This window comes from Peromyscus leucopus, chromosome 7, assembly GCF_004664715.2.
Source record: "Peromyscus leucopus breed LL Stock chromosome 7, UCI_PerLeu_2.1, whole genome shotgun sequence".
Lineage (NCBI taxonomy): Eukaryota > Metazoa > Chordata > Mammalia > Rodentia > Cricetidae > Peromyscus > Peromyscus leucopus.
The window spans coordinates 37025531-37097619 of NC_051069.1; the positions used below are offsets into that span (position 1 = coordinate 37025531).

The 72089-nt window shown below is 42.0% G+C and overlaps 3 protein-coding genes across 3 annotated transcripts; 2 read left to right on the forward strand and 1 right to left on the reverse strand.

Annotated features, from left to right (window-relative positions):
* The first annotated feature begins 32747 nt into the window (after positions 1-32747).
* On the forward strand, positions 32748-35224 carry Pate1 (prostate and testis expressed 1). The gene is given in 4 exon segments (XM_037207627.1): positions 32748-32799; positions 33085-33120; positions 33738-34175; positions 34898-35224. Coding segments are annotated over 4 exon segments (660 nt in total). The 3' UTR covers positions 35032-35224.
* A 6905-nt stretch (positions 35225-42129) lies between these two features.
* On the reverse strand, positions 42130-52624 carry Pate2 (prostate and testis expressed 2). Its single transcript, XM_037207628.1, has 5 exons — positions 52374-52624; positions 44030-44847; positions 43864-43884; positions 43157-43285; positions 42130-42838 (listed from the first exon to the last, which is right to left on the reverse strand). Exons 2-5 carry the CDS (start codon positions 44079-44081, stop codon positions 42702-42704), a joined length of 339 nt encoding a protein of 112 aa, XP_037063523.1. The 5' UTR covers positions 44082-44847; positions 52374-52624; the 3' UTR covers positions 42130-42701.
* A 4382-nt stretch (positions 52625-57006) lies between these two features.
* On the forward strand, positions 57007-59966 carry Pate3 (prostate and testis expressed 3). Its single transcript, XM_028879022.2, has 3 exons — positions 57007-57055; positions 58329-58487; positions 58891-59966. Exons 1-3 carry the CDS (start codon positions 57007-57009, stop codon positions 59013-59015), a joined length of 333 nt encoding a protein of 110 aa, XP_028734855.1. The 3' UTR covers positions 59016-59966.
* Positions 59967-72089: the final 12123 nt, after the last annotated feature.

A 72089-nucleotide genomic window follows, 5' to 3' on the forward strand; every position in this document is an offset into this window, starting at 1 on the left:
GTCCTGTCCCACTCAGGATGTGGAGGAGTGCTGGGTAGGTAGTTTTGAGGACTTGGAAGCTGTCTCCCTTCTCAACAGGTAAGACAGACACTGAGAATCAAGGTTATCTCAGGTGAGACAGGCACAAATAGACCTTCAGGGAGAAAGCAAGATGCACAGCTGAGGGCATCATTACCTTCCATACTTCAGGCCAGTTTGTTATAAGATGGGTGTGTCCTGACTTAGACTTTTCTGGGAGCCTCACAATTTCAGAGAACTTAAAAGAGTCTTTGAAATCATTAACCCGGGTGTAATAGAAATAGAGTAAACCACTGGGTTTTAAAGATGACTCATATACATGAAGGATTTCTTCCTAAAAATTCTGTATTAGGAATAATTAGCACTCTGGACTCTGAATTTCTTCCTTTCCTGTTTAAAAATGTTGGTTTCAGAGTGTCAGCAGCCCCCCATTCTGTGACCCCTCAGAAGACAAACAAACCTTCAGAGAAAGAGCCAGAGATTAACAAAAGCCAAACAAATGTCCAATCAGGGGGAGAAAAATCTTTAAACTGGTTTGAACTTTTTCTGGACTTTTTAATGATCTTGGCCCCAGTTCTTGTTTTGTGTGCATTTGTCCTAATGAATCAGTGTGCTTGAAGCCATTGGGGAAGGCTGCATTCATACCTGTCTTGTCCAACTCAGAATTTAAGCAGGAATGCAATAGGAAGTTTTTACAAAAGCCACAAGAGCTGAAAGACTCACAGCTCTCTGCAAGAAGAGATTACTCACTGAGATATACAATGGGTTAAGGTGGAGCTGACTTCTTGGAGAATAAGCTAGAGTCAATTCTTAGTGAAAGTGGCAAGCAGCCATGTAATCAAGAGAACTTTGAAAGCCATGGACATTCCCAGGGAAAACTGGAAAAGACAGGACTTTAAGCATTCACTTTCGACTGAGCTCCATCCTGTGCACCAAGACAAGGGCCACTATAACAGCTGCTTTGGTACTTGTGTGCCAGGACAGGGATTCCCCTGTGGCTCCTCCTGAGCTCATGGAAAGAAGCAGAAGACCTGTTCTCTGCATTAAGAATGCATGAACACCTTAGGTCCAATAGGAGAACAACGAGATCACCAGGAAGGGACTACTCAAGCTCAAATTTAAACCCAGGCCCCTAGAGCCTTTCTCCAGTAACTGATGGAAGTAGATTCAGAGATCCACACCCAAACACCAGGCTGAGCTCCAGAAGTCCAGTCAAAGAGAGAGAGAAGAAGTATTCTATGAACAAGCAAGATCATGATGGAGAAACCCACAGAGACAACCAAACCAAACTAATGAACTTTAGACCAACACCTGTGGAGCCTCCATGGAACTGGACTAGGCCCTCTGCATAAGTGAGACAGTTGTCTAGCTTGATCTACTTAAGGGGCCTCCTGGCAGTAGGATCAGGATCCATCCCTGGTGCATGAGCAGGTTTTTTGGAGCCCACTACCTATGGTGGGATACCTCACACAGCCTTGATGCAGGGGGAGGGCCTTGGACCTGCCTCTACTAAATGTGCCAGGCTCTGCTGACTCCCCATGGGACTAAATTCTTGTAGGAGTGAATTAGGGGTAGGAGGGAAGGCTGGAGGGGCAAAAGGAGGGAAGAGGGAGATCTATAATTGGTATATAAAATGAATAACAAATGTTTTAATTAAAAAAAATCATGCCCCTCTCTGTTCAGATTCTGTAACACTTGCCAGTAAACTTTATGTTGGTTTTACCTCAAACTTTATTCCTGACTTTAAATTCTTTAATCCTCATAAAAAGAACTCCCCAACCCGGTCAGTATCAGGTCTAAGAGAATTTAGGATCCTAGACATTTGGAGAACCATTGACAGTCCATGTTCAGCCAAGAATCCTTTCCTTCTTATCTGGTCTACTGTGGAAACAGCCCATGCATCCTCTGTATGTGGTCACATGATTTATTACAACATTTTTGATAACTTATGTAGGGTGTAACAAGCATCCTCACACAGCATGATCCCAGTCCACCCGCACTTGAACTTGTGGTTTGGTCCCAACCAGAATAACCGTTCCTGAGGCCTGATGGATCTGACGGGGCCCAGATGGCATTTCAAAGTTCCACCACCTTTTTCTCTGTTTTGCCTTGTGCCTTTTGGCTCTTGGCAGACTGTGTGGGTGTTGGATGGGAGTGAAGGAACTTCCAAACACTGAAGCTTGTTCAGGAAGAACGAGGCAGAATATGGCCAGCAGGAAGCCCCCACAAACCAAGGGAGGCACTTAGACCAAATTATTTACTGGGACGATGATATTTTTTTCTGGGAAACTGTTACAGTAGCTTTCGTTGCAGCAAGAAAAGATATTTTTCTCCATCTTGACAAAGCGCACATACTCCATACATCTTCTTGGGCAGCTCAAGGTGGAGTATTTGTACAGATATTCTGAAGAAAGTAGGGCAGTGACATAGATATGCAGGTTAAACCACTGAGAGGAAATGTAGCCAAGTTGCCCCTCCCTCCCCTTCAAGCTGGAAACTAAGAACTGCTCCACAGAAAGAAGGTCTCTTCCCAAGACAACTTATCCCCACCCCCAGTACGAGCATGCACTCATCACAGAAGAGATGTAGCAGACTCATCTGATAGTTTTAGTCACTAAAGATAGGAAAAGGTTGGGAATTTGGAGGCCACCTGTTAAACCAGGTCATTATATAAATTTGAACCTTGAACTCAGGATGAAAAGAACATGTCCAAGACCACCAGCTAAGTCAATGCCAAGGCTGACCGGTCAGGATTCTAAATGCAGAATTCTTCTCCTCCCTTAGCCAAGTCATAAAGTCAGCCTCCCACCCTCCTCTTCTCTTGCCTTCGCCTCACCTCCAGTTGGAGTTTGAAAATATACTTCTTTGGTTTGGCATGCAAAGTCAGGATATCTGGGTCGACAGACCCCCATGTTCTTTCTGCAGGTCTTGTCAAAATATTCATCGCAAGAAGTGCAAAGAGTATTTTCCCCTGCAAGGCATAGATATTGTATCAGAATGATGGGGAAGGCATTGCTGGTAGGGCAAGGTTGAAAGAGAAGATTGGGGATCTAGTGGGGACAAGGAAAGGGGAGATCTTACTTTAGTTACTTACCGTGATCTGCACCTCAGCTGAGAGAAATCTTGTGCTCCTGTGATGATTCTCACCACCCACTCCATCAAACAACCTCCTTATTACCTCCCAAGAACTAGATTCTGGTGGAGTTACTGCACAGCAGGGCCCCAGGAAAACCTTCCAAGGTGGAATATGGGATTGGGCCAGCCAGAGTACTCAGAGACCTGGATCCAATGCTGCCTTTATTGTTCCTGCCCTTCCCAATCAGGAAGTTGGGGACAGCACTCCCAGACCCCAGAGCCCCACTCCCTTTGCAATCCTGCCCTGACACTCACCCATTAAATGAGACTCACACAAAACCAGGAGGACTCCTGGGAGCAACAGGAACAGGAGCCAGTCCATGTGTTTGGGGAAAGGAATAAAGGAAAGAGGGATGAGGTGAGCCGTCAGTGTCCAGCAAGTGCTCAGGAGCTGTGATCCGGGCAGGCTGTGAGATGGAGCTGAAGCTGAGACTTTCCCTTGGCTTCCCACTCTGAGTGACGTTCTGGGCTGTGAACAATGCGGCCCATTTATTGGTGCTGCTAGGCTCTGCTCTGCAGAGTGGGTGTTCTGCTTCCTCTCCCAATCCGGCCAGTCCAGGGTGTTGACCAGGAAAATAACATTGGCAAGAGACAACCCCAGTGTCAAGGGCAGGACATGATAGCTTTGCCTCACAGGCTTGCAAGTGCATGGCACACATAGAGTGTAGTGGATTTCCCAGCCCATCCATATCGTATAATACTAAGCTGAAGAAAGGGGACTCCATGAAGATGAGAGTGAGGACCAAGCTTACTTCAGAGTTTCAGTATGTGGACAGGAGATAACACATTTAGGTCTAGAAAATGAAATAAAGATGACCCCATATCAGATGGAGCCACTCACATGACGACATGACGGGGAATTTAAAGATGCAAAGTGGAGACAATTCAATTTTACTCAGGTAAACAGTAGCTGTATTAAGGAAACCACAGCACTTATTCAAGGCATAGTTTCCTTTCTTAATCTTCCTTCCCTCCTTCCTTCCTTCCTTCCTTCCGTCCTTCCTTCCTTCCTTCCTTCCTCCTCCTCCTCCTCCTCCTCCTCCTCCTCCTCCTCCTCCTCCTTCTCTCTCTCTCTCTCTCTCTCTCTCTCTCTCTCTCTCTCTCTCTCTCTCTCTCTCTCTTCTGACAACTCACTGATGAATTCCACATATTCTTTCTAATGCCTTTTGATTAAGTTATTTTAGGATGGTTTCTATTGATACAGTCCAAGGTTAAGCCTCAACCTCTTTAGCCTGGATAAAACAAGCTGCTTTTGCTTATGGTCTAGTGACTTCCCTTGCCCCATTTCAAACATCTCCACTTTTCTGTGAGTGAATTTAAAACTCATCTCTCCAGACGCTTCTGAGCTCTATGGTTGTAGAATCTAATTGTTCCTTTCAGGATGTTTCACAATATTGTCCATCTTCAGGGACTCCAATCTACTCAAGGAAGGAAAAACCACATACTTGTATGAAAGAGTAATGTATAGATGGGCTGTGATCTCAGGAACTGTAAAACTTGGCTGAGTGGAATTAAGAAGAATGGCATTGGGCATTGTAGTGAGAGGAAGGTAGTGCAAAATCCTAGAGATCAGAAGCCACGCCACAAATCAGATATATATATATATATATATATATATATATATATATATATATATATATATATATATATATAATGTCTTTATTCTCAAAACACTGGCCCCATAAAACAAGTTAGGAAAAAATAACTTCTTTTCAATACATGCAATACATGTGTTTTGGGGTGTGTGTGTGTGTGTGTGTGTGTGTACATATGTGTGTGCAAGTATTCTTGGAGGCTAGTAGAGATTGCTAGATCCCTTCGAGCTGCAGTTAGAGCATTGGTCAACTGCCTGACATGGTGCTTGGATGTGAACTCTTATCCTCTAAGCAATCTCTCCAGCCCAGAGAAAGTTTGTATAAAATTGGTGTTATTTCTACCAAATAAAAAAAATGATAGATAGAGTTCACCAAGGAGTCTATCTGTTCTTTCATTGTAGTAATGTTAGCAGTGAGACCAATATACACAGTAGATACATGAGTATTTGTTGCTTCTTTGTGAACTTTGGTAATTAGAGTCTTTGGAAACTATTGGTCATTACTTGTAATAAGTATGGAATGACTGTTATTATATCTTCCTGTTGTGTGAACATAAGAAAATATATTTGAGGTATTTATAAAAGGATAGGTTTTCTTTTTAACCAAAATGTGGTCATTATTACCTGCATATTCAAAAAAGAAAACATGCAGTCTTAAAAAATTAAATTCTCTAGATTAAAGTCATTTTAAAAAGTCTACTGAGCCGGGCGTTGGTGGCTCACGCCTTTAATCCCAGCACTCGGGAGGCAGAGGCAGGCGGATCTCCGTGAGTTCGAGGCCAGCCTGGGCTACCAAGTGAGCTCCAGGAAAGGCGCAAAGCTACACAGAGAAACCCTGTCTCGAAAAACCAAAAAAAAAAAAAAAAAAAAAGTCTACTGTAGAATGACAGGAATTGAGAAGACCCACTTTCTAACTGTAGTAGTTTGAACGTGAATGGCCCCAATAGACTCATTTACTTGAGTACATTGTTTCCAGGTGCTAGAACTGTTTGAAAGAATTAGGGAGTACAGCTTAGTAACTTCCCAACTCAAGGATGATGAAACTAAGCTAACCCATGAGAAAGCAGAACTTGGGTCACAACCCATCCAATCATTCCGTGTATGCACTTGACAGTTACAGAGACTTCCTGATAAGTAAGGGGCAGTGAAAGGAGCCAGTAGACTGGCTGTCTCAGGGATGATGGGATGAAGATACTACAGATAAGATCCTGTAGACTACAAAAAATTGGACCAACTTAGGGCTCTGACTTTTGAGAAAACACCTGCATTCTGGGCTGTAGATATGGGGATGATGGGATGAAGATACTATAGATAAGATCCTCTAGACTACAAAGAATTGGACTAACTTAGGGCGCTGACTTTTGAGAAAACACATGCATTCTGGTCTGTAGATAAATCTGCGTGGTTAAGAACACTGGTTATTCTTCCATACGACCTGGGTTTGATTCCCAGCACCCACATGGCAGATCATACATGTCTGTGCCTGCAGTCCCAGAGGATCTCATACCCTCTTCTAGCTTCTGTGAGCACTGTATGTGTATGCTGCACAGATGATGTACATGCAAGCAAAATACCCATACACATAAAATAAAATAAAATTTAAATAAATAAATATAAAAAATCCTGCCTGCTTTCTTAGGCCCTGATGAGAGGTGGCCAGCAATAGACTGCAAGGGAACCATCTGTTTATTTTTAATAATTAATTTATTTTTGAGATTAAAATTACATCACTTCTCTCTTCCCTTTCCTCCATCCCACATAACCCACCTTGTTCTATTTCAAATTCATGCTATCTTTTTCTTTAGTTGTGGTTATGCATGCATATCACACACACACACACACACACACACACACACACACACACACACACACACCACTTCCTTTAGTGTCCCGTGTCTACTCTTTCTTCCTTGGGTCCACATGAGCAGTTTTCTTCCTAGGGATTCCTTGCCAGCACTCTCCACTCTGGCTTCCCTCTTCTCCCTCAGAACTAAGGAAATACAATGACCAATACCCAGGCACTAGAAAGGAGACAGATGGCTCATATGGCTCAGAAGGTAAAGATGCCGCCACACAAGCCTGAGGTCCTGAGGTCAATCTCCAGGACCCATGGAAACACGGAAGGAGAGAACCAACTCCACAAAGTCGTCGTCTGTCATCCACATAGGTGCCCTGGTGCCAACACTTACATACTCACGCACAATAATTTAAAAAAGGTTTCAAAAAAGTGAAATAAAAAATGCTAGTGGAGATGAAGGGTGAAATGAACTCTTATAAATGAAAAAGAGAGAAATTAGAGATCTCTGTTTCCCATTAAAGAGCTGAGAGTTCTGGGAGAAATGCCTTGGATGGGCCAGTGATGAGATAAAATTCAGCAGACTGTAACCCGAGTTCTAAGAACCGGAACAAGGGTAAGGATGTACAATGCAAGAGCCACTTGATAGCAAAGGCCAACAGGTGTCAGAGTATTTTACTCATGTCGGGTGTTGTGGCTCGGGAAGCAGAGGCAGGTGGATCTCTATGAATTTGAGGCTAGTCTTGTCTACATAGTGAGTTCCATAACAGCAGGGCTGTGTAGAGACTCTCTCTCTCTCTCTCTCTCTCTCTCTCTCTCTCTCTCTCTCTCTATCTCTCTCTCTCTCTCTCACACACACACACACACACACACACACACACACACACACACACGTAAGGAAGGTAATATGGAAGCCATGTTAGGTTTGAGGAAAGAGACACCTGAGAAGGTGTGACCTGAGGGTGCTGAAGACTCTCAGAACCCCTGTGCTCCTCTGACCAACTCTACAACCTTCTAGATCTTAAGTATCATTTGGGGGCTGGCACTTCTTGGGGATGGACTGGCCTTCAAAACAGTGTGTATTACCTGTTAAATCACAGATCCTCTAGCCACTTTTCTCTGGCTCCCAACACATGGGTCTCAGTACCCACAGTCACAGTCTCTCCCTCTCCAGACAGAGTTGATAAGCAAGTCTGTTCTAACCAGGTACCTCTCTGAGGTCTCTCCCTTCCTTTTATGGCTGCAGCCTGCCCCCTACTGCCCAGACCCAAGATGGCTTTGAATTATAACTACTTTTATCACTGCTTCGGGACTTGCAGTACATAAACTAGGTCCTCCTCAGTGCACAATCACACACACAATACACACACATACATACATACATACACACATACATACATACATACATCCTAGCCCTTTCACACTCTGAGCCAGAATCTGCACCTCCTTCTCCAGGGTCTAACCCAGTGAGTCTGATTGGCCCTTCCCTCCAGGCAACCTCCCCAACCACCAGATCTAGCCTGGTTCCTACATCCACTGCCCAGGCCTATGGCAATCCTGTATGGCCAGTCCTGTCTGTACCACATCCAACCTCCAGGATTCTGCCAGGATCTTCCCTACAGGCCCCAAACCACATGCCTCACCTATGCCGAATCTAACCTCTCCACACTGCTAGATCTATTCCTACACTCCAGGCTTGGATGGGGACACATATTTGCCCCAGCCCAGTCTCCTCTTTCTATTGACATTACTCTGCTAAGCCATTTCCAACCTCTAAGACCAACTGGCCTGCACATCCTCTCTTCTTCTCTAGCCTGCTTTGTCCACATCAGACAAAGAACTAACAAAAGAAGTCCACTTACCCAAATCTTATCACAAAAATACAAAAGAAACATGAAGGATCAAGCCGCTATCTCTCCTCTTAAACCTAACAATCCTATAGAAATGTTTGTCAATGAGAATTACCCAGATGAACCCTAGGACACAGAATGTAAAACAAAAAACAATAAACTTCATCAAAGAATTCAAGTGGAGACCAACCCCCAGCTCCCATCTGACCCAGAGAGCTCCCATCTGACCCAGAGAGCTCCCATCAGGCCCAGAGAGCTCCCATAAGGCCCAGAGAAAGAGAGAGCTCTCATTGAACCAACAGTAAACTCAGGAGACAGGGAATCTGATTAGACCAAGAGTGGCTTTCTGAGAAGTAGAATCTGCCACCTCTCATTGAACCAAGAGAGGCTTCCTGAAATGCTGAATCTGTCAGCTCAGACTGGACCAAGAGCCCTGATAAGACCAAGAATAAATACACAAGGAGATGGGCAGACATCAAAGCAGAAGTACATACAACAACATAAAGAGCAATACAGCATCACCAGAACCTAGCCTTCCTCCAACAGCAAGACTTAAACATCAAAAATAGGAAGAAGCAGAAGAAAGCAACCTTAAGAATAGCATCATGAAGATTCTAGGGGCATCAAAAATGAAATTGAGGAAAAGATAAACAACAAAAGTGGAGGAAATCGATAAAGAAAATGAAAAGTCAAACAAAAATGGGAAGAATTCTATAAAAAAAAAACTAGAGGAAAAGACAAATAAAGCAGAACAAAACAATAAATCCCTGAAAGAAAACCATGAAAAAGCAATGAATAGGTGAGGGAAACTGTCCAAGACCTGAAAAGGGAAATAGAAACAATGAAGAAGACACAAGCAGAGGGAATGTTGGAAATAGAAAATCTGAGTAAATGAACAGGAAACACAGGTGCAAGCATAACCAACAGAATGCAAGAGAAGGAAGAGAGGATCTCTGGTGTATAGGATACAATAGAGGAAATGGATTTGTCAGTCAAAGAAAATACCAATGCCAAAAAAAAATATAACACAAAATGTCCAAGAAATCTGGGACAGCATGAAAAGACCATACCTATGAATAATAGGGATAGAGTAAGAAGAAGAATACCAACTCAAAGGCACAGAAAATATATTCAACAACATCATAGAAGAAAGCTTTCCCAACTTAAAGAAGGAAATGCCTATGAAGACACAAGAAGTCTATAGAACACCAAACAGACTAGATCCCCCAAAAGTCCCCTTGCCACATAATAATTAAACAACTAAACATACAGAATAAAGAAAGAATATTAAGAGCAGCAAAGGAAAAAGGCCAAGTGACTTATAAAGGCAAACCCATCAGAATAGGACCTGATTTCTCAATGGAGACTTTGAAAGTGAGAAAGACCTGGACAGATGTAATGCAGACACTAAGAGATCATGGATGCCAGCCTAGACTAATATACCCAGCAAAACTTTCAATCATCATAGATGGAGTGAACAAGACATTCCAAAACAAAACCAGATTTAAACAATACTTATACACAAACCCAGCCCTACAGAAAGCACTAGAAGGAAAATTGCAACCTAAGGAAGTCATATAAACCCACGAAAACACAGGCAATAGATAAAACCACAGCAGTAAACCCCAAAGAAGAGAAGTACACACACACACTACCACCAAAAAAATAACAGGAATGAACAATCGCTGGTCATTAATATCCCTTATTGTCAATGGACTTGATTCACCAATAAAAAGAAACAGGCTAACAGAATGGATAGGAAAGCAGGACCCATCTTTGTGCTGCATACAAGAAACACACCTCAAATTCAAAGATAGGCACTACCTAAGAATGAAAGGCTGGGAAAAGTCTTTCCAATAAAATGGTCTTAAGAAGCAAGCTGGTGTAGCCATCCTAATATCTGAAAAATAGACTTCAAACTAAAATCAATCAAAAGAGATCAAGATGGGCATTACATACTCATCACAGGAAAGATCCACCAAGATGATGTTTCAATTCTGAACATTTATGCCCCAAACACAAGGGCACCCACATATGTAAAAAAAATTACTAAAGATTAAATCACATATAAAACCCCACACATTAATAGTGGGAGACTTCAATACCCCACTCTCACTTCTGGACAGATCTGCCAAATCAAAACTTAACAGAGAAATAAAGGACTTAACTGATGTCATGACCCAAATGGACTTAATCGATATCTACAGAATATTCCATTCTAACAAAAAAGAATATACCTTCTTCTCAGCACCCCATGGAACCTTCTCTAAAATCAACCACACACTTGGTCACAAAGCAAATCTCAACAGATACAAAACAATTGGAATAACCTCCTGTGTTCTATCAGACCACCATGGATTAAAGTTATATTTCAACAACAAAAACTACAGAAAGCCTACAATCTCATGGAAACTGAATAATGCTCAACTGAATCACCAATGGATTAAGGAAGAAATAAAGAAAGAAATTAAAGACTTCCTAGAGATCAATGAAAATTAATATGCCACGTATCCAAACTTGTGGGACACTATGAAAGCAGTGCTAAGAGGGAAATTCATAGCACTAAATGCCCACATAAAGAAGTTGGAGAAATCTCACACTATTAGCAGCACACCTGAAAGCTCTAGAACAAGAAGAAGCAAAATCACCCAGGAAGAATAGACACCAGGAAATAATCAAATTCAGAGCTGAAATCAATAAAATAGAAACAAAGAGAACAATGCAAAAAATTAATGAAACAAAGAGTTGGTTCTTTGAAAAAATCAACAAGATAGATAAGCCCTTATCCAAACTAAACAAAAGTCAGAGAGAGAGCATCTAAATTAACAAAATCAGAAATGAAAAGGGAGACATAACAACTAACACTGAGGAAATACAGAAAATCATCAAGTCATACTTCAAAAACCTCTACTCCACAAAACTGGAAAATCTAAAAGAAATGGATAATTTTCTGGATAGGAACTATATACCTAAGTTAAATCAAGACCAGATAAACTGTTTAAGTAGTCCAATAACCCCTAAGGAAAATAGAATCAGTCATTAAAAGTCTCCCAACCAAAAAAAGCCCAGGACCAGATGGTTTCAGTGCAGAATTCTACCAGATCTTTAAAGAAGAGTTAATACCAACACTCTTTAAATTGTTCTACACAATAGAAACAGAAGGAACATTACCAAACTCCTTCTATGAGGCTACAATTACCCTGATTCCTAAACCAAACAAAAATGCAACAAAGAAAGAGAACTACAGTCCAATCTCCCTGATGAACATTGATGCAAAAATACTCAATAAAATACTGGCAAACAGACTCCAAGAACACATCAAAACAATTATCCACCATGATCAGGTAGGCTTCATCCCAGAGATGCAAGGGTGGTTCAACACATGAAAGTCTGTCAATGTAATCCACCATATAAACAAACTGAAAGAAAAAAATTGATGATCATCTGACTAGATGCTGAAAAGGCATTTGACAGAATCCAACACTCCTTCATGATAAAGGTCTTGGAGAGATCAGGAATACAGGGAACATACCTAAACATAATAAAGGCAATTTACAGCAAGCCAACAGCCAACATCAAATTAAATGGAGAGAAACTCAAAGCCATTCCACTAAAATCAGGAACGAGGCAAGGCTGTCCACTCTCCCCATACTTATTCAATATAGTACTTGAAGTTCTAGCCAGAGCAATAAGACAACATAAGGAAATCAAGGGAATACAAATTGGAAAGGAGGAAGTCAAGCTTTCGCTACTTGCAGATGACATGATAGTATATATGAGTGACCCCAAAAATTCCACCAAAAAAATGATACAGCTTATAAACGCCTTCAGCAATGTAGCAGGATACAAGACTAACTCAAAAAAATCAGTAGCCCTCCTATATACAATCGACAAACAGGCTGAGAAGGAAATCAGAGATACATCACCCTTTACAATAGCCATAAATGATATAAAACACCTTGGGGTAATTCTAACTAAGCAAGTGAAGGAGCTATATGACAAGAACTTTAAGTCCCTAAAAAAAGAAATTGAAGATGTCAGAAAGTGGAAAGATCTCCCATGCTCATGGATAGGCAGGATTAACATAGCAAAAATGGTAATCTTACCAAAAGCAACCTACAGATTCAATGCAATCCCCATCAAAATACCAACACAGTTCTTCACAGACCTGGAAAGAACACTACTCAACTTCCTATGGAAAAACAAGAAACCCAGAATAGCCAAAAGAATCCTGTACAATAAAACAACCTCTGGAGGCATCACAATTCCTGACCTCAAGCTCATCACAATTCCTGACCTCAAGTTCTACTATAGAGCTACAGTAATAAAAACAGCTTGGTACTGGCATAAAAACTGACATGTGGACCAATGGAATCGAATTGAAGACCCTGACATTAATCTGCACACTTATGAACATATACTTCTTGAAAAAGAAGCCAAAACTGTATAATGGAAAAAAGAAAGCATCTTCAACAAATGGTGCTGGCATAACTGGATGTCAACATGTAGAAGGCTGCAAATAGATCCATATCTGTTACCGTGCACAAAACTTGAGTCCAAGTGGGTCAAAGGCCTCAACATAAATCCAGTTACTCTGAACCTGATAGAAGAGAAAGTAGGAAGTAGTCTTGAATGCATTGGCATAGGAGATCACTTTCTAAATATAACACCAGTAGCACAGACACTGACAGAAACAATAAATCAATGGGACCTCTTGAAACTGAGAAGCTTTTGTAGAGCAAAGGACACGGTCAATAAGACAAAATGACAGCCTACAGAATGGGAAAAGATCTTCACCAACCCCACATCTGACAGAGGACTGATATCCAGAATATATAAAGAACTCAAGAAATTAGACATCAAAATGCCCAACAGTCCAATTAAGAAATGGGCTATAGAACTAAACACAGAATTCTCAACAGAGGAAGCTCAAATGGCTGAAAGACATTTAAGGAATTGCTCAACATCCCTAATCATCAGGGAAATGCAAATCAAAATGACTCTGAGATACCACCTTACACCTGTCAGAATGGCTAAGATCAAAAACACTGAAGACAGCTTATGCTGGAGAGGTTGTGGAGCAAGGGGAACTCTCCTCCACTGTTGGTGGGAATGCAAGCTTGTTCAGCCACTTTGGAAATCAATATGTTGCTTTCTTAGAAAATTGGGAATCAATCTCCCCCAAGACCCAGCTATACAACTCTTGGACATATACCCAAGGAATGCTCAATCATACCACAAGGGCACATGCTCAGCTATGTTCATATCAGCATTGTTTGTAATAGCCAGAACCTGGAAACAACCTACATGCCCTTCAACTGAAGAATGGATAAATAAAATATGGTATATATACACAATGGAGTACTACTCAGCAGAGAAAAACAATGACATCATGAGGTTTGCAGGCAAATGGATGCATCTAGAAAAAAATCATCCTGAGTGAGGTAACCCAGACTCAGAAAGACAAACATGGTATGTACTCACTCATAGGTGGATACTAAATGTAAAACAAAGGATGACTAGATTCCTACTCACAACTCCAGGGGGGTTACCTAGAAAACAGGACCCTAAGAAAGACACAGGGATCACCCAATGACAGAGAAATGGATGAGATCTACATGAGCAAACTGGACATGGGAGGGTGGTAATGAAGGGCAAGGGTCAAGGGAAAGAGAGCTTAGGGGAGTGGGAGATCCCAGCTGGATCAAGAACAGAGAGGGAGAACAAGGAAAAAGAGGCCATGATAAATGAAGACCCCATGAGAATAGGAAGAAGCAAAGTGCTAGAGAGGTCCCCAGAAATCCATAAAGATACTTCCACAATAGACTACTGGCAATGGTTTAGAGACAGCCCAAACTGACCTACTCTGGTGATGGGATGGCCAAACACCCTAATTGTCGTGTTAGAAACCTCATCCAATGACTGAGGGAACCAGATGCAGAGACCCATGGCCAGGCCCCAGGTGGAGCTCTGGGAGTCCAATCGGCTAGAAAGAGGAGGGATTTCATGAGCAAGAGTTGTTGAGACCATGACTGGAAAAAGCACAGGGACAAATAGCCAACCTAGTGGAAGCACATGAACTATGAACCAATAGCTGAGGAGTCCCCATCTGGATCAGGCCCTCTGGATAAGTGAGACAATCGTTTAGCTTGAATTGTTTGGGAGGTCCCCAGGCAGTGGGACCAGGACCTGTCCTTAGTGCATGAGCTGGCTTTTTGGAGCCTGGGGCCTATGCAGGGACACTTTGCTTGGCCTGGGTGAAGGGAGGAGGGGACTGGACCTGCCTGGACTGAATCTACCTGGCTGAGTTGAATCCCCAGGGGAGTCCTTGCCCTGGAGGAGGTGGGAATGGGGAGTGGTTTGGGGGGAGAACAGGGGGAGGGGCACGGGCGGGAAGAGGGAGTGCAGGGGAATCCATGGCTGATATGTAAAATTAAATTAAATTATAAAATAAAAAAATTCTCAAAAAAAAAAAAGAATTCAAGTGGTTTAAGGAAGACACAAACAAAATGCTGGAAGATATTAAGGAAAGGGGGCTCAAGGACAAGAAATGCCTGAGCGATGCCCAAGAAAATACAAACACAAGGCTGAAGGAAATGGTGAAGACCATCCAGGAAAGCAAAGTCAATGGAGAGAAAGAAAAATTGGAGGTTATTCGAGCTGAAATGAAGATGGAATTGAAAAACCCAGTAACCCAACTAGAAAACTCAAAGGAAAGCCTCACAAATGAAATGACTCCAGCAGAAGATAAAATATCAGGGGGCAGACAGAAATGGACCACAAGCAGCACAGCACCATGAGGCCCGGGCTCAAAAAGAAGAGCCACAGCTCAGCCCCAGGACATTTGTCCTGGACAGGAAGAAATCAACCATGAGCCTGCTCATTGCCTCAGGCACCATTATAGTGAGCGAGTATATGGTAGAGAAATGAGAGAGAGAGAGACAGAGACAGAGACACAGAGAGACGACAGAGACGGAGACAGAGACAGAGAGAAGTTCAATGTGCTGGGGAGAAGGACAGATCTGAAGAGTTGAGGGCAGTCAGAAACCGGCTGATATGAGGTGGCCTGTTTGCCACCAAGAACCATGGAGATGTCCAGGCCTGGGCTGATGTCAAGGGCCATGTCTGGCTGTGGTTTCTATTACCACCAAGGGCCCTATGGATACCCGGAATCTGGGCCACCACCTGGGGCTATGTTCGTGTTCAAGGGCCACTTAGCTGCTGGGTCAACTCTGATCTGAGTGACCTGCACTGCCAACCAGAGCCATGGTGACATCCAGACTTAGGCTGCTGAGAAGGACCATGTCTGGGTCTGCAGTCCAACTACAGTCAAGGTCTGTGTTGATGTCCATGGCCTGTGTTGCCACCGAGGGCTGTGCAGACATCAGGGGTTTACGTTGTCATCTAAGGCCATGTCGGTGTCTGAGGGCCATGCCACTGCAGGGCCAAACAGCTCTCAGCAGCCTGTGCTGCCACCCAGGGCCATGTTGTCATCTGGGCCTGGGCTGCTGCCAAGGGCCATGTTGGGGTCCATGACCCTGCCACTGCCTCGGTCTGTACTGATGTCTGCGGTTCCGGTTCTCACTGAAGACAGTGAGGATAAGGCTGCACGGAGTTGGCCCTGCCCCTCACTGGCTGCAGCACCAGGTCGAATGGACCCTGCACCTCACCTGAGCTTCACATTAGAGCTGACCCCATTGGCAGGGGTACAGGTGAGCCGACCCTGAAGGTGTGAGAGCGGGAGAGCTAGCCCCACCATCTGTCTGCTTCACGGTGGAGTGAGCAAGGAAGAGATGCTCCCTCGCCCCCCTTGCCACCTACTTGCATGCAGGAAAGCCAGCCCTGTGATCACGAGAGTGGGAAAGCTGACCTTGTCCCTCACCAGCTGCACCTTGCCTGGGCAGCACAATAGAGCTGGCCCTGAGGGTGTGAGAGCAGGAGAGCTAACCCATTCCCCATCTGCCATGTGCCACACCTGTGGCAGGTGGGAGAGCTAGCCTTGGGGGCATGAGAGTGGAAGAACTGGTCCTATCCCTCACCAACTGCACCACTCCAGAAAGCAGACCCTGCACCTTGTCTGGGAAAAACAGTAGAGCTGGCCCTGGTGGTGTGGGTGCAGGTGAGCTGGCCCTAAGGGCGTGAAAGTAGGAGAACTGGCCCCACCCCTTGCTGCCTAATGCATTGGGTGAGCTAGCCAGGGCAATGCCTGAGAGCTCACCCTGGTGGTGACAATGAGGGAAAGCTGGTAGGCTTGTCAACCCAGCTACTACCCAGGCCTAGAAACAAGGCTGTGAATTTGTCCACCCCAACATCCACCTCATCTTTGAACTGCTGGAGCATGTAAAGGAGCCAGACCTGTAGATCCAAAGCTGCAGGATCTCCACCACACGAGGCAACAGCAGGATGTCCTTCAAAAGGAGTCCCAGTGAGGGTCCAGTATTGATGGTGTAGCAGAAGCTGGAGCCCTTGTGCCAGACCAATGACTCATTGCAATGAACACTTACCAGTACAGATACATGAACTAAAGTATATACTGCGTGCCTCACTGTCACACTACAGCTTCCATGCTGAGACTTGTTTGTGTTTGTTTGTTTGTTTGTTTTTGTTTTGTTTTGGGAGAGAGGTTGCAAGGGCAGAGGATAGATGCAAAGGGACAGGGAGACAAATGGGATTGGGATGCATGATGTGAAGTCCACAAAGAATCAATAAAAAGTTAAAAAGAACTATACAGAACATAAAAAAGGTATGGAAAGCTGCAAGAGAAGAAACACACAAGTCATATGTAAAGGAAAACCCATCAGAATAACAGCTGAATTCTCAATGGAAACTTTGAAAGCTAAAAGAACCAAGAGCCCACGCTGGCCTCGAACTCGTGATCCTCCTGCCTCCACCTCCTTCAGCAAATCCTACCGGCGTGTGCCACCCACCACGGCCTGCCTCGGCTGAGTCTTCTAGGCTGGGCTGACTCCCCAGGGGAGACCTTGCCTTGGAGGAGGTGGGAGTGGGGGGTGGATTGAGGGGAGGGCTGGGGGGTGGAAGGAGGGAGGATGGGGGAATCCATGGCTGATATGTGAAATTAAGTTAATTATAGAATAAAAATACTATTAAAAAATAACCAGGAGCACTCATTTCAAGTCCTAAAAGAATATGATATCCAAGCTAAACTAATATACCCAGCAAAACTGTCCACCATAGTTGAAGGAAAAAGAACTTTCTCTTATATAAACAACCTAAAGACGTGTATACCCTAGCCAAACGCTGCACATTCCTCTCCAACATCTAGTCCAATAAGTCCAATAAGTGCAATCCTCACCCATTGTCAAAGAAACTTCTTTTTACAACCATTCTGTAATGGCGACCATTACAGAAAACTACAACCAATCAACATGCAGAGTTGTGAAGCTAGGTCCGGACAGACACATCCACAAAACAGCTCCAGAGCCTGCTGGGAACGATGCATAAGAGTGAAAGGGGGACTGAAAAGAGTCACAGGAACGTGGAACTTGCTGTGAGATTCTGTCTCTTAGGAATGTCAGAAACTACATCTATAAAGAATTACCAACGTGGCTCCCTAAACATAAAGTGAACAAGATACCAACAATAGACAATAGACAATAAACAATGCTAAAGCAGACAGGGAAAGCTCAGGAGGCCTCAACCCTAAGCAAAGAACTGCAGGAAAGCAAGGAATGCTGAGAGTCGGGGAAATAGTCTTCTCCTGGGAAGAGCACACCAGTTGATTATCCAGCACGAAATGGGCATCTCTGAAAGCATAAGTACGAGTAACATAACCCAGACTGAATGGATTGTATGTATATGTAACCCCAATTAAAGAAAAAAGAATACAGGAATTTGAAGCAGAGCAGGGAAGGGTATGTGAGAGGGTTTGGAGGGAAGCAACTGAAGGAGTTATTTTATAACTCAAAAGGAATTTTAAAAGTAATTTAAAAATTATATCCAATGAACCAAATCTAAATAAAATACGGGAAGCAATATTTCAGGCTGAATAGAAGAATGAGCACAGAAGAAAGAGAATATGAGGAAAAAACAACACAAAGCCATAATTACTAAACACAAAGTACCACAGAGAACACAAACAACACAAAAAATCAACAACACGATGACAAAAATTAACACACACATTTCAATAACTTTAAATGCTAATGGTCTCAATTTTACAATCAAAATATAGAAACTGAATGGATGGACCAAGAAACATTATCTATCTACCTATCTATCTATCTATCTATCTATCTATCTATCTTTTTGTCTTTCTTTCTTCCTTCCTTCCTCCCTCCCTTTCTTTCTTCCTTCCTTCCTTTCTTTCTTTCTTTCTTTCTTTCTTTCTTTCTTTCTTTCTATTGTCCAAAAGAAACACATAGCTTTAAAGATAGGCACTGCATTAGAATAAAAAAATGGACAAAAGCAGTCCAATCAAATAGGACCAGGAAACAAGCAGGTATCACTATCCTAACGTCTGATGAATAGACTTCAAACTAAAATGAATCAGAAGAGATAAATCAGAAGAGATAAAGATGGACACTTCAGTCTCCTCACAGGAACAGGAAAACAAGAAGCCATTACTAACTTAAGCATATGTAAATCAAACTCTTGTGCACCCAATTAAATGAAAAATGTATTTCTGCATTTAAAGACAGAGATTAAGATCAACCATTGATATTAGGTGATTCCAATATCCTGTTACTCCAATAAACAGTTCATCTGAACAAAAAATTATCAGAGAAGCTCATACAACAAATTACTTAAGAGATTTTTATGGAATGTTCCATACAAACACCAATGGATACACATTCTTCTCAGCATCACACAGAACCATCTCTAAAACAGACCACTCCCTGGAACGCAAAACAAATCTTCACAAATTCAAAAAGATTTAAATGACTCCATGTATCCTATCTGACTGCCATGAAATAAAACTTAAAATTGACAACAAACAAATCCATAGTAAATATACAAGCTCATGGAGATAAAACAGCTCATTTTTTATTTATCTATTTATTTTACATCCAGAATGCAGCCTCCCTGCTCCAACCTCCCCCTCTCAACCCCTCTCCTCCATCCCCCTCCCACCCCTCAATCCCCTACTCTTCTGTCTCTATCCAGGAAATGGCAGGTCACCTATGAGTATCAATAAAACATGGCATATCAAGATGCAGTAAGACTGAGCACCTCCCCGTGTGCTGGGCAAAGGTGACCAAGTATGAGAAGTAAGGTCCCAAAAACCAGTAAAAGAGTTGGAGACAGCTCTTGTTCTCACTCCTGTAAGGAGTCCCATAAGAGGACCAAGCTACACAACTATTACATGTATGCAGAGTGCCTAGGTCAGTCTCATGCAGGCTCCCAGGTTGTCAGTTCAGTCTCTGCAAGCCCCTACAGCCCTGGTTAGTTGGTTGTGTGAACCTTCTTTCTGTGGTGTCCTTGATTCCTCTGGCATCTACACTCCTTTCTCCTTCTCCTCTGCAGGATTCCCAAGCTCTGCCTAATTAAGCAGCTCATTATTGAATGATGAATGGGTCAAAGAAAAAATAAAAAATTTCCTGAAAGTAAATGAAAATGAAAACACAGTACAGCAAACTTCTGAGACCCTTTGAAAGTAGTTTCTGTAGGGAAATTTAAAGCTCTAAGTACCTACTTTAGAAAAATCAGAAAAAAATAAATAAACAAATGACTTCATAAAAACCTGGAAGAACAAGAACAAACCAAACCTGAACCCAGTTGACAGCAAGAAATAATGAAAATCAGAGCAGAAATAGAAACAAAGACAACAATACAAAGAATCAGTGAACCTAAACCCTTCTTTCTTTGAGAAGCTAAACAATATTGACAGACCCTTGGCCCAACTAATCAGAAGAAAAAAGCAAGGACCAAATGAACAGAAGCAGAAATGTACCAGAAATCATCACAACAGACACCAAGGAAACTCAGAATATTATAGGGGAATGTTTTGAAAACCTATACTACAATAAGCTAGACAACCTGAAAGAAATGGATAATTTTCTAGGTTCAGCCAACCTAGCAAAATTAAATCAAGAAGAAATCAACAACGTAGACAGACCTGTCAGGAGACTCAAATAGTAATAAAAGGCCTCTGGCTTAAAAAAAAAAAAAGTCCAGGATCAGATGGATTCACAGCAGAATTCTACCAGACTTTCGAGGAACTGGAGCCAATAAAAAAAATTAGAAACAGAAGGAGTACTCCCAAATTTCTTCTAGAAAGCGAGTATCACTCTTCTTCAAAAACCAGGGAATACAACAACAAAAGGAGAACTATAGGTCATATTGCTGATAAACATAAGGTTAAAAAAATTCCTCAGTAAAATATTTGCAAACAGAATCTAGACATATGTCAAAAAGATTATTCACTATGACCAAGCTGACTTTATCTCTGAAATTCAGGGATGGTTCAACATATGAAAATGAATGCTCAATAAATGCATAAAAATCCTTTGACAAAATCCAACACATCTTCATGATAAAAGTTCTAGAGAATATTGGGCTAGAGGAACATATCTGAATATAATAAAAGCCACCCATGGGCAACATTATCCTAAGTGGTGAAAAGCTTGAAGCAATCACGCTGAAGTCAGGAACAAGACAAGGATACCCACTGTCCCCACTGCTTTTCAATGCTCTGTTTAAAACACCAGGTGGAGCAACGAGGCTGGAGAAAACTGAGAGACTGCCACTAGGAAAGAAATGAAACTGTCTCTATGTACAGACGACATCTTATACATTCGAAATCCCAAATATTCTCCCAGAAAACTTCCAGAAACAATAAACAAATTCAACAGTGTGGCAGGACTTCCACAAACCAACAACTTTTTTATATACTAACAACAAACATACAGAGAAAGAGATTATGGGCACACTCCCATTCAGAATAGTCTCAACAAATATAAAATATCTAGGAATAAACCCAACCAAGGCAGTGAAGGGCCTCTATGATGAATACTTTAAACCTCCGAAGAAAGATCTAGAAAAAGACAATGAAAATATATGCCATATTCATGGGTTTATAGAAATAATAATGTGAAAATGAACACTTACCCGAAGTTATTTACAGATTCAGTGCTATCTCAATCAAAATCCCCATCTTGTTCTTCACAGAGCTAGAAAAAAACTATCCTAAAATTCCTATGGAACCAAAAAAAGACCCTGGATGGCCAAAACAATCCTGAACAAAAAGAACAATGCTGGAGAAATTACCATTCCAGATCTCATACAATACGTTACAGAGCCATAGTAATAAAAACAATATGGTACTGGTACAAAAGCAGACATGTAGACCAACAGAACAAATTTAAAGACCTAAATATGAGTTCATATAAATGCTGCTATTTAATATTTAACAAATATGCCAAAAGCTGGGAAAAGAAAACATTTTCAACAAATGGTACCAGGAAAACTGAATGTCCGCATGCAGAGGAATGAAATTAGACCTGTATCGATCACCTTGAGAAAATCCAACTCCAAATGGATCAAAGAAGTAATGTGAAAGCTGAAACACCAAAACTGCTAGAAGAAAACATAGGCAGCATCCTACATGATTGAGCTATGGGAAAGGACTTTCTGAATAGGACTCAATTTGTCCAAGAACTGAGGCCAACAATAGACAAATAAATTCATAAAATTAAAAAGCTTCCATAAAACTAAGAAAAAAACTCAAGTAGGTGAAGAGGAGGCCAAAGATTAGAAAAGAATTTTTAATAGCTATACATCTGACAAATATCCAGACTATATGAAGAACACACACATACACATATACACACTCACACCATACACACACACACCACCACCACCACCACCACCACCACCACCACCAAAGGAACCAACAACCTGTTCCGAAACAGGGCCTGGAACCTGAGCAGAAAGTTCTCCAAAGAAGAAAAAACTGGCTAAGAAATAGCTCAGAAAATGTTCAATCATTCCTGGCAATTAAAATAATTTTGATAGTTCATCTTACCTGTCAGAGTGGCAAAGATCAACAAAAGAACCAACATGTGCTGGCATGGATTTGGGTAAGGGCAACCCTCATTCACTGTTGGTGGGAGTTCACAGTGGTGCAGTCACTCTGTAAATCAGTGTGGAGAATCCTCTAAACCTAAATATGAATCTACCAGGAGACCCAACTATTCCACTCGCTGGCCTATGCCCAAAGCACTCAGCATCCTACTGCACAGATACTTGCTCAGCCATTTTCATTGCTGCTCCATTCACAACCTAAACCCATCAACCAACGAAGAGGTAATGGAAATGTGTTGTGTATGCACCATAGACTGCTATTCAGCTGTAAAGAAAAGTTTTGAAAACATGGAATGTGCAGGTAAAATAGGAGCTCCAAAAGATTATATCAAGTTAGGTAACTCATACACAGAAAGACAAATGCTGCATGTGCACTCTCACCTGAGGCTGCTAGCTCCAAATCTTCAGATGTGAGTACATACCCTGAAGTAACCACAGAAACCAAGAAAGTAATAGAGGACCATTGCTGGAGGGGGACGGGGACTTGAGAAGCCATAGAAAATAGGAATAGCAAGACACAAGTAGTCTGATTGGGAAATAGAAAGTGGGGATTCTAATTAGGGAGAGAGAAAATGCAAAAAGAAGAAGGGAGAGGGGTAAATAACAGTAAGAATGTCTGAAAAAGTCATAAGGAATCATATTATCTATTTGAAAATACCTATATTACACAAAAGGGCACATATAAATAGGCATATATAGTTTAAATGAAATTTTCTCATCTGGACCAGCAATGCTTCTTTCAAAAGCCAACGTCCATGTAACATCACACATTATAAACCCTCTTTAAAATTGTTTGTCAAGGTTGTCCAAGAAACTCCCCCAAACACTACAAGCCGTTGCTATAGCCCTTGGTTGCCCCTGGAAGTAGAAGGTAGATACCCTATTGCTGAAGACACCACGCACTTCAGACACAGGGCCCAGAGGCCCTTGAACTGAAGCTGATCTAAAAGCCTCTTCCCTGAAAACTAGCTCTCATGGTACCAAACATAGAGGCTTCAGGGGAGGAAGTCATGACTGGTCCTGGAAGCCTAGCCAGCTTCCCAGAACTACTGAATTCATGGATCAAGGAAGAGAACCTACACCCACCACTTTACTAAACCAGCATAACCCCTAATTACATTCTAAATATTTGTCCTTCTACCCACAGATAAGTGCAAGCCTCAACCCTTATCAAGGAAACTTCCCTTTGCAACAGACAGAGACCATTACAGAAGGGCACAACTACTCAAAATGCAGAGTTGTGGAGGCCAGTTCCAACTGATGCATCAATCTACAACATAACTCCTGCCTGTGAGGCTCAGGGATCATTGTGGAAGAGGCAACAGGAAGACTGTAGAAGCCAGGCAGTGGAGAGTTTTCTGTGATATTGTGTCTCCTGGGAATGTCTGAATCTCCACCCATAAATTCTCACCAATATGGCTGCCTCAATGTGAACTGAACAAGAACAGTAATAGATATGCTAATGTGGATGGGGGAAAGCCCATGAGGCCTCAGTCCTACACAAAGAATGACAGACACCTAAGAAATGTTGAAAGTAAGTGGAATACACACACACACACACACACACACACACACACACACACAAACACAAACACACACACATAAACACTCCTAAATATATAAGGTAAAACCTGCTTGGTCTATATAATGTTACTTGTATATATGTTTTCAGAGCTGACCATTTAGTACTGGATAATCAGTTGACATGCTTCTCCCTCAGAAGACTATTTCTCTCACTCACTCTCAGAGATCCAAACTACTTCTAAACCAAACCACACATTATAAAGCCAGAGTGGTGACAGTGAGTGACAAGAGGTGGGATAAGAAACAGAATAGCAAACAGATGGAAAATAGGATGGTCAAGACTAAATTCACAATAAAAAAAATAAAATAGATGTTTCCATAGGCTTCCAATTTTAATATCTTGACTATTACATTAATTTTAGAACTATAGAGACCTGAGTACTTGGTGGCAACCAATCCAAGTGTAACAGAAATAAGCCAAACTTGAAGAGTAACTGGAGGTACATTAGACCATTCTATGGGATGGAGAGAAAGAGAGAGATGTTACAAGAAACTCACTGTCTAGGGCTGGGAGCATTGCATGGTGATGGGGAACTCCACTGGCATATACAGACCTTGAGTTTGAACCCAGCACTGAGCAAACTAGTTTTACATTTTAGGTAGTACATATGAACATAATACGTGCTCAGGCCATTTCTTAGCCTAGAAGAAAAGGCTGTATCTTTTGGATGCATGTTTCAGTCTTTGGAGGGACAGAGATGTTTTGCTTTTCTTTGGTTTGACTGTATCTCCCGAATGTACTCACAGCTTCTTTCCCCATCTCCACCCACCTCTGAATGCTGTGGAGACTTCTATCTAGTGCTGCTTGTTTGAGTGTGCCTGATCTCTATTCTTGCCTGATTAAGCATTTTTTCTCTCATATGCTGCCCATCTGGATTTTATCATCAAAGCATCCTCAGTTCAAGGCCCCAAGAAGTAGATGTTCTGGTTCTAACAGCATGTGCTGCATCCCAGGCTGTTCCTGGAACAATTTCCCAAGGATCTACAAAGAAATCTAAGCTGGATAAATACTCTGGGGGGTAAGTAACAGGGATAAGAAAAATCAAGATAAATGGAGAAACAAATCATGACTGTTGACCAAGAATTCAATCATATAAATACATCAATTTTTTAAAGTTGATTTTTAAATTTCTTAAGAATTGCAAAAGTTGCCAGGTGGTGTTAGCACATGCCTTTAATCCCAGCACTCAGAAACCAGAGGTATGAGGATCTCTGTGAGTTTGAGGCCAGCCTAGTCTATACAGTTAGTTCCAGGACAGTCAAGGCTACACAGAGAAAGCCTGTCTCAAAAAAAAAATTGTACAAAGTTGACAAAGAGTTTCTGTGTTCTTTCTTGTAGCTTTCTCAACAATGCCTTCTTCAATCATCATGAAGAATTTTCTAAACTGGGAAACAGATACACCGCAGTGTTAAATGTAAACCTACTTGTGTTTTGTCAGTTGGACATATACTCCTTTAGCATGTATCATATGTGTTATATGTGTAAAGTCCTCCCAAAGCAAGACAAGTGTTGTCCATCATAGCCAAGAAACTCTGTGGTGTTACACTCAGTCTTTCCACTCAGCTCCAGAGCACTGGTGTTTGCCACTCATATAATTTGACATTCTGAGACTATTCCATGGGTATAATCATACAATACATAGTCATAATTCTGTATGATACTCTGGTTGAATTTATCAATCGTTCATTCTCTTTTGTTGTTGGATAATCTTCCATTAAACCACTGCTCATTTACACATTTACCCATTCACCATTTGAGAAAACCAGTGTTCTTCCCAGAGAACTGAAGCTGATACAGATGAAGTTTCTATGAACATTTTTGTAGAATTTTGCATACAATAAGTTTATGTTTTTTCCTTCCTCTAGGATGAAAATACTATATTACATGGAGTTAAAGAAGCTAGACACTAAAAGAATTTGATTCTCTTCATATAAAATACTATACCTTGCAGGTTAAACATCTCCAGTGAAAACAGATCAATGGTTACATGGGACATAGGTATTAATCTGGAGTATAGGTCCACAGGGGCTGGCCTGAGGCCAAAGACATATGCTGTCCGTCATAGCCAAGAAACTCTGTGGTGTTACACTCAGTCTTTCCACTCAAAAGTTGCCAGGTGGTGTTAGCACAGGCCTTTAATCCCAGCACTCAGAAGCCAGAAGTATGAGGATCTCTGTGAGTTTGAGGCCAGCCTAGTCTATAGAGTTAGTGCTATAGACTGGTGTTGGATCAGTCCTGAAGTCTGGGGCCAGCCTTGACCTGGGGTCCATGAACATTGACCTGATCTCAGTGCTGAGAGTTTTGTCCTGATTCTGAAGATGGAATACTCAGACCTGGGGTTTGAGTCATAAGGGCTGGTTTAATGCAGGGCTTTGTTGGGGCATGTTCTCAGTCAACCTTCCTGTGCCCAGAAGGAGATTCATACTCACCCCTTCCCAGTCTCCCCTCTCCTCTCTCTCCTTTATCCTCTCCCCTCTCCTCTCCCTCCCTCCATCCTATGTTGCCTCTGTGTGAGGGTGGTGAGGCTGGTAATGTGAAGTTGAACTCCATACCCTGTGCAATGTACCTGTCCTTACTGATTTCTGTGCTATACCTCACATATTTCCCTCCTTAGAAAATATTTTTGTGTGGCTACTCATGGACGTTTTTGTGAAGGATGAGCACTAGAAAAGTCTGTTCTGTCATCCTGGTGACATCCTTGACATTTATATATTTTTTTAAACTTTTTCTATTTTTTTATTTCTTTGAGAATTTCATACAATATATTTTGATCATATTCTCATCCCTCCCCAAACTTCTCCTTGAACTTCCATGACCTCCCTGCATACCCAACTACATGTTCTTTCTCTCATGTAAAAACAAAACTGTGGAGTCCAATTTGTACTATTCAACTATTCCTAACCACAGGACCTACCCAAGAGTGCAGTTAACATCCCTGGTGTCATTTTACTGAAGAAGACTGAGTTTCCTTCTCCCAGCAGCTATCAATGGCAATCAGCTTCTTGGATAGGGGTGGGCCTTCATGCCCACTTCCCTCTTCCATGCTGGCTTGAGCTTGTGTAGGTCTTATGCATGCCTGTCAAAGTCGATGAATTCATATGTCCATCGGCTCTATTGTGTCCTAGGAGTCATCTACCACCTTCTGGCTCTTACATTCTTTCTAACTTCTCTTCTGCAGAGACCCCTGATCCTTAAGGGGAAGGAGTGTGATATAGACATCCTATTTAGGGCAGAGAATTTCAAAGTCTCCTTTTCTTTTCATGTTGTCCAGTTGTGAGGCTTCTTCTTCTTCTTCTTCTTCTTCTTCTTCTTCTTCTTCTTCTTCTTCTTCTTCTTCTTCTTCTTCTTCTTCTTCTGCTGCTGCTGCTGCTTCTTCAAGAAACAGAATTTGAGGCAGTTCATTAATGGAGAAAAGCTCCAAGAATGCAAGTGAGCTGAGGGAAGAGCATGTGCTCCAGTGTCCTGGGCCACAAACTTCAAAACCCTTCACAGGACTTTCACCTATTTCTGCTGTTGCTGTTGTGTTTATCCTATTCATGTAGTGTATTCTATTTATGTAATTATTCTATTAATAATACAGATTGCATGATGAATTTTATATCCAGAATTAACCTGGTGATAAATCCTTTTTTATCAAAATATGTAACATTTTAATAAATTTGAATATAACCAAGTTTATATATATTTTGATGGTATTTATTATAGCTATATTAATTATGTTACTAAAATTAAGTTTTCTTTTCCCATAATTTTTTCACAGTTTAAGAATGGGAGCACACTGTCCCTATAGAATGAATTGGGAAGACTTCCCCACCTGTCTGTACTTTTGAGTTTTTGAAGGGTTGATGCTCAGTTTTCATTAAGCATCTGGTGGAATCCACCAATGGAAGTGTTTAGGGCTGAACTTTCTTTGTAGAAACTCTTTTGATTGTTAGTTGGGTATACTTACTTGTTGAAGATCTATTCAAATTTAAGCTTATTCTTGAGTAAATTTGGAAATTTCATCTTTCAAGGAACATGTTTATTTCACCTAATTATCTAATTTGTATATGATTGTTGATTGTATTCTTAGAGTCCTTTCTGCTTCTGCAAAGTCAGAAATAATATGCCATCTTTCATTCTCAAGGTCAGTAATTTTATATTTCTCTCCCTCTTTCTGTATCTTCATGAGCTATGCTGAAAGTCTTTCAACATTGATTTATTCAAAGAACCAATGTTTGCTTTCATTGACTTCTCAAGTTTGTTCATTTGTTTTTAATTATGTGCACATATATAGGGCGTGTATGAAAATGTTGTGCCTTTGGAGGCCAGAGGAGTACACTGGATCCCCTGAAGCTGTAGTTACAGAAGAATGTGAGCTACCCAACCTGGGTTCTGAAAGAACAGTGTGTGCATTTAATCGGTAGGCCATCATGTCCACCCCCTATTGTTTTCCCATTTAATGTTTCATTTATTTCAGTTCAAATCTCTATCCTTATCTTCTTTTTGTTGGCCTGGGTTTCAGTTGTTTTTGTTTTTGTCATTTCTTAAGGTAAAGCATAAGGTTATTTGTCTGATAAATTTCTTCTTTGATCACAACCTAAAGGTAAAGACTAAAGAAATTTAAAACAATTCTAATAAAGAATGTTAATGAAGACACTGAAATTATGAAAAGGAAACAAATAGAAACTCACAAGACAACTGCTGGCAGGCTGTGCAGAGGTGTCTGGTTGTGGCCTCCCCTTCCCACTGAACTTACCATGGAAACAGTGGAGGAGCCCCTCATTTCTCCTTAACTAATGCCACCTTTAGAAATTGTTCTCAGGAGACATCAGGCTTATTGGTACATTCTATTGGAAAATTCAGATAATTTCATTTAATCCTTATGTTATCATAGCAACAATAAATAAATTATTGTTTTTTTTTCACCTTTGGAATCCAGACCTCCCTCCTAGCCACTTCACTGTCATTAATATCTTCCCCTGTCCTCAGCACAAGAGGAAGGAACTCTGTGGAAGTGGAGACGATGGACAATTCTGGGGTTCCTGACAGTCTGAGCACTGGGTAGTCTCATGACAGAAGAAAGTGCACATGAATGATCCGCAAAGACACGTGCATGTTCTTTCTTGGATAGGTACATATTATCTAGATTATTTCTGTCCCGCGTATCATCCATGAAGGTAGAAACTTAGTTTTGTTTTGGTTTTGTTCTTTGTTTTTTTCCTTGTTGCACAAAGCTGTGTTCTTTGCTTAGCTGAGACAATGAGATAGGTTGTTCTTATCTGACCACTACTTCAACCCCTGATGGAGAAGAAGTTGTTCTTTCCTCTCCCGGTCATCAGGAGATATCCTTGGGCACTGGGCAGATTCCAACAAACTGAGGCGTTGCATTGGAACAACACCTGAGGCTCTTTCTCTTCGTTCCATGATCTCTCAGGCAATCTGTCCACACTGAGATCCCGTTCCTCCATCTGCCACTCACCACCAGCCTCACTGAACTACTCAACAAGGTCACTTTGTGAAAACATTTCCACCACCAACGAAACTATGCTTTTTCTATACCTTATGAAGTATACATTTATTTTTATTAGGTATCTGTGTATGTGCACAGTGTGTGTGTGTGTGTGTGTGTGTGTGTGTGTGTGTGTGTTCATGCACACATGCTACAGCATGTAAAAGTCAGAGGACAACTTTATAGAGTCAGTTCTCTCCTTCCACTTCCACCTTTATATGAGTTCCAGGGATTGAACCATGGCACAAGGCTCATGGGGCAAGTCCCTTTAACCACTGAGCCATCTCACCAACCCTAGATCTATTTAATAACAAACAAACAAACAAACAACAGCAATAAAAAAACAGCCATTCATCAATGGAAGAATGGTTAATGAAAAATATAGTAAGTAAACACAATGAAATTTTATTCCACTGTAAGGAAAAACAAAACTATGAAACTTGCAGGTAAATGGATGGAACTGGCAAAATTATCCTGAGCAAGGCAACTCAAGCCTGAAAGGCAAACCTGCGTTCTCTCTTTCATATGCAGATCCCAGCGTCCATCCTTTATGTTTGTGAGTTTAACTTGGAAAACTCTTAGAAGGCAGGAAATGGGTCTGCAGTTAAGAGCACATACTGCTTTTAAGAGGACCTGAATTTGTTCCCCAGTGCCCACATCAAGCAGCTCACAACCACAACCACAACTCCAGGGAATTCAACCCCCTCTTCTAACCTCCACAGGCACCTGCACTCACATACACACCTATGCACAATTAAAAATAAAATAAATATCTTTAAAACAATCCAGGAAACTAGTTGAGGATCATCAGAGTGAAAGATGCCTCAAGGGAGGTGGAACCACAGAATGGAGGTGATATGAAGACAGAGAGCAGGGAATACTGGCAAGAGGGAAATGTTAACCAGGTGTGAGAGTAGAGAAATGAGGAGGGGGGGTATATGAGAAGGGAAAGTTAATCAAAATGATGTGTGCATTGAGAAGCCATGTGGAAAGTTGATAGTTGGTAAGAAAACTAAAAAGAATGAGAGTTAAGACTATGATGATCCAGTGCTCACCATAGACACACAATACAGCTAGTGGAATCATGATCTCATAGCCTAGTAGACAGCTGTGGCAGGATTGCACAAGGCTGCCTCTGGCTGCAACCCACCACAGAGCAGGAAGTGGCCCATGTGCTCCCACCCTTCCAAGCTGTGGCTACTAATGGACTCTGAGGGAAGGACAGCCATTGTCTTCAAGTTCTGAGCCCAGTGGTGAGACCAGCATGTTCCAGGGCATAGTTCCAAACCAGTGAAAACACACGGCCATGGCTGAATTCAGTGGGTCACAAAGCAAAGCAAAAAGACCTGAATGTGGGAAAGGGATTTGTAGAAAGAAGGGTAGGAGTAATAAGGGCCACAGGGGGGCAAGAGAAGGTAAGGGTGACAGTAATAAGAATACACTACAGCCAGGTGGTGGTGGCACATGCCTTTAATGCCAGCCTCAGGAGGCAGAGGCAGAGGCAGGCAGATCTCTGTGAGTGTGAGGCTAGACTGGTCAACCAAGCAAGTTCCAGAACAGCCAGAGCTGTTACACAGAGAAATCCTGTCTCAAAGACCAAAAAAAGCAAAAGAAAAAAAAAAAAAGAATGCCCTACATATGTATGTATGAGAATACATACATACATATATACACATGCATATTAGCCAAATAAATTTAACAAAAGATTTTAATTTGGTAATTCTATTATTTTACTCACTTATTTCCATTATTTCTTTGTTCTGTCAGGGAGAGGAGAGCTTGCATGTCCTATTGCACAGCTGTGTTAGGAGACAGCTCTCAGGGTCAGTTCTATATGTCCGCCATGTGGACTCTGAGGCTTGAACTCAGGTCATCAGGCTTGACAGCAAGCACCTTACCCATGGAGCCATCTTGGATCCATCTTTTAAATACGGATGAGATACGCTAAAAACGGGTGGATAGATCTGTTTCTTCCCTCTGTGTGAGAATTTATTTACTAACAATAAGTTCAGAAACTACATCCATTTTCATGGCTTTAATTCACCAAGTACCCCTGAGTTCACTTGGCTATTGTCAATAACATTTTCTTTTATTCTAATAATTACTAACATTAACTACCAGATCATGCATGATACCTCTCTTCTTCTTCTTCTTCTTCTTCTTCTTCTTCTTCTTCTTCTTCTTCTTCTTCTTCTTCTTCTTCTTCTTCTTCTTCTTCTTCTTCTTCTTCTCCTCCTCCTCCTCTCCCTTCCTCTCTCCCTACCTTCCTCCCTCCCCTTCTCTCTCTTTGTGTGTGTCTGTATATGTGTGTTACCTCCCTCCCTTCGTCCCCCCCTCGTGTGTGTGTGTGTGTGTGTGTGTGTGTGTGTGTGTGTGTGTGTGTGCATGTGCGCGCGCTGCAGGATGGCTATAAAAGGGTTAGAAACTCTTTTTGTATGGTTGGAACAGTGTCTTTATTCACACTTATAAATAAACAAAGGAATCAAGTGTGGTATGTATGTTCTCCTTTGTACAGGTTGAAAACAGGAGGTTAAAAGTCCTTGTCATTTGCCTCTGTTTCCATGCACTTGGGGGTGGGGTACAAATTGGCTCCATTGTATTTCTGTATATTGCTTTGTCTTCTTGTAGGCAGTTGCATCCCACCTTGAAAACATTTTTGTCTTTCATACGTTTATTTTCTTTAAGAAAGTTTGTCTCTGTAGATCTCTGTCTAGAAGCCACAATAACTGGTGAATTGTGACTGACTCACACTACTAGAGAAACTTTGACCTAATACAACTTGATAAATTTCAATAAAAATGTGAAACTCTTAATGATCAAAAGGATTGTACTGAAGACAGAAGCAAAGAGCTGAGGCACCAAAGGAAAAATCTCTGTAGGAGACCAGATAAGGACTTATACTGGCCAGGCCTGGTAGTACATGTATGTGCACACTTGAACCCTAAATGATGAGACTTAGAGGCCTTAGTAGGACAGAGGTGATCCCTGGGAAACAGCCACCTGGTGTGTATCAGAAATCCTGAGAGGTGGAATCAATCAAGTCCAGGAGTTTTCTAGCCAGTCTGTCCCCCCAAGTTACAAAGAAAAGAAGAGTCATTGATTTTTCTAGGACCAGGGTATGATTTTCAGTGACTTCCTCACTGTCCCACCCCCTAACTCCTCTAAAGAAGCCAGCCTCCCAGGTGTATATAAATAGTGACACTTCCTGTCCCAACTTGAACCTTTCTGCCTCCCAAATGGGCAAGTCTTACTTAATGGGATGTCTCATCTTACTCTGCCGTCTGAGGGGTGAGTCCCAAGAGTCACCAGTGTGAGATATGTCCAGGATCCAGGAATGAGTGGGAACTCCCATGATGAAGGCCAGCTGCGGCAACCCAGCAGAAAGAGCAGCCCCTGTGTGCCTTCCGCTCACCCTGTATCAGGTCACTGGGACCTTAACCAAAGCCCTTTTGCTCGTAGGAGGAAGTAGATGATTTACTAACAGACCGAGAGATTCCTAGAAGCTGTGAAATGGGGGCTGGAAAAGGACACTCTGCAGAGAGTATAACTTTTGTCCTTTTGCTTTTTCAACAGTTTTCTCTGCGTCATTCGCACGTGAGGTTGACACATGTGAGTAGAAACGGGTGTGAAAATGAAGAAGAAGAAGAAAAAGATGAAGGGAGATTCCAGGAGGAGTGGGGTGGAGTGGGTGCTGGGAGCTCAAAGTAAACCACAAATAGACATAATCTCCACATTCAGCAGCCTCTTCTGGCAGGAGACAGCCAAGATGGAAGCTGTCTGTAGGGCTAACATGGAAGCAGGGCAGCAACTGACACCCTAGGGACAAGAGCAAGGGACCAGAGAAGTGGGGCGTGGGGTTGGCAGAAACCAGGTGGCCCAATCCAGGGTAGCAACCTCCTGGGTTTCAGAGGTCTGTTCTCATGGTCCGATCTTAAGTGAGACTATCACAGGGGTTCAACTGACAGATGACAAGTGAAAACCATGTGTGGATCCCCTTCCTTCTGGTCTATGCCTCTCCCTTAGGGGTGGGAAGAAGGATCTGAGGGGAAGAGGATAAAAGGGAAAAATGGTACAAGACGGCATGAGCACTTTCGGGGTAATAGAAGAAAAAAAAACCTCTCCACACACCAAGCTAGAATGCAGGATGAGCCTGAGGGGAGGGGAGTGCAAGGGAAGGTAAATCTCAGACAGAGTGAAGGCTTGTTCTCGTTACCTCACCCGAACAGCTGATAAAGTAGTCGTTGGTGAAAATAACGGTGAGTACCAAGCAACCCTAGCCGGACCATCTTGGCGCTATGCTTCTCTTTTCATTCTGCTTCCCCGTTCCATCCCTGCCACCTTCCAAGCTGGAGCTTCTGAGGCCGTGAACTCAGGTCACCCTTCTGGTTTCACCGATTCTCATGGCGGCACATGTCCATGCTTTGGTGGGGTTTGGGGCCAGGGACATGCCGGCAATGCCTTCCAGCCCTAAGCATGCTTCAAACCGGAAGGGGGAGATGGGCTCTTTCCTAGTAGAATCATCTCTCATGTCTCTCTTCGAGTCGTGGAGATTGTGCAGTGTAGAATGTGCCACCTCCAGTTCCCCGGGGAAAAGTGCTCTAGAGGAAGAGGAATATGTACGGCCACAGCAGAAGAGGCCTGCATGTTTGGAAAGATCTTCAAAAGTAAGTGGTGGGGTAAGGAAGGAAGATGGGGAAGAGGAAGCCGGATGTGTGGGCCTTGGGGATGAACACAGAGGAACTTCCGGTCACTATAGACAGCCTCACTCCCGAGGTAGCTGGTAACATCACTCCTAGAATTCACTATGATAAAAGAGAAATGGAAGTGGCCACTGAAGCAAAGCTCAAGGCAACAGTAAGAAGCCTGGGGAGAACAGACAGGGCAGAATGCAGGTGACTGGATGGACATAATTCTCACCCCCTGGAGAGCAGCTAGTTGGTAACAAAAGCAGCTCTCTGTACCTGCCCAGGCTTTTTCAAGAATGGCTCCAGGCTATGGAGACAGGGTGGGGTTGGAGTTGTGGGGGGGGGGGGGGCAGTGTCAATGATATGCCCTGGTTGCATCTCCTTTTGAATAAGGTTAGACAGGGTTTCTCTAGTTTCCTATCCTCAGTGATACCCAAGCCTTGAGATTCTCAGCAGAAACCTCCCACTGTGGTTAATCCCTGACACACTTCTCTCATGGCCTTCCTACCTCCAACAAAATCTTAAAACTGTGCCACTATAGTCCTTTTCTTTTGGGGAGCCACCACCTTCCAATCCTTCATATCTGAATAATGGAGCGTAAACTCCACATGGTAGTTTTTAGATGCCAGCGTGGGCTGGAGAGAAGCTGATTTACAGATGCCTTTCCTGGGTTTGCTGATCTGCTCTTCCCTCTTCTGCAGGGGACGGTACCCTCTGGTTAAACTTCATGGGCTGCTTAAAGAACTGTGCTAATGTGAATAAAATAAGGTGGGGCCGCTATCTGGTGGACTTCAGGTGCTGCCGGGGCTATGACATGTGCAATGAGAGGTTTTAGAAGCTTCTGGGCTCCAACATCGGGATGATGGGATGGCTTCTCCACAAGGACATCCTGAGGACCACACTACATAGAAGGACTTCAGACATATGACTCTGCCTTCTAAGTGTAAGAGGAAAAGCACCTTTTTTCTAAAGCCCCTTCCTGTTCCAAAATCAATAAAAAGTGAACAAATAAAACCTGTTTATCAACATCAGCATGTGATTGGGTTGTTAGTAAAGCCCACTGGATAACCAAGTACTAAGGACAGAAAAAATTAAAATTCAAAAGATGGATCCTTCTTTTCCATTCTTCTATTCTGTGGCAGAATATATTAAATTTTTATTACCATGTAATAATTATACACAATAATTGGCTTTGTTGTGACATTTTTTTCCACATATACAATGTGTTCCGATCATACTCACCCCATTACTCTCTCTTATCCTCCACTCCATTGATCACCTTCTCAACTACCCCATGACTTCTACTTTTACATCTTGTGTATGTACAGCTCAGTAAGTTTCATCAGTGTTAGGGTTTACTGTTACTGTGAAGAAACACCATGACCATGACAACTCTTACAAAGAAACATTTAATTGAAGGTGGCCGGCTTACAGTTTCAGAGGTTCAGTCCATTATGATCATGAAGGGAAGCATGGCAGCTTCCCAGGCAGATGTGGTCCTGGGGCTGAGAGTGTTACATCTTACAGGCAACAGGAAGTTGATTAACTGTCACACTGAGGGAAGTTTGAGAAAAAGAGACCTCAAAGCCCTCCCTCACACTGACACACTTCCTCCAAGACCATATCTACTCCAACAAAGCCACACCTCCTAATAGTGCCACTCCCTATGAGATGATGGGGGCCAATTACACGCAAACTACCACAATCATGGTTGCTAAGAGGAGCATCTTTGAAAGGTTATTTACAGACACGAAGAAAACATCTCTCCTTTACCCAACAGCTACTAAGCTTATGAATGCTAGAGAGGGATGGAGTCTCATGAGTCTCTCCCCCAGATAAATGCAACTGCCATGAGTTCAAAGTGCGATAGTCATGTTGTCCCCAGATAATAGCATTTCACAGCACTCCACCCCCACCCTGAGCTCTTCCATTCTTCTCAACTTCTCCTCTGTCATGTTCCCTGAGCCTTGGAAGTAGTAATACAGATGTCCTATTTGTGGTTCTCCTATGACAAGCTATGAATCTCAGCAGCTACCACTTCCCACTGCAAAAAGTGAGCAGCCCCGCTGATCTATAGAGACAAACACAGTTATTTAGGAGAGCTGACAGGTCCATTTACCATATCTGTTCATGTCAGTTTATGAGACCAACAGTTGTAGCTTCCTCATTAACGCCTATTGCCTTCCCCAATGTGGCTGGATATTTTATTAATTCTTTCTCTGGTTTTCCTCCCTGCCTCTTATCTCATTTAAATTAAAGCATGTACCACTGGCTTCCTGAAAAAAGAATGCGCATGGTGAAAAAAAATCAGTGCTTGAACATTTCCTGGGTTTTGTTCATCGATACTTCTGCCAGGCCGAGCAAAAGTTTAGGGTGTGGAAAGAGACCTATGCTAGAGATGCAAAGAGAGAGGGGTCTTCTCCTTCTGTCTTTATGGCTATGAACTGTTGACACAGGATTGTGGGAGCAGTCTGTGGGGTTCTTGTGCATACAATCTCAGTCTATGCAAATTCATTATGTGCAACTTTGTTGTCACGTCCAGCAAATACTGTTTCCCTACAGACATTTACTCCTTCTGGCTCTTATAATCATTCTGGTCTCTCTTCTGAGATGATTCCTCAGCCTTGGGGGAAGAGGGTGTGATAGAGATGTCTCACTTAGAATTGGACGTCCCAGTCTCTTATTCTCTGCACATTGACAGATTATGGATTATCTCAGCATTAGTTGACATCAGCAAACAAAAAGAAGCTTCTCTGACAAGGGCTGAGAGTTGCACAGGCTATGGGTATAAAGGTAAGATCTTAGGGGCAATTTATTACTAGGTCCATTTAGTATCTCTTGTCAGTAATGTATTAATCAAGGGTTCCGAGGTCTTTGTTTTCTTTATATGCAATTTTGGTATTATAAATGACAGTGTGTATTGTTTTATGTGCAGTGACAATTTTTATTCCTCTTTTGGATTACTTATGTAATTTATTTAATTGTTCATTGTTTATTACTTAATTGTGCAGTTAACCTTATATTAATTTATATGAAAGAATTTTGGTATATTTAGGAGACAAACTACTTATCAGATAATCTTTCCCATTGCATTTCTATGTTTTTTTCCAAGAGGGTGGTTTTAACTAATCAAATATTTACTCTCATATGTGGTCAAATCTATCACTTTTTAACTGATAGCTTAGTTAGAGAAGCTTCCTCAGTCATTAGGTTGTATAGACACTTAAAAAAAAATCTTGATCTCTCTCAGTGAGGATGGAATGAGAAGGAACCTTGGGATTATACAGGTCTTGGATTAAATTCTGGCTCTGCCATTAACTATTTGTAACAGATTGTATTTTCCAAAGATTGATGTAACCAAATCTCCTATATCACAGCTTTTCTCTAACTTCCTACCCTCTAGTGGAGGCAGGGAAGCAGTGTAATACAGCAGACGGGACTCCCAAGACAGGGGAAAAAGAAAAAACAGAGGATACAGTCCCCAGCTTCTGGTTTTCTTCTGCCTTTGGTCTTCCTCTGAGATTTTGGTCATCAGGGAGAAAAGACAAGCTCCAGGTTTACCTATGAAATTCTCACACAGTTCTGGTGAACACCACGTGTGCTTACCAATGTGGTACACAGCACTGTACTATGGTTTCAATGGGAAATTTCCCTCACAGGCATACTTGACTATTTGGTCCCAGGCTGATGGCCAGGTTTGGAGAGGCTATGGAAACTGGTGTATCTAAACAGTTCAGGCTGAAGTCCCCTGCCATGGTGAATCCAACCATGCCTTCCTCACCACGAAACCTGAAACCAGGAGCCACAATAAACCTTGCCTGCCTTAAGCTTCTTCAGTCAAGGACTGACTTGGTCATCGTGATGACGACAGTCATGACCAGAAACTGCAATACTTGTCTATTTATGTCACCAGCCTGTTATCAGATTGCTTATCTATCAATTTGTCTACATTATAGAAACAGTGAAAAGTATGTAGGACTATATAGCTACACACATACATATGTAAGGTATTTAGAATTTGTCGAGCATATATTAAAAACTAGCCGGGCAGTGGTGGCGCACGCCTTTAATCCCAGCACTCGGGAGGCAGAGCCAGGCGGATCTCTGTGAGTTCGAGGCCAGCCTGGGCTACCAAGTGAGTCTCAGGAAAGGCGCAAAGCTACACAGAGAAACCCTGTCTCGAAAAACCAAAAAAAAAAAAAAAAAACCTAATAATGATAGATGCAACACTTTTGGTTTTCGAGACAGGGTTTCTCTGTGTAGCTTTGCGCCTTTCCTGGAGCTCACTTGGTAGCCCAGGCTGGCCTCGAACTCACAGAGATCCGCCTGGCTCTGCCTCCCGAGTGCTGGGATTAAAGGCGTGCGCCACCAACGCCCAGGATGCAACACTTTTTAAAGTCAAAGTTTATTTGATTTTTTCACAATTACAGCTTTAATACATGTAAAATTCATTTTGGATTAATGTATGAAGGTGTGTGAATTATTTGTTGGTCAGTTGCAGATTCACAGGTTGCCAACCCAAGTACAACTCTTAAGAGGATATCTGTAGGACTTCCGTGTCGCCGAGGCCGCCGGCGGCGGCGCGCAGAGTCGTGTCCGCTGGGGTCCAGTCTATGGAGTCAGTTGACTCAGCCAGCAGCTTGGAGGCAGGAGGCGGTGTCCGAGTGGGGGGCCTCTGCCCCGCCAGGATGTTTCCAGGCTTGGCGGCGCACAGGCGACGCTGTGCAGGCTCGGTGGCAGCCGGGCAGTGGCTGGCGGCGGCCGCAGCCAGGGAAAAAATTTAATGACATTTGGAAGCTTTACATACATGGTTCCTAACAGTCACCCACATGTCTGTACTCTAAATAGAGTCAAGTTGTACTCTACAGATGTCTACAAAGGAGGGCAGGGATCACAGACTCCAAGAGCTGAGAAAGTCCCAACACTCAAGGAAACAGCAGAAAATATAGGCGCAGAATTCAAAGCTCCACTTAAACAAGATCCTCTCCAAGTAAGAGTCAAAGCGGTCCTTAAGAAAAGTGAGTATGGATCAAAATACACTAAGAATAATTTCATCACTGGAGTAAGAGCAATAAATGAGATCTGTCTTAAATCCAGTGATTTAGAACAACTTCGAAAAATCAGACGACGAAGTCCCCACAATGATACCGAGTCCTTTACCGTGTTCTTGAGGTCAGACGTGGAAGCAAAAGCTTTGGAAGTTTGGGGAAGCCCTGAAGCTCTTGCCAGAGAGAAAAAAAAAATTGCGTAAAGAAGCAGAAATAAAATACAGAGAACGGCTGTTTAGAAACCAAAGAATATTAAGAGAATACGGTGATTTCTTGGGAGACACAAAGCCTCACTCCAGGACCATGTCAGTGTTCCTCAAGGGACCCGGAAAAGTGGTGATGGTTGCCATCTGCATTAATGGCTTAAACTGCTTCTTTAAATTCCTTGCCTGGATTAATACGGGTTCAGCAAGTATGTTCTCAGAAGCTATACATTCATCATCTGATACTTGTAAGCAGGGTTTGCTAGCACTGGGCATCAGCAAGTCTGTCCAAACACCAGACCCTTCTCACCCGTAAGGACACTACCTCTGATTTGCATTTGCTATAAGTCGTTGAGATAAGAACCAAGGAATTTGAGAAGTCCGAACTTTATATAGCATCAGATTGAGATTGGGTCATTTCCTTTGTATTGTCTAAAGTGTGAAGGTCAAAATAAAGTCAAGGCATAATTTGAAAAAAAAAAAAAGAGGATATCTGTAAAATAATCCCTGTGTAATTACTCTAACACATGAAAGAGGAGTATCTGCCAAATAAAGAAGATGCTTGGTGTGGCATCATTTGGGGAAAGAGATTTTCAGCCAGGTTTTACCCTGCTCTATTGCCCAAACTGCACACTAGAACTGGGGAGAATATCCCCTTGTGGGTGACGTAAAAGAAAACATCCTCAAGGATGAGGACAATTTCATCCAGGTTGTGAGGAATCCTACATTTAAGAGTCTCCTCTTTCATGAGTAATGTCCTAAGACCCTGCACCCTGTTTCTCAAGAGAAACAAAACAAACTTCATTTTCCAACCTGGCTCATCGTGTTGGAGAGCTCTATTCCCAATGTTGGGGTTGTTTCCCAACTTAAAACTTAGAGAGAGAATAGGGTTGGGGGTAGCTCAGTGGTAAGGTTCTTGCTTGGTGTTCATCATGCCACCCCCTCTAAAACTTAGAGAGAAATGGAGCAAAGAAGTGAAGGAGGAAAACGTTAATAAAAATGTGGTCTCAGTTACAGACTAGCTGTAGACTTGTCCCATTTATAAAATGTGCTGGGCATAAATTATACCACAGACTTATCCATACCTTGGTCCAATACTCTAGACACTCATTGGTTGAGAGTTTAGCAAGTGGACAAAGCAAATCCTGTTTGGCAGAGAAAATCTATAGATAAGTAATCCACTGAACTCTCAAAAGTCAAAGATCCATGCAACTGGGTACATTGACCAGGACAGAGTCTGCGCAGCACCAAAACCACCCATGTTGGCATAAAACCCCAGTGCTGTGAGGCTCCTGTTCCTGATATCTGTTCATGAAGCACAGAACAAGCTTACAACTTTTCATGCTCAGCAAAATCCAAATTTGGCCTTGTTAAACATTGGTTCGGGATCTTTTTAAAGGTTATTTTGAAACTCACTGCCAAATAACATTCTTTTTTCCTGCATTGACCTCTACAATCCTCATGAGTTAAGGGTTAAAAGAGTGCAGATACATCAAAATTCCATAACACAAACTCAAACTCCCACATTACATTGCCTTTTCCAACCTGCTTGTCTATTCTGAAAAACTATTTCCATGGTTTCTGGTTTGGTTTGGTTTGGTTTGGTTTGGTTTGGTTTGGGGTTTTGGAGTTGGTTAGGAGGGGTGTTTATTTGTTTTGTGGTTTTTGTTTTGTGTTTTTTATCCATCCTTAACTATAAAGTCCAAATTGGGAATTCCCCAAAAATAACAACTACATTCTCCAACACAAGACAAGGCGAGAAAGTTCATTTAATTCCTCAAGTAGAACAATTTGTTCATTGGAGGATTTGTTGTGGCATAATATAGTTGAGAAGGCTCACAGGAATCCAGGAGCGGGAATTGCAGTAGAATTTCTAACCAGAGAAACTTGGTTACCCCCTGTCCATCTTGGCCCCTCCTGTGATGCTCCAGTGTCTGTGCTACTCTGGTTTTGTTTATACCTTGGTGCTTGATGCATGTGCTGTCTGCATATTTCTCCTCTTACTGGTGTTAACTTCTACTCTTTCATTCTTTCTGCTACTCATAACTCTATCTTACGGTGGCATACATTATTACCCAAATACCATATCCTAGTTAACTTTGTCAGCTTAGCACAATCAATTAAGAAATTGCTTAGATCAGATTGCCTTGTGGACATGTCTGTCGGGGACAATCTTGATTATTCCTATTGACATAAGAGAGCCCAGACCACTGTGGGTGGTATCATTCCTAGGCAAGTGGTCTTGTATTGTATGAGTCAGCTAACTAAGCATAAGCCTGCAGATGAGCTATCAAGCATTGTACTTCTATGGTTCCTGCCTCCAGGCTCCTGGCTTGAGTTCCTGCCCTGACTTCACTCCATGTTGGACTAAGATTTGGAAGTATAAGCCAGACAAGCCCTTTCCTATCCTCAGTTGGTTTGGGTCAGGATGTTTTATCCCAGCAACAGAAAGGAAACTAGAATGGTACCTCATGCTATCTGCTGATTCTGTTACCTTTAACTATGATAGAAACCCATTTCCACTTTTTCCTTCATTCCCATCAAAAGAAATTGAGTATTCAATTTTGAACAAGACCTCAATCCCTAATCCAATCACCTGGTTGAACCCAGAGCCTTGATAATACAAACCAGATCCACACACACACACTAAACTGTTTCTGCATCAATGACAATGTCCACAGATTCCTAAAGTTTTGTTGTTTAATCTTTCTGTTTGTTTAGGTTTTTCTCACCGGAGATTTCCCCCATGAAATCTACTAGACAAAAATTTGTCTCAGAACATCAGCAAATTGGGAAGCAGGGCCCACACCTTCCCTATCTCCAGAATCCATGGGTCAAAAGTACTGAGCCAGGAAGAGATAGTCCAAAGAGAATCCCAACTCAGAGGACTTGGTGCAGACCAAGACAGCATACTCACAGGTTTTCCTGTACAAAGTGTAGATATGATTTTTGACCCAAGACTTTATGTTTTCATATAAGAGATCACTAATTCTGAGCCTACTCACAACAAGGAGCATTGTCAGTGAGCCGAAGTGCCCTGCCAGATGGGAGAACAAGAATTTGCAAAGATTTGCTTGGCATTGACGCTGAGCTTCCAGCCCAATTTCTCCTATGACTACTTCCCTTTTCAGTGCCAGATGACTTTCTCACTTACCATTAGTTAGGAGTAGGAGAGGAGAGCAAATACAGACTTTGGGGGAAAGGGAGTGGGTAGTAAGTTGAAGAATGACCACAAATCCATAGGAAACTCGGAACTAGGGTCCCATGGGGAGGTTGCAATAGTTACTATGTTTGCAACAGATGAGCTCTGTCCTCTTTTCAAAACTCAGGAAGTTGATGTCCTCACAGTTGGTCATACACGACAGTCTTGAGTAATGATACATGCTCTGCCCTGAGGAAGTGAAAGAGGAAAAGAATTTTAAAGACTATTCTTTCTTTCTATATTCCTGGAAATAATTTATCTTCCAACTATCATAGACTTCTCCTTCTCATTGCTAACCCACAGAAGGGATTTTATTACAGAAGTGACCAGAGACAACAACCCCTCCACCACTCAATGTTATCTTAGGGAAAGGTCCATCTTTCCACCCCTGTACAAGACCACTCATCCTCATCAACTCTACTATCCCACTCATCCTAAGCACAAAGAGCACTACTATTTAGAAGGGAAGGTGTGGTTAACTGTCCATCACTCCACTCCCCACATTACCTTTCGTTGTGAGTACGTAAATGTTCTCAGCAGCACAAGACTGTCTATGCTTCAGTGTGCAGGAACTCATGACTTCATAGCATAACCCAAGATGATATTTGTTACATTTATAGCACATTGTTCCAAGATCTTTGAGATACAAAAAAAGTACTTGGTGATTGTGGTCTCTGAGAAAATTTTTGCAATTAGATCCTTCTTTGTGGGAAGTTAACTATTAATCCATTAGTTCTAACCTTGCCCAAATAGGACTCCTATAATAATTATGAGAGAGAGAAATGTTTTGTTTTGTTTTGTTTGAGACAAGGTCTCTCTATGTAGCCCTGGTTGTCTCGAAACTCTTCATGCAGTCTAGACTGGCCTTGAACGTACGGACATCCACTTGCCTTTGTCTCCTAAATGCTGGGAATGTGAGTGAGACAGAAGCTTATAGACATAAAACAAATGTATACCATTTGAGGAAGTCAGGCTTCCTGTAGAATTTACCAATAGGGTTCAAGTAATAAACATCTTGTCTAAACTGAATATTCTGTCAGTAATGGGTAAAAGGAAACAAAGGTATTTTCACTTCCTTACTAATAGAAATAGAGGAAGTATGCCAGGAGAAGACTGGAGTCTACGGATTCCATAGTAAATTGAAGGGAAGTTTACTACTAAACATGTCACAAATGAACTGTTTACCAAAACCCTTACACCAGCCATGGTCATACCTTCATGTTCAAGAAGGTCACCTACAAAGAGAAAGAAAGGTGGTCTCCATTGTCACAATCTCCCAGACCTCCACAGCCCGAAAGCCAGTTTTGGAAACCCCTCCTTTCCCAGCATCTAGTCACTTCTTAAGTAGCCACCAGTTGCCTCCTTATCACCAGGACTTACCCCAATACAGGGAGGACAGAAACACCATCCCCAGCATTAACAGAGCAAACATCCTGCAACCCTGGTCTTCAGCAGCTGCCTGTGGAAGGTACTGGCTCTTTTCTCACTTGAGAGGAGTGGTTGACCTGTCCTTGGGCTGTTCATCTGAATTCCAACGTCATTAATTTTCCAGGACAGACAGTACCTCTCAGTTCCAGGATCAAGTCATTGTGTCTGACTCCCTCAGGACACACCCTAGATCCTAAACATAAAGTTGTGATCTCCCCGATTCACCACACCTGCTCCTGTTTCTGGGCTGCAGGTCTTGGCAAATCCTGGAGTCCGTCTTTAGAGCTCCCTTTGTCCCATCCTTAAAGGAGTGTGGCAGCAAACCTCAGCCATTCTACCTGCTGACTTCCCTGCGGACATTTCTCTGTTTCCACTGCCCTTGCCATGATCTGAGCCATCTTTATCTTGACTGACCAATAACTTTATTGTTTGGCTTCCTTGCCTCTACTTTTGCCCCTTCGTGGTGATTTCTCCAGGTAGAAGCCAGAGAACCATTTATAAGTCACAGGTGCCATGCTGCCCATTCAAACCCTCCAATGACTTCTCAGCATACTTAGGAAAAAGGCCTTCTCTGGGGAAATAAGTAACAGCTTCCTTTCCAACGTCTTTCCCAGCCATAGTGGCCTTGCTGATTTAGGTCCCGACTTGGATGCCCCCAGACAGATACAGCAGCATTACCTCAGCAGTCTGTGGAAAGCAACACCTCCAGTTTCCTCCCTGTCTCACCTCCTGGCCTTGCATATCTGTTTCTTCATGTCTTGGTTCCTTCTCTAGGACAAAGCAAGAGTTTTGTTTTATTTAATGTGACATACCATGCAGCTGGGGGCTTTGGATATAGAAAACACCTGATAAATATTTGTGAGATGAATGAGTGATAGCCTTGCCACACCCACTTTTGCATTCATAGTTCATTTTCCACAGAGCAAACAGGTTTATCAGCTTGTTTTTCTTTAATTTTGAGATTATAGTACAATTACGTCATTTCCCCCCTTCCTTTTCCTCCCTCCAAACTCTCACATATGCTTCTCATTGCTCTCTTTCAAATTCATGGCCTTTTTGCATCAATTGTTGTTACATGCATATTTGTATATGTTTGTACATATATCTATATATTCCTAAATATATCCTACTCATTCTGTATAATGTTACTTGTATGCATGTTTTCAGGGCTGAGCTTTTGATATTGGATAACCAGTTGGTGTGCTCTTCTCTGGGAGTGATTATTTCTCCCACTCTGAACATTTCTTTGTTGCCTATAATTCTTTATGTAGGGTTGCAGCCTCATGGGCTCTCCCCATCCATATTTACATGTCTATTGTTGTTGTCTTTGTTTAGCTCATGTTTAGGCAGTCATGTTCGTGACACTTTATGCATGTAACTTCTGACATTCCTAGGAGACACAATCTCACAGCAAACTCCCTTTTCCTCTGGCTCTTATAATTTTTATGGCTCCTCTTCCTCAATGATCCTTGGGCCTTAAGCATGGGAGCTGAATTATAGATACATCAATGGGACCGAATGCCACGAACTTTGCATTTTTAATTAGCTGTGGTTTTCTGTAATGGTCTAAATCTATTGCAAAGAGAAGCTTCCTTAATGAGGAATAAGGACTATACTTATCAGTGGGCATGACACATATATTCAGGGATTATGCTAGTTTAGTCAAGTGGTAATTATAGGTTCTCCTCCAAGATACATGACTTCACTAGCCCTGGGTAGTTTCTAGGCTTCCAGTATCAGGCAGGATTTCCTCTCATTGAATGGGTCTTAAGTCCAAGTTAAGAGAGTTGTTAATTACCACCTAGACATGCATGCCTCTAGTGCTCCCTTAAGGTTACTGTGGCTACGCTGGTCATTGTTGGGATTCATGTGCATCACAGCTGGGTAGAACTTTTGACTGCTCCCCTCTTTTGGAAGCTTGCATAGTGCCTTCTGGTACCAAGAAAGCTAATCCCCAGGGAGGATGCATTCAGGTCAGATCAAACTCATGGGCCTCTGGGTCTTGTATCTGAAGAACATGGACTTAACCTTCCAATTCTGGGGAGGCAACTAAGGACAGTAGTGACAATCTTTATGTGTATGGAGTCTCTTGGGTAAACCTGTCCAAAAACTAAAAAGAGAGCTTCTCCTGCCTAGGATTAAAGTTTTTGTTAGGTTGTCTTTGTTCCTTGAAGAAAGCATTGTCAGCCAAAATGAGAACGTTTTATTTAAACTATGTATGTATACTTATACACTGACTTATGTATATTATAGGTTTTTTTAGGTAAGTAGTTTATAGTATGATTCCTTATGACTTTTCAAACATCCTTACTGTTATTTTACCCTCCTTCTTCTACAATATCTCCCCCCATACTTAGCCCCCCCCTTTTTATTCCACTTTCCCAATCAGATCACCTGTTCCCTACTATTCCCCTCTCTTTTGTTCACCCATTCCCATACCCTAACAATGGTCCCTTTTTACTTTCCTCATAAAGAAATATGCAGATCAACAGATCAACATGAAATAGTAAGTGAGTCTAAGTGAAAATAAATACTTGAATTCTAAGAAGAATCTCTTCTTCAGTTAATTATACATTTCAATAAAACAGTGGCTAATAAGTTAAGTAGCAATCAACGGTGATTTTTTTAAGTAAAAATCTAACTCTATTAGACCATGCCAGTTAAATATTATAACTAACACTTTCCAAGCAAGCACAAGGAAGGCAAATCATCATGTTGCCCTTCTTGCTTAACCAGTAAAAAAAATAGTTACTATAAATACAGCAGGTAAACTACTGAACTGACCAATCCAGAGCAAAATGTATTGAATTTCAGTCTCCAACTGTACTAAATGCTCACCATTAGTATGGCTCATTTTGATCCATGATGTGGCATAATGTCAAGACAGGTCACTATTTGTTACAGAAACACATAGATACTGTTTTATAGCATAAGCCAGGCATATGTCCACACACAAAGAAAGGTGTTCTTGGGAAGAATTTTCAAGAAATAGCCTGGAATGCACTGAGTAATATGAGGCTCTCCATGACAAGGTGTGCTGGGTGAAACTGAAAAAAAGGATATCTTAAACTATCATCTAATGCCATGATAGCTCCCTGGTTCCCACAATGATAAAAGTAATTGTACCAAAAAAATAAAAATTACATTTCAGTCATGGCACCAATCTATTATGCTGGTGAGCATGAGACACTAACATACTATTGGCATAGTTAAATGTTTCAGAAGTATCTTATCCCAATGTGTAGCCAGTACCACATGATAAGTTACCCTATCTCTCACAATCATCTTAACACAACCACAACCAATCACACATTGAACCCTCATATGAAATTTCTTACAAACTACTACCCAGTATATCTATGGATGGGAGAGGCCATCATGGACAAAGAGTCTCTCCGTCCATCTACCACATCTCTAAGTGGAAGACAATCAAATAGATCTGTAAAATACGTCCACACATTGGCACATCCATAATTGTATAGATATTCACAGTAAAAGTCATGTGCTTGAATGACTTCTTTTTTTTCTTTTTCTTCTTTTTTCCTTTTTTGCTTTATAGACAATACTATAACACATTCTGAAGACAACACTTTTAATGCTACAAGAGTGGCCACAGGCTCCAGGGAATAATTACCTCTGTTTGCATGTCACCTATGAACTGATACTTTGCATCTTGATTTTCTACCAATTCTAAAGAGTCCCATGAGGTCATAAAATTGACCATGTCTCAGATGCTATAAAGTTAATAAAGTTCCTGTACATTTTGGTTCTTTGTTAAATTTTCCTTAGATTTTGTACACAGCATCTATATTCAAACATTAACCCATTGGTCCAACTCCTTAGTGGATGTCTTGCCACCTGTGGGTGTCCACTCTGGTTCCCTGATGACTCCTCCTTTTCCTCACTGCCCACACCACTGGCTGTTTGTCTCCTGGCCACTGTATGTTCCTGACAGAACACCAAAGAGCCGCACCTCATCTAACAGGGAAATGGGAACAGAGGGTCGTGGAAAGGAGCTACTGAGCACAGTTCTTGCCCACTGCTGCCTCATGCCAGCCTTTCCTGGCTCTTGCTCACTCTCTCCAAAATTTCTCTCTTAATAAAATAATTGCTTCCTAACAAAACACAGAAAGTGGTATCTGAAATAGGCCTTGTCGATAGTCTTCAAAACCTCTCTATATTCTCAGCAACTAAAGGCAAAATAGAAGCCTGTGATGTCTTTCTCCACTCTGTGCCTGCCTCCTTTTCTTCAGGTTATCTGCTTACCTCGGTGCATAAGCATGTCAAACAGGGAATTAATCACTGTCTAGTCAATCAGGTCCAGGAACTGTGGAGCCTAGAGCAATCATCCACAAAGTTAAAGTTACACCTTGGAACAGGAGCAGTCATCTTTGGAGAACCAGTCCATGCCCTCAAGCAACAGGTTCTTCTTAGATCAACTGAGCAATGATTAAGCCTGCCCAGTTAAGCAGTTTAAATTTGTTTCCTATTTAAAAATAAAACTCATATCAGGACCACAAATAAAGTGCCATCATACCTCTCTAGTTGCTTCTACCAACGTGGCCACATTTATTAAATCTCTTCTCCGTGTTCCTTGACATTATATTAGAGAACTTTAAAATCATCCTAAAAATGATTATACCTGCACACACATACACACATGTGCACACCACACCTATGTGTGTGCTCATTAATAGCCTTAGCATTTTTAGACTTCTATTGAAGCTGAACCTAGTGGTGCTGTTAGAGCCAGGGGTTTTGTCCAGAAACTCCAATTATACACTATTTACTAAAAGGAATTTGGACTAATTTAACAATTTCATTTATGTGACCATTCACTACAGGACAATTTATTACCATGCAACAATATAAGAAAACATAAACACATGTAGATAATGCATACATACACATAGCCAGGCATAGGGAGACTTTTTGTTTTTATTGACAAGAGATTATTTTCTCATACAATATATATTGATATATAGCTTTGCAGTTTCCCCTCCCTCTACTCCTCCAAGTTCCTCCCTACCTCACCTCATCTCCAGATCCACTCCATTTCTATCTCTCATTAGACAAGAACAGGTTTCTAAGAGATAACAGCCAAACATGACAAAATAAAATATAATATTATAAAACAAAAACTGTCAGATCAAAGTTGGGCAGGACAATTCAACAAAAGGAGTACTAAGAGCAGGCACAAGAATCAGAAACTCACTTATTTTCACACTCAGGAGTCCCATTTAAAAAAAAAAAGCTAAAAGCTGTCATATATATGCAGAGGACCTGGTGCAGACTTGTGCTTGCTGCTTCAGTCTTTGTGAGTTCATGTGTGCCTTGTCACTTGATTCAGAGGGCCTTCTCTTCCTGGGGTCCTCCATCCCCACTGGCTCTTACACTCTTCCGCCTCCTCTTCTGAGGGGTTACCTGAGCTCTGTGGGGAAGGATTTGATGGAGACTTCCCATTTAGACTGTCTATCCATGTAATGTCTGACTTTGGGTCTCAGCATCTGTTCCCATCTGCTGCCAGAGGAAGCCTCTCTGATGATGACTGGCTAAGGCATTGATTTTACATGGGGATATTTTTAAACACAAAGATTTTTCAGTTCTTATTATTTATCATTTGCCAGTCTTTATGTTAGACTATTGATCTGATTTTCTTCAGATCATTAAATAATCTTTACTCTAACATCTGCACTTCTAAAGACAGAACTCTTAAGACAAAGTAGAAATTTCAAATTTCAAAGACACCATGCCTAGGGTAATTATAAGACTCTAAGCAGGTTGAGAAAGCAACAATAGCTTTATTCTTAAATTACCTTCTTTTCTTTAGTTTCAAATTGGCCAAGATAAGAATCTTTTTTTAAAAAAAAATGATGTCTTGAAAGGGAACACAGGTAACTTAATGTCACAAGTGAAATTTAAAATTATTCAAAAATGATTACACCCCACACACATACACACATATGCACACCACACCTATGTGTGTGCTCTCACATGTCTGTAATCAGGCATGCCCCAAATAGTAATTTTATCACACAGTAAGTTAAAAATGTGAAAATGAGGTTTGGCTACAAATTTTGTTACTCAATTTTGAAGAATTCTAGGACAAGACTGAGTTTTGCTGCACACGGTTGAATACACAAAACAACACATAAATGATTACATGAAACAATTGCCATAAATACATATGACACCATTACTAAACAAGAATGTACTTTTAGTAGAAAAGACATAGAAAATTTTAATAACTGTATATTTGAGATGTAAGAAAGGCCTAGTGACTGCCAAAGGGTCAAGGGATGAAGTTTGTTGTATAGATTTGGGTTAATTTCTTTCCCATTTTAATAGCTAAATAGCAAAATGGGAATATCCTTCCATCCTTTGGCCAAATTTCCAGTATCTATCTTATAATGAGACCAGATGATGTTACAATAAAATATTAGACCTTTTTTCCTTTAGGATGAAATTTATTCCAATTTTTAAAGATTTATTGTAGTGGCATGCCTCGGGGAATTGAATTTTCTAGGGGGAGTTACAAGAAAAAGAAAGATTCTGGAGTCAAGATAGTGTTCATCTCGCCTACACACAAAATCCTCCAGAGGCCTGACAGGTTGGGCGTCTCCTAGTTCTGTAACCCTACTAGATGTCATCAGTGAACCAATCATGTCCTAGCAGAGATTTACAAACACTGGTGTGCACCCCTAACTCTCTTGGGCCTATTTACCCCCGAGGTGGTCTGAGCCCATGGTTTTCTGTCTCTTCTTATACCTTATTCTGAGAAAGTGGAAATCAAAGGCAGACTGGCAGCTGAGAAAGTAACTCCAATTAGAGAAGAAAGGGAAAGGAAAGCATTCCCCACTCCTTTGCCTGGATGTCAGCAGCGCACAATTTTGCGGTGTGTATCGCCTGGCCCATGTCTACTACTTGGAGTAGCTTTTCTCAGTCACCCCTAGTCTGAATAGGAAGCTTAAGACATTAGAAACATAAGTCTTACCTCCTGAGTGGCTGGCTTGTGCTGAGTCCAGCCCGACCTTTGGACAGTCCTTGATACAGGGGAGTGTGGATTGAGAAATAATATGTGGTGGTAATCTAATTGTACTGAAATGTGATTTTGATTGTATGTTAATAAATAAAGTTGCCCGGGTGTCAGAGCTATTAGAGCCATAGCAAGAGTGTGGCGGTGGTGGTACACACCTTTAATCCCATAGATATCTGTGTGTTCAGGGATATAGCCAGCATTGGAGACATATGCCTTTAAGACCTAGGGGGCTGTACATTCAGACAGTGATGAGGCAGTCACGTGTTTGGGTTTACAACCAATGAGAAGGCAGAACAAAATACTTTAAATAGACGAACAGACAGGAAATAGAGCTCTCTTTCGGGAAGCTGGGACACTGCAGGCGGAAGGGTGAGATTTTAGCTCTGAGCTCTGACCTCTCGGCTTTCTCTTTTGCATTGTTTCTGTGTTTCTTATTTAATAAGACGGTTGGTTACATCTATAATAATAGAGATGAAAAATAAAGACATAGACATAAAAGAAAAAGACAGAGACACAGAATAGGTTTGGGAGGGCTCTGAGTCAGTACCACAGTTGCCCCAAGTTTATCCCTCATGAGCTTTTTATACACCAGCAAGGGGAGAGGCAAAAGACCTCTCCCTCTCAAGGACATCATGGTTCAAGGTCCAAAGTACAAAAAAAGTGTAAATACTTCCTTAATTCTCAAAACATCTAGTAGCCATACCTTATGGCAAATCATCCTGTAATCAGGCCTTGAAGTATAAGACACCTGGTAACCATGCCTTAGGCCAAAACATCCTATTATGCAGCCTTGTGGGGCAAAACAAGCTTGAACTCTCTGACCTTGGGTCAAGATGGAATAAGGCCACACTATGAGTCTCTGTGGGCCCCACAGGCTTGACAATTGATGTTGGTGGATAATAGAGTTCAGTGGTCACCTGTTGAGATTTACAGGTCTTTGTATCCCAATGAGCATCTGGGCAGAGATGGGGATAGTGGCAGAAATAGAGAAAGTCGATTAAGAAAGAATCGACTCTCAAGGGAAGAAGAGAGCCAAAGCTAAGAGGAAGAATAGGGACTTTTAAAAGGCATTTGTATAAGGAAGGCTTTTTTACACATGCGCTGTTAGAGGTTAACTTTATCGGGGGCAATCACCTTCTCTGCCAACTGATTTATTCCCTGTTTAATTTGTGACCTTTGTGTAATTAACACTTCACCCCTCACCCTACTCTCCGGTTTCACCACCCTCAGGAAAACATTTTCCATTACATTGCTTACCCTCCATTCACAGGTTTTAATGTCCATTCTCTGTGGCTTTGTGAGGGTTCAGGTCTTTTTTCAGGAGGAAATTAGATGGATCAGGGCCTATGGGAAAATGAAGACCATGTCAGAGTACACCAGTATTTGGATGGAATGTCAAACTTTAACCACCAATCTAGAAGTGAGCTGGTAAACTAAAGGTTTAAACCTCACTGGTCATCTCAGAAAAGTGGCAGCCAAGGAGGCCCCTGCAGGAAGAACAGACTCCACGCAAACCCACTCCAGGGGACCCTGAATGTGTGCCTGTTAGTTATTATTATTATGAGACACTCTGTTATTCATTAAATGATGCTGTTTACCATGAGAGAAAAGCCATGAGGCACAGAAAAACCCACTACAGGAGTTTATTAGGGGAAAGAGAACAGGGGGGAAGGGCTTAGGCCTATGGAAGATTGTGCAGGGAGTGAGAGGAAGAAGAGGGGGAAGGAGTCTGTGACCCACTTTTTATGGGCTCCCCTACCTCCCACCCCCTATCCCACCCCCACCCCCACCCTACCCCCCCACCCCCCACCCCCCACCCCCCCACCCCACCCCTGCACCACACTTATGTAACTATGCTATGCATGCGCATAGATTACATGATCACACTGCATGCAAATTATGTGACCACACAGCACGCTGATTAGTAGGACATAAGGCCCTGGGATGACTAAGCCTCTTGCTTGGCTACAGGACAGCCCATGCGAGGTCATGTAGCTGCAGGAGTGGCCAGTGCTTCCATTGCCATAATTCTCCTTTCACTCTGCCTCTCAACAGAGAATGAAGCAAGGAAAACAAAGGACAAACTAAATGCCTTGAAAAGTCTCAGATGTGGAGCTCAAGGGAGACACCAAGGTGGATGACGGGAGGGCGAGGGTAAGTTTTTTGGAAAGGTTATTCACGACATGGACAGACAGACAACAGCTTGGGGCCCTGCGGAGAGTTCAGGCCACAGTACACCATGTTAGAGGCCCTGAAACTGATCAGGCCCACAAGACAGGACTGGGGGTCCCTTCTTATAGGTATCTGAAGAAGAGGGCTTTCACAGCATGAACCTGCATTCAAGGTCTCTGATTCCCAGGCAGGAATTGAGAACGGAGAGGAGGGTACTGGATGTGGCTGCCATTAGCCCCCTTTAATATAAATTCACTTCCCCAGGTGAGAAACCCAGGCACCTGGCAGTCTATTGACTAAAGATTGACAGCTGTGCATTCAGACAGGCATTGGTGAGCATCTGTAGGCAGGGAGGCTGTGTGAGGCCTGAGTAACAGTATGGTCGGATCCTATTGTTACAAAAGCTGTAGGATTTGCCTTCTTTTTCCTGTAAGATTTATTTAGTATTAAATAAACCACATGGATTCCTGGTGCCTGTGGAGGCCATAAGAGAGCACCAGATCACTTGGAACTGGTTTAAGGATCATTGTGAGCCACCTCATGGTGCTGGGAACTGAACCTCAGTCCTCTGCAACAGCATCTAATGCTTTTTATCCTCTGAACCATCTCCTGGACTTGGCTCCTTGATAAAGCTAGGAATATTCTGGAAAACCCCATCTAGTTTCTAACATTTTTTTTTTTTTTACCTAAACCTGGCAAAACAGAAAACAAGTTTCAAATGTGTCAAAGTCTCACTCTTCGTTTTAGAAGCTGTTGGACCTGTTTTCTCTTCCCTGAGACTTTAAGACTTCAGATCTTTGATGGGCAAAGAAAGATCCATGCTTTGACGAGTCATAGAAAAGAAATGCTCTAGGGCCACCAAATTGCCCATTGGTAAAGGCTCTCCCTCCAAGCCTGATGACCTGAGTTTGATCCCCAGGATCCACACAGTGGGGAAAAAAACTGCCTTCTGCAAGTTCTCCTCTGACTTCCATACATGTGCAATGTTGCACACACACACACACACACACACACACACACACACACACACACATTTAAATAAAAATGTAATAAAACATTTTTAAAAGAAAAGAAAATTTGCAAACTCTGGAATTTCTCCTAAAACTTACCCTCCCCTATCTGATTATCTTGTTTCTCTTCCCTCCCTTCCTTCCTTCCTTCCCTCTTTCCTTCTTTCCTTCCTCCCTTCCTTTCTTCCTTCCTTCCTTCCTTCCTTCTTTCCTTCCTTCCTGTGATGAGGATAAATTTAGGGCCTTTTCACATCTAGAAAAACATTATTCCCTTGAGCTACATTCCTAGACCTGGATTTTCTAGAAATGGTGGGTTTTGATGTGTAGCCTAGGCTGGCCTGGAACTCCTCACTCTCCTGTCTCAGCCTCCAAAGTCCTGGAACTATGATATGTGCACAACTCTTCTTAATGTGGCCACATAAATTTCTTTAATAGAGATGTTGAGCCTAGCTTGTCAGAAGTGTCATGGACCAGGCTCTGGCCCTAGCAATGATAATAAAAGTGGAAGGGTGATGTTACAGCCCCACACAGTACATGGTCCCCATCCTAAAAGGGTAAATTTCTGATAGGGGGAATCCAAGACAAGAATGGGAAGTTCTAGGTTGAAGGTCCAGCTTGGTCACAGCTGTCTATCTCTTTCTCTGACCTCTCTCTTCCCCATAAGGAAGCGGGCCAGATGAGCTCATTCATTGTTCTTCTCTCACACATGGAGCAGTGTCTGTATTTTGAATGTATGAATAAGTCTCAAAGAGGTATTGAATCATAGTGGTGAAAAGTGTGAACTCTAATTAGAGAAACTTACTATAAGTACTAGTACTGTTAGTCACCAGGTGTGTGACCGTTGGGAATGACACTAGACCTCACCAAGCCTTAGTTTCTTCCTCTGTGAAGACAGGATAAGAATGGCAATATCATAACAACAATTGTGCGGCCATCATTTGGTAGCCACAGATTCCACATCCAGCCACACTGAAACATTGAAAGTTTTCAGAAAAAAAAATCAATTTTCCTTGTCATTATTCCCTAAGCCATGCAGCATGCTATAAGCAACTGCATAAATCAAACTAGTCCAAACAGACATTTTGTCCCTCAGTCTGACATATCAGACAATAGATTTTTGATATTGAAACAATGAACCCCAAGAAACTAGAGTCCCCTTCCCTTGAGACCATGCCTGGAGAAGAAGGCTAAAGTCTGACGCCATCAGAGGGAGAACGTGGCTCCCAGAGAAGAGATTTCACACAGTTCTTGGAATTTGTCTGACCACTTCCCAGGATGGAAACTGAAGCCTACACAATAATGGGTCACTATTAGCTAGGATCAAACCTTGACCTGGGCTGCTTAGACATGCATATCTCTGGCCCTCTGTTTAAACTTTAATCTCACTTTAGGATCCCAAAGATGGACTGGAAGAGCAACTGGATCTCTTTGTACCTCTCCCCAATGTGGCTACACTGAATAAATCTCATTTGTCTACTTTTTACTATTCATTTGGCTGTTTTAATTCACTTCTGGAGGAGGAGTGGCCAAACCTGGCTCCTTGGGGGACAGACTGTGACCCCAAGTCCAGTAACAATAACTATTTATGTAGAATTATTTTATATTATATTATTATACTGTAATACAAATACTATATTGTGAGGTACTTTGGCTAACCTAAATATGTTTTAAACAATACAGGAGTATATGCATAAGGTGTATATAAACACCACACGAGTTTGCATATTGAACATCACAGATTGTGTTACATGTGGAGGTTCCTGGAGTCAACATGCTCTTGATACTGGGGGTCAACTATAATTATTATGATAAAGACTATATTGTAAAAAGAAGTTGACACAGTGGAAACATTAACAATTATCCATTGTCATTCTTGTCTTCTGTTCTTGTGGGAATTCTGGGATACCTTTGAGAGTGATGGAGCCTTCTTGACTCTTGGGTTGGCTTATCCCAGTGGGCTAGAGTCCTGGGGACTTGCCAGTGATTTGCATTGCTCTTGGCTTGCAAATATGAAGAATGAAATTTCTAGACCAGTGAGGGTGAATTTTACAGAGGTTTTTTTTTTATTATTATTATTACAGAAAAGAAAAAGACAGAGTTCCTGTAAGGCAGGAGAGGTGTCCTAGAGGGGGGATACCATGAGCCTCACTGCCCTGGGGATAACAAGGTTTTCCTGGATGGAGGGATGGGGGTAGGAGTGAGCTGGTCAATGCAGTTTCCATTCAGGTATCTAAGTGCCTCTGAGTTTCAGTCGTGTACTCAGTATGGTGTCCAGGGAAGGGGTACTCCTTTGCAGGGCAAGGGACAAGGAAAATCTAGATACACCCTCCTTTCTGCCATCCCTGGCTTCTGTCCCTGACAGAATCAGAGACATTTTGGTTTAAAGCCTTCGGGTACCCTGGGTCTCCAGCAAGTGCAAAGCTGTTCACAGGCTCAAAAGCACTTCTAGCTTTTAGCCAAGAAATTGTTCACGTTTCAGGGTCCTTTTGCCTTAAAACTACCTGGTCAGCTTCAGGCTCCATGTCTCAAGACTATGGAGACCACAGCCAATGAACTTGAGCTCTCAAAATAAACCTTGTGTGACTGGCTCCCCTTAGGCATGAATAATCACCAACTCCTGCTGGAGGAGAAGGCCTCTCTCTGGAGTCCAGCAGAGCTCTGCTTGCAGCCCTTCATAGCTTTGCTCCCCACAAAACATCAGGGTCCAAATGAACAGACACCGCTTGCTGCTCTTCTCCCTCTTCTGCCTCGTTGTGGGTGAGTCCCAGACCTGAGCAATGAGCTCCAGTGCAGGATCCCCAGGGAGCCACAACGAATCTCCACAAGCACAGCCATGTCCATGTGGGCAGAGCTTTGACCATATTTGGGAGAGAAGGACGGGAGATGCTTTCAGAATGCTCCTCTGCCTTCTCTTTCATCTTCTCTGTCTTTTTCAGCACTCTGCAACATCTCTCTGGGTGTATAGGCCTAATTTTGTCACCCTTTCCGCCGCTGTCAAAACCCATAATCTAGATGCCAAGCATCCATTCTATTCACAAATCTATGATGCTGAGGGAACTGGTCATGCAATAATCTTGTGATATGCCCTAGTCCTAGACATTGGCTTCTGAAAGCCATTTCAGAGAGCTTGTCACAAGCTGCATAGGAGAAGTGTATACCCTGGAATCAGACAGATTTTTCCAAATTTGTCAGTCAGTCACTGTCCTGAATTCTCTAATTTGACAAGTGGAGACAAAAACCTTCTTACAATGATTTGGGAGATCAGAGTACAGCGCATTAAATTACATCTAATGGTCAATAAATACTATATCCTTTCTAATTTTATCACCATTAGGAGATTTTTAAACACTTTTTAACGTGTGTGTGCTTGTGTGTGCAGGCATGTATGTGTGCATGCTTGCGTGTGTGTGTGTGTGTGTGTGTGTGTGTGTGTGTGTGTTGCACATGCCATACTATACACGTGGTCAGAGGACAACTTTTGGAAGTAATTTCTCTCCTTCCATCATGTGGGTCCTAGAATTCGAACTCAAGTCAATCAGGCTTGACAGCAACTTTACCTGCTAAGCCAGCTGACCAGCCTCTGGAAAGAATTTTTTTTCAATTGAACCCATACTTTAATTATTCACTCTTCGAAAACCTCCTAAAGGTCAATGACCATTTTTAAGCTAGAAAAATAAACTGTGTAGAACTCACCTAAAACAACACCAGATCTTGTGGTGTGTGTTTATAATCCCAGTGCTAAAGAGGCAGAGACAGGCAGATTCCTGCAGCTCCCTTGGCAGCCAGCTGAGCCAAATAGATGAGCCCTGAACCAGTGAGAGAAAGTTATCCAGAATGTAAAGGCTGAAATTGAGACCAGAATCCTTTCACTTGCTCGGTAGCCTTTTCTTCCCATCACTAAAGGCAAAGGAGTTGTCCAAAAGGAAAACTCAACTGTCACTTCCTAACCACGCAACCATCAGTTCTTCTTGCCTACCCACCCTTGGAAGGCCGCTCCACCCAGCTCTGCCATCTCCCTCCCCATCCCAAGTCCCTGCCCTCACGGCAAGCTCTGTGCTCTCTCCAGAAGCAACATCACTGAAGTGTGTCACATGCCACCTTCGCACACCGGCAGACCACTGCAGAAGAGGCTTCGGTGTTTGCCATGCTCAGAAGTACGAATCATGCATGAGCCTAAGGATCTACTCCAGTAAGTTGCGGGGTTGGCCAAAGTCGTGGGAAGCTTAGGCATCTCTGACCCAGGCCACAGTACAAAGTGCTTTGAGCACAGAGGGTAGAGACCTATGAGGCAGGCAAAAGATGCAGAGCAGGATGAAAACAGCCAGACAGATTTTTTTTTCCTTTGGAGATACCAAAGCCATGTTTTTCTCACCTTCTAGCAGGGGAAGGAATGAAGCAAATGCATAGACTTGAGTTGTCAGGGACCACAGGCAAACAAGTCAAGCTGATGGCTTTCCAGCAATTTCTGTGTTGGTGCTCTTGGGAAGGGGATGCTGGGAAGCCATCCACAAGCCTGACTGGTTAAGGCCAGGTATGGTCTGCCTTGGATACTGGGGTCACTGCTTGATGTCTTTGGTTCTTTCTTGTTGCAGATAACACTCTCCAAATATCATACATGGTGTGTCAGAGATTCTGCAAGGACTTGACATACAACTTCAACAATCGGACTTACATCCATAAATGTTGTGATGCCGATTTTTGTAACTTCAGAGTCTAAGATATACCCCAGACCTCATTCTAGAAGGTCCAGATGTTTTTCTTCCTTTACACTCTACTAACCCTGCCTTTCTGCCCCATATGCATGGAGGATACTCCTGCTCCTCCTTAACTCCACATCATCCTTCCTGGTTCCTTCAGCTTGGATCTCTCTTTGGGCAGGGGATGATGAGGGATCACAGTTTTAAACAATAGATTTTTTTCTCCTGTTACTAGAATTGGCATCTTCATCTACTAAAAGACATGTCCCAAGAAACTCTGCACAGTAAGATATGAAATGGGACCACCCTAGAACTCTTCACTAGCTTAGATAATTAAGGTGGACCAGAAAGCCTTCAATGGAAAACTCACAAATATTTTTAATTGAACATCTCACAAGTCACCACGATGGTTAAGCTGAAACAGAACAAAGTGGAGGTGGGCAATGAAGATTTTGCTCTGTGAATGCAAAGTTTTTTTTTTCCCCTTTGGCAGACAGTGCCCATTTCAGACTCAGTCATTCTGATTTTCTTGGCAACTAAAGCATTCTCACACATTTTCACAGGGCATTGCAAACACAGGACTTTTGCCCTGTGTGGCATTCCGAGATCAAATGAGGCCATGACTATTCCTCTATAGACGCATGTCAAAAACACATTACATCACTTTTAGCCTTTATCCTTTCCTAACCTTTTGCCATTCTTTTCCTCCTTTGCCAGACATCTCTTCACCTTCTATGACAACATGCACTCTCCCAATAAGAGTGGGCTGTCCTTCAAATCTTTTTCCAGTATGTCCCATGGCCCCTGAGCAGGCAGCCTTCCAGGGCTCCTCATCTGTGGTGCAAACTGGTCACACTCAGGAACATCTCCATATTCCCCACAGCATCTCCCATGAGCCTTAGGTCAACACATAGAGCACAATGGACCTAGGTCTTCAGTCCTTCACTACCTGTCTATAAATAATAAACCCATTTCACATAATTGTGTACTAGTGTGTCCTTTCTCAGTGGACCCACATAGGTAACCCATGCATAGTGGCTATGAATAGCAGCCCAGGATTCAATGGGTACAATTACATTGCTGTTTCTTACAGTTGGCATAGTGATGATCTTTGCTGTTCATCACAAGTGGGAGTCCTAATTTGGGATCTTCTATATGTTGTAATCCCTCCCTCTGGCATCTAGCATGAATATGACTTCTAAGAGCCTTATGGTTACAGATATTTCTCTAGATTTCCAGTTGTCAAGTACTTAGCAACTATTCACGGGAATCCTTGTGAGTTTGAGAGCTATAACTAAATTTTGGGGCCCATGGGTCCCAAATCATATTGCCCCAACAGAGTGCTAAAAACTCTATTATTTTCTTCTATTCATCCAAAGTTTGTCTGTGCATTGCAAGCCCTTCCTTCCCTCCACTGAGAAAATCTTGGGGCTGTTGTCAAATAAAAAGGTTGTTGTTGGTCTCTATTCACACAAGAAGAGCTCATCCTTTCAGAATGAGATTTTTCTTTTTCTTTGAATTTACATGTGCCCAATATCACCTAAGAATATTTGATTTTTCAGTTTGAATTAAAAGTCCTGTGAAGCACCTAATAAAACCTTCCCTAACTTTCAGAATGAAAGAAAATAAATTAGTCGGTCATTACATGACCTTCACTGCCTAAGAAATTGAGCTGTCCTGGAAACTGCAAATTAGGGTGTCATCTTCTAGGCTTAAGATGCCAGACACCTTAGGGGATACAAAATTGGAGAAAAGAAGCCTACAAAAAAAAAAGAAGAAGAAGAACACAGACAGCATACGGGGTATACTCATTCACACATCTGCTGGGCCACAGATGTACCTATAGCACATCTCAAGGAACAGACTGTGCATGTATTCACCCCATGGCAAAGCAGAGTCCTGACTAGAGCCAGCACTGAAGTAGGGCATGGCAGCGGCAACAGGGGTGGGATTACAACAGTTGCTAAGGAAGCAAGAATTTCAAAGTGATAAACCCCTCTCCCCACTTTTAACCATCTGCTTTTTGCATTTCATGTATTGACTTAGTGGGATTTTTGTATTTGCTTTGAGATGACCTCAACCTCCCGTGTGCACATGCCACCAAAATAAATGAATAAATGAAAATTGAGAAAATTTTATGCATGGATGAAACCCTCACAAAATAAAAATTGAAAAAAAATACATTGAAAAAATTGAAATAAATTTTCATTTGAGGGCTTCTCTTACTTAGCTTCCAGCTCATATAGTTCTGTGAGGGAGTCTCAAACAATTGGGAGGTTGCATTGATCATATTGGCCTGTGGGTATGTCTGTAGGACATTTCCTTGATTGCCAATTGATAATGGAGATCCAAGCCCACTGTGGTCAGTGCCATCCCTGGGCAGATGGCTCTGTATTGTATAAGAAAGTTGCTCGAGCATGAGCCAGAGAGAGCAAGCCAGGAAGCAGTATTCCTCCATAGTTTCTGCTTCAATTCCTGTTTGAGCTCCTGTCCCAGTTTCCCTCAGTGACAGATTGTGACTTAGAAGTACAAAATGAAATGAACCTTTTCCTTCCCAGCCAAACTAGAGTATTTGATTTTTATTGGTTTATTCATTTTCCTGTTATTACTATGCATGGATCTTTCCCTACAATACTCCATATCATCACAAACTCCAGAAGTGCACTTTTCCTATGTGAAAGTTTATGACAAGTCTTTTTGAATATTCATCATGAATTTTTTGGGCCATTTCAATTCTAACCTTTTCTATATTGTCTTGTTTCCTTAAAAAATGTACTTAATGTAATCAATCTCTGTGTTAAATCATATAAACTTATGTGTTTTATTGAAGTCTCGTCATCTTTAATACCACAAAGAATATTTTTGTTGACTATTTGAGAGTAATTGATGACACAATCTTTACAAGCCCTGAGTTCTTCAGTATGTTTCCTAAAAACAACAGTATTTCCTCCATATCCACAAGGTGTTCATCACAATCACAAGATTATGACTAATATGATGTCAAAGCATCTACTGGCTAAGATTCAACAAATTTTCAGTAACATTTCTTTAATAAAATATTTCCAACCACAATCACAATATCACACTTAGTTACCACATCTAACCAGTCCCTCCAGTCCAAAATAGTTTCACAATCTTTCTGTTTTCATGGTCTTGATATCTGAACATCTTTACAGTTCCTCAAAGTGGATCAGTCCACAGTGTCTGCATGATTACATCCAGGTAATGTGATCCAGGAACATCACACAATGGTGATCACAGAATGCTGTGTTCTTCCCAGTACCTCCCATCCACAGGCATGTGATTCTCATCACTGAAGATCTCAACTGATGACAAAGTGGTTTCTCTCTCCAAAATAATTCACTTTGAAGAGTCAAGTCAAGGTGGTGGAGTGGAAGCCGGCTCTGTGTGACACCAGCATCGAGAGCAGTCAGGAAAACAAAGGAGAAACTTTATACTGAAGAGAGAGAAAGAGGAAGCACATCAGAATTCACAAAAGAGTTCATATGACCAGTGAAGATAGTTTCCCAGTGAGGGCAAGGGGAAGTGGAAGACTGGCAAGTTAAGCCAGGTGGCCCTGTTCAGAAAGGGCCCAGAAGTCAATCCTAGCCACAGAGCAGGCCCATATTTCTCACAACTTTTTTGTTTGTTTTCTTGTTTTGTTGAGACAGGTTTTCACTGTGTAGCCCTGGCTGTCGTGGAACTCACTCTATAGACCAGGCTGGCCTTGAGCTCATAGAGATCCACCTGCCTCTGCCTACCAAGTGCTGGGATTAAAGCCATGCACCACCATCACCCAGCTTAGTTCTCATAATTTTTAATCCAAGTGGAAATCTGAGTAACAAGTCAGTATAAGGTACTCACTTGGGCATTCTCTGTACCTTGAAGAACTATACCTACATACCATCTCAAAACAGAACATATTTCTTGGTACAAAGCTTCTCTAGAGCCTTTAAAACAAACAAAAAGAAAATCATAGACTGGAGAGCCTGAAGATATACAGCCATACACCCTGGGTTGGAGCTGGCAACATAAGGTAGTCATGGAAATGAGAGGGCTGAATGCAGACATGCAAAAAAACTCAGATATACAGAAGCACAGACAAGGAAGAACTCATTGGTGAGTTGGTGGGGAGCCCTGCCCATTCAGTGAAAAAGAGAGTAACATAAGAAACAGATGGCCCTGAGCCAAAAGTCAGGCTTCTTCTTGGCCATGAAGTTTTCTAGTTGCAGTATTGAGAACACTAAGTTCATGCATGTGGACATTCCCTACAGGCTCCTGCTTTGCATGGGATGTTTAGTGTTGAGCAGGAGTAGAAAGCACGGAGGTGAGTCCTCTAGTAACAGCTCTCAGTGCTCCAACTGCTTCCTCTACAACCAACACATTTAGCTCCCACAGGCATTCGGATTTGGTCACATGAGTAGCCCCAGTAGGGACGCATGGGGCTCAGATCCACATAGTTGAGCACTAGATAATGCAAAAATTCCATGGAGTCTGTTTAAAAGGTGATGGAATTTATTAGGGAGGAAAACTCACTACAGCACAGGAGATTTATTGTAGGGTCTTGGAAAGCTGAGTTACAGTCCCATACTGTTCTTCTACCTGGTCCATCTCAGCATCCAAATCCATGAAGGAGAGAAGAGAGACTGCGTACATGTATCTCAGGTCTTAAGGGTAACTGAGAGGCCATGCCCTAAGGCATGTACTTCAAGGTCATAGGCAGATAGAACAATTACCTTTTACATCTCTAGGGCTGTGCTTCAGGATCATAGAACAGATATCCACTACACTTAGGGCATCCTTCACTTTGACGTTAGGGACTCCAATATGTACAATCTGGAGCAACTGAGATCCATACTTGCCCACACGCTGTGAAGCTAATGCTGGTCAGAAGTGGTTCAAGATATGCATGGAAGGGAGAACCCTAAACTTGTTTCAGCACTGTCGAGCAGCTGACATTTGAGCAGGCTGAAATGTAACAGTCTCTAATTTCAACTCACCACACCTACCACCTACCAATATTTAGAGAACAGGCTCCAATATTTAGAGAACTCAGAAAGAAGCTGTTCATTTTTCAATGAGATAGCCAAAAAGGTTTAATTATTTTAAGTATAAAGTATTCCTAAAAATCAGTTAAGAAATAATAACCCTCAAAAACATATGCACATTGTAGAGGCATGGGAGGTCTTTTGTGCTCATAGAAAAGCACTAGGAATGTTAAACACACAGGGTTGTTCCATCAAAGGAAAGGGTACATAACCTGCCATCCCACCCTCCCCTCAGAAGGCTGGGAGCAAATGTGCTTAATAGCCTGGCAACCTTTGAGCTATGTGAGTGGCCAAGATCACACCAGATCCTCCCCCAGACCCTTATTGCAAACTTGTTTTTCTCAGTCAATCAATAAACCCATCTTTATGGAAGGTGTTATGTGAACTTTACATAGAGTTTTAATTTAGTTACATTAGATCTTTAGTTAGCTTACTTTGTGCTTTATTGTACACACAGGATTGAGTTAATCACCAGGGAGGTTTTCACCAAATTGTGCTGTGCTTAACAATGCCAAAAATAAACTACTCAGGGTCAGATCCTCTAAGTTTGAACAAACACAGCCTACTTAGTCCTGTTGAACCAAACTACCTTCTTACATTCCATGGATCATTACTCTGCCAATGTTGGTGGTCACAAAGACCCCCACAGCACATGTAAGCAAAGAATAAAGAAACCATTCAAAATAAGGGAAGTGCAAAACCCTGCACAAAGAGAGTCAATTCTTAGATAAGACAAGTGCAAACACTACAGCAAGAATTGAATCTGATTTTCTACATATCAACCTCGGAAGCACTGAAAAGTTTGACAGTCTCTCACATCACACAGGACCATACAAACTACTGGGGAACATCCAAACTGCTAACTTCTGTTCAGGAAGCGCTTAGGGAACATCTAGCAACGTAAAAATTCAGGTGACTATAAACCCCTCACTTCTTTTTTTTAAAGTATACTTTCATTCTTTAGGATTTGTGATACGTATATAAGTATTTTGATCAAATGTGCTTCCATGCTTTCCCTCCAACTTCTGTCCAGTCTTCTCTTCCACCCCCACATCTCCCTCCTAACTTCATTTAGTCATTTTTTTAAACTACTGAGTCTAATTAGTGAGGCTAGCCTGGTATATGTATGGGGAGAGAGCCACCACTAGAGCATGGGCAATCGACCCAGATCCACATTCCTGAAGAAGACTAATGCTCCCCTCCCTAGCAGTCATCAATTACCAATAACTCCTCAGCTAGGGATAGGGCTTCGTGAGCCCCTCTCATTCAAATTGGAAATATGAATTCCTTGATCTTATGCAAGTCTTGTGAATGTACCACAACTCCAGTGAATTTATTCTCAATACCCATGTGGTAGCTCACAACCAACTGTAACTATAGTTCCAGAGGATGTGATGCCCTCTTCTAGTACATGTCATGCATATAAACTCACTCATAAACACACATAAACATGAAATAGACGAATAAGTGAATAGACTTTTCACTAAAAGATAATTATTTAGAGAGCAGTTTATTGCTATGTCACTAACAACAAATAACACTCAAAACAAAATAGATTATCCTCTAGGGCTTATGACTTACCCAACCACTGATCCTTGGACCAGGTGACATTACCAGGTATGTGTTCCATCTTATGGGGTGGGTCTTAAATGCACTCAGAATGATTGCTCACTCCTGTGGCATTCAAAACTGTGTGCATATCTTGACACACTACTTATTATTGTAGCTCCTGGAGTTCACAGCCGAGTAAAATCGCTGACAATTTCTCTCTCCCAGCGTCATACAGAGCACTTTCCAGCCCTGAGAAACCTAGCTATAGGGAGGAAGCCTCCAGCCGAGCATCAGCTTGATTTCTCTGTGTTCTGTGACCAAAGTGTGCAGTGTCTTCAACAATACAGTGATGCCATCAGGTTCGAGTGGCGGGTTGAGAGCAATGGATACACCCTGTGTTGTTTGGGGGTCTGAGATCTACTTTTAAATTAATCAGTAAATAAACATATTTTATTGGATGTCTATACTTTTACATATATTTACCCAAATGAAGCCATGATTTTCCTCATGTTAATAATAATTTCAGGACTATAGTTCTATGTGATTCAGATTGACATCATTACTGCCATCTTGAGATGTAACTACCATGACTGCCACTAAATAATCTAATTTGGCTTCCCATTGATAGTTTCCCATCTTCTTAAAAATAAGTGAAGTCATTTGTGTTCTGGGGAGCTTTATGATCCAGACACTTGTACCATCAGTCCTAGGGATGTGCCTGAAATTTTTGGTAAAGCATATATTGTTATATGATTATATTTATATAATTTTATATACTAATATATATTCTTTATAATAAGACAATATATTCACATAGTAGGCATAATAATATGTTAATGATATTATCAATATTATTGTATTGATATTAATATGTTATATATCACATTAACCATATTAATATCAATGTGTTATTATCATGATACATTAATATTATTAATAATATAATATGATATGTTAATATAACACTATAATATTAATATAGTAATATGTTAGCACTATACAATAAGATATTAATGTAGTATAATATATACTAATATCAATATATTATATATTAGTAATAAATTAATATATAGTTATATATGTAATCATTGGAATCCACTGGTCTTGTTAGCAGTTAAGACCATGTTTCTGTCAGTAAATATCAATACATGCATTATGGGCATTTATGGAACTACCTTTCTTCTGCCTAAGGGCATTGTGTGGTCTGTTCATGTAAATTGGGACCCAGTGGTTCTGGTACAATTTTTAACATGTTTGTCTTTCCTAGATGATCATCAGTTTTGCCACTACAAGTTCATCAACCAGAAAGATATGTTTGGCCAAGAAAGGCATCTGAGACCCTGATCCTAAGTTGCCACATTTGCTTAGAGACTGGCCTTCTTGACCATTCTCTCGACTTCTGACTTGGTTGTTGCTGTTGTGGTTTGTAAAATGTTTTGAACAGGATTATTCTAACTAGACCAAAATGACAGAAGGAAATAATTTTAACACGAGGCAACATGAGAGTCAGAATCTCATGGAAATCCAGGACAGGGTCAGAGTTCAGGAAGGCAGACCTGAGGACCACATGGAGGGATATGACTCTGCTCTGCCAGAGGCTGATGGTCTTCAGTTCACGCTTGGCTGTGTGTGGCTGTCCAATCCTGCTCTGTCTCCCTCGGGGTCTCTCTCCCCTCCCGCTGTCACTCACCCTCATCACATCTACTTCCTGTTTCTTCTCTAGTTTGAACCTTTCTCTTGGTTTCTCTTTTAACATGATTTTTGCTTGCTGGGATCATTCTAGGCACAATGAGCATACACAATAATTTCCCCAGGAATCATTTCATCTTGAGATCTTCCTGCCAGTATCTCCATTCTGTCCACATGAACTAATTAGCCACACCCCAATAGAGGAATCTGCCATATTTTCCACCTGAAGTTAAACTCTAATCTCTATCTTATTATTGTAAGATTTGGACAAATCCTCTCTTACTGACACTTCAAGTGTCTTGAAAGTAATTTTTAGATTTTAAATATGTTATTCTATTTACATAAATATAACATGGCAGAAACTAATAAGCAATCACAAATGAGGAAATCAAAGAGGGACATTACTGCTATATCTGAAATAGTATTACAAACAAGTATATGATTATATGATTAAAATAGAGTCAGAGCTGGAAACTCTAAAACATGAGAGTTAACCCGGGAACAATGGAAATCTAAAGCAAGTGGTACATGTACATGATGGAATATTATTTAGCTGTTCAAATGAAATTTGCAGGTAAATGGACGCAGCTGTGTTTATAAACTCCTCCAACCATTTTGAAGTCAGCCTGCCCACACAGTCCATGTCATTCTATTAAATCAATCATAAGATATCAGTTTATACTGGAACAGAATCTCTTGCTTCTTCATTTTGCTTGTGTTGATTTATAACCTGGATGAAACATACCTTAACTTTACATCTACATGGCATCCTTTCAGTTTGATAAACCCAAGGTAACAAAGCATTTGTGAGTGACTTAATCAGTCCCGTTCAGAGACCACAGTCTTCCTAACTTGCCTGTGCACTACATCTACCAAGGCCTTATTTCCTTACAGAGTATGGCAGCAGGACCCAAGCCTAACACTTCATCTGTGGTCTGACTGCTCAGCTTCTCTCTGAGTGGGTAGAACAGTCCTGGGAAAAGAGACTAGAGATGGAAGAAAAGATGATGTCAGCCTTTTATGAGCTGAAATTATTAACCTTTTTCCGAGGAAGACCAAGATGATGATGATGATGACAGTGGCAGATACTAACACCTAAAGGGAGCTATGACTGAATTGGTGTGTGGAAAGTAAGTTAGAGAGTTCCAGGATGTTACAGTTCCTAGACGCTGCCATTTCAGTACCAGCTGCCGCCTTCTCAGCGAAGCCACAAATATACAGATGAAAGAGCACGACTCTGACCACCTTTCTTTCTGCCTTCCCTGCAGAGTGCCTAGTTCGGTTTGTGAGCTCATAACTTCTCTCATTTGTGTTCATTTTGCTCCTTGCCCCCTCTAGATGCTGGTTTCATGTGTTGAAGTCCCCCACTTTCTCTTCCGTATCTAGACTCATGCCCTGAACATATCAGATCATCGGGATCATGGCAGACAGACAACGGCATGACTGGATACAGGCAACCCAGGAGGTGTCAGAGAATGAACCAAAGGTGTTCATACTGACTGACAGTCCCTAATGACAAGTTTGCAGAATGAAATTCCTGGTCTTAAGTTTACAAATTCTTGTCACTACAGAGCAGATAGACAATAGACATCACAGGTTTTTCTGTGGTGGGGAGAGAGTGAATAGAGGACCCACTTATCTGACAAGGTTCCCAGAACATGATCCATGTACCATCCATTGCAATCCCTCATGCCATGCTGGCTAGGAAGGTACCCACCACACCCACAGTTAGGACTGCAGCCCAGATGTCCTGCCTGCCTACCCTGTGCCTCCGTGGCTCAAAAGGTGAAAAGAACCATTACAGGTATAAGCAATCTCTGAGACAGTTGTCAGGACTTAGAAACTTGTACATGGGTGACGAGGAAGAGAAAGAAATACATATTTAACTAGAGGGAAACATGCAGTTGGCCTGGCCTAGCTGCCTTGAGAGGTAGGAATCATAGGTTTTTCTGGTTACAGTCCATGGCTTCTGGGGCACAAGGTACCTGCCTGTTCCGGAGAGAGCCACACACTCCCTCAGGCAGTGGCAGGTTCAGGCTGCTTTCTGTTTCTCTGTATGTTCCCTCAATAGTCAAGGAAGCGTGAAAGCTCAACACAATTGGCCTTAGACATTAATCTTGAGTACCCTGTAAAATTTGCAAACATCATTGTATCCTGGCAGCTACAATTATACTTATCCTGGCAATTCTGTTTCTGATAAAAGTATACAAAGTCTGATTGTTCTCAATAAAATGTCACAGCCTCAGTCTTGCTGTGGCCCTTCCAATAGGCCTGGTTTAATTCCTCGAAGCTGTATCGGGTGACCTTGGCCCAGTAAAGAGGCGTGGATGCTTACATTTAACAATGCCCAATTTAAGAATGAAAATTTAGACATTCGCCAGAATGTTTCCCATTTATTCTTAGAATTCTCTCAACAGTATTGTGGGTTTGGATTCTCTGACAGTATTGTGGGTTAGAAATGACCGACCTAGTCTTACTGATGAAGACCAAGGGGGTGTTAGAAATGAAATGTTTTTTTTTTTTTTTTTTTTTTTTTTTTTTTGGTTTTTTTTGGTTTTTCGAGACAGGGTTTTTCTGTGTAGCTTTGCGCCTTTCCTGGAACTCGCTTTGGAGACCAGGCTGGCCTCGAACTCACAGAGATCCGCCTGCCTCTGCCTCCCGAGTGCTGGGATTAAAGGCGTGCGCCACCACCGCCCGGCGAAATGTTTTTTTTTTTATCAAGACAACAAAGGTGCACATCTGTCTGATTCAGCTGGATGTTATCTAGAACTGGTTCCCAGGCTTGGTCTGGATGGTCTCTACTCTAGAAACATCACAGCAATGATGAGTGGGACACTATGGAGAGCCTTCTCCATCAAATAAAAATGAGTTTCTTTCTGTGAAGTGTGATCCTAACTAGTCTTAACAATAAAAATCTGGAGTCAGATATCAAGGGTGAAAGCTGAAAGATCAGAGAAGCAGATCAGCAACCACTAGAGACTTCCTACCTCTATGAATCCTCAAATAGAATGGGGACTGAGATCCTGTCTCTACCCACCTTATATTCTTGTCTCCACCACCTTAGTGCTGTAATTAATGGCGTGCACCTCCTAAGTGCTGGGATCAAAGGCATGAGATCCCAAGTGCTGGGATCAAATGTGTGAGCCACCACCACCCAATTCTGTTTCTCTTTTAGACTGGTTCAATCTCGTGTAGCCCAGGGTGGCCTTGAACTCCTGATCTTCCTGCTCCCCTCTCCCAAGTACTGGAATTAAAGATGTGTGCCACCACTGCCTAGTCTCTACAGTAAACTAGTGGCTAGCTAGCTCTACCCTCTAATCTCCAGGCAAGCTTTATTTGTCAGAACACAAACAAAATATCACACATTTCTTCCTAGCAGAGACAACAATTACTGGCAGATCCCATTGAGACTAGAAGGCTCCATGAACGTGACTGGGCCCTAGAATTTACATGCCATTGTAGGAAAGAATTCCCATGCTGGTTTGGGGACCACTTTTATGGGACTCACATTTGGAACATGTGACACTCAGCACAGTCCTAGGGGTTTGGGCTAAGAGCATCACACTCATTCCTCCCAACAAACCCCTTGTTGCAGCCTAGAAAGATGTCATGGGTGTCCAGTGATTAAATATGTTGATGGAATATCCAGCTCCACCCAACCCCAGTCTATAGTTTGTCAAGGCAACTCTGAACATATTTCCCAGAATAAGAGTAAAGGAAATTTGGAACTATACCAATATTGTTAAGAAGTAAATGAAAATCACCTTTACGTCTCTAATTCTAAGAAATGATGTACCATCTTTCCATTCAGTTTTATTTCCCTACATATATCACAAGTCCATGTTAACAAGCACCATCATGGTTGATATATTAATATATGTGTGGTTCTAACTTTTGCACTTAATATATTATTGATAATTTTCTCTGTCAGTTAAAGAATTAAAGGCAGGAAAATCTTGAGTGCACCGTGTGGATCTTCCCTTTGCAGAGTTTCTAAACAGGATCGTTGCATAGAATTCATTACATCAGCAAAAGGGACCCCAGGTCTGTGTCAACCTTGTTCTCATATGACAAAGCACAATGCAATAAGAGATCTGAGATAACAGAACTCTTGGCATTTGGGATTCTCAGGAGCCATATAGAATCCTGAGAAAAATTAAGTCTCAGAGCTAGGTGAGGTTATGTACACCTTTAATCCCTGCACTCCAGAGGCAGAGGCAAGTAGATCACTGTGAGTCCAAGGCCAGTCTGGTCAATACAGTGAGTTCTAGGATAGTCAGGGCTGCAGTGAGACCTTGTCATGACAAAAAAAAATAGAATTCAGATGCTTCAGTCAGAGGCCACTTTTAGAGGCCATTTGGGGCAGAGGGGGCAGCAGCCCAAGGCCCACGGGTGACACTGGCACAGGAAAGGACAGAGATTGGCAGTGGGGACAGCTGTAGGAGTTGTCTGAAGAAGGTCACACAGCTTCAATACAGTTTGCATGTTGGAGTGGGCAGGAAATGAAGAACAACTTCTTCTAGACAGCCTTTGAAGTCTGGGCTGAGGTTCAGGACGGGCTGAGTTCTCTCAGATAGCCTAGCGAACAGATTGGCTTAACTATCAGTCATGGGGAGAAGCCTGGAGCTGCTCCTCCGCAGCCCAGAATAATCAAAGACACACTTGCAGGGCTGTGGCCGTCAGGGACCTCCACACATGTGTCCGGAGCCTTGCTTTCTTCCTTCATCTACAGGCTTTCCTTCTTCTAGAAATGTTCTGGAAGTCTCTGAGAGCCATTCCTCTTAGAGGCAAGCTCTGAGGCTCAAG

Bases quoted from the DNA above. Each gene is read 5' to 3' on its own strand.
- Pate2 (XM_037207628.1), bottom strand. From the start codon at position 44,081: ATGTTTGCTCTGTTAATGCTGGGGATGGTGTTTCTGTCCTCCCTGTAT. The intron at 43,885-44,029 runs GTAAGTCCTGGT...TTCTCTTTGTAG, and splicing joins TCTGTCCTCCCTGTATTGGG to GTGACCTTCTTGAACATGAA. The intron at 42,839-43,156 runs GTAATGTGGGGA...TCACTTCCTCAG, and splicing joins TTACGTACTCACAACGAAAG to GGCAGAGCATGTATCATTAC.
- Pate3 (XM_028879022.2), top strand. From the start codon at position 57,007: ATGAACAGACACCGCTTGCTGCTCTTCTCCCTCTTCTGCCTCGTTGTG. The intron at 57,056-58,328 runs GTGAGTCCCAGA...CCCCATCCCAAG, and splicing joins CCTCTTCTGCCTCGTTGTGG to TCCCTGCCCTCACGGCAAGC. The intron at 58,488-58,890 runs GTAAGTTGCGGG...TTCTTGTTGCAG, and splicing joins GAGCCTAAGGATCTACTCCA to ATAACACTCTCCAAATATCA.